General features: G+C 44.2%; 1 protein-coding gene across 1 annotated transcript; it reads left to right on the forward strand.

The window, feature by feature from the left end:
- Positions 1-20,141: 20,141 nt before the first annotated feature.
- On the forward strand, positions 20,142-46,955 carry LOC146868448 (uncharacterized). Its single transcript, XM_085610105.1, has 2 exons — positions 20,142-20,419; positions 45,841-46,955. Exons 1-2 carry the CDS (start codon positions 20,340-20,342, stop codon positions 46,886-46,888), a joined length of 1,128 nt encoding a protein of 375 aa, XP_085466231.1. The 5' UTR covers positions 20,142-20,339; the 3' UTR covers positions 46,889-46,955.
- Positions 46,956-72,089: the final 25,134 nt, after the last annotated feature.

Raw genomic sequence — 72,089 nt, forward strand, 5'->3', positions numbered from 1 at the left:
AGTATTTCTTTCACTAAGACGTCATTGTTTAAGTCATTTTCAATAATGAGAATTGATACTTAGTAAGTGGTGTGTATTACTAAGAACCAATAAATCAACCAGTGCTTTTCTAGAGTGCATAACTACCTACCCTAGAAGAGGTACCCAGCACTATCAGTGAAGGAAGGGATAACAAGAAAGTAAAAAAGCCAGGTTTTCAGCAACCTACAGCAGCCCAAACAAAGAAGTACCATTCAGAAATATGTTTAAGGAAATGGTTATACGAAAGATATCTTTTATGGTCTTTAGATACACTCCTACCCCAACATTTGTTCTACTACCACTCTCTTGAGAGGCGTAACTTCTTGTGGTGCACGCCCCCAGTAACTCTGAAATGCTTATTTAATTTCTCTTTGACTCCTTGAATTTACACTACCCGCACTTCCTTTTCATGCTGGCTGCCCTCACTGTGGGCTTGTGCTGTCCCACACCTGCCTCCCCCAAACCCACAAAGATCCCACAGCAGTGTTCGCACTCCTTCCCCACCTGCCATATCCTAGTCAATAATGTTGACATCTGTGGAGCTAAGCATTAAGTGTGTGAAAGCAGAAGGCGGGGATGCACAAGGGTGGGCAGTGTATATCCACTATTTTGACAGGATGGACGCCGTCCCCCCTGCCAAGACGTTGGGCTGCTGTAAGGCAGTACGGGAGCGATTCAAGACAGATCTGGGATCAAGGAGCTATGATTGAGCTGCATCTGGGATTTGTCTGGCCCAGGTGAAATATGCAGAATATGTCCCATTGCAATTTGCAACACAGGGAATCCATTCAGCAGCGCCTGCACTTTGTCTGCCTTCTGTTCAGATCGCAACTTGCAGGCGGTGAGAGAGCTCCCTTATTTTGGAATCCAGCGGAGTCCGAAGCAAAGGGCCAACAGCCATCCTTTTGTTCGAGTATGACCCTGGCTGGGAGCTCTATGGAGCCTAACAGAAAGATGCCAATGCACTGAGTGGATGCAAAGACACACAGATTATCACTTCACAAGTACAAAAGAGAAACTACGATTTGAAGGTGAGCTTTTTACTTTGGTCAATCTCTGTATATAAGAAATATGCATGCCTTGTAAGAATGTCAAATGTATTGGTCTATAAGAGTATTTACACGAATAACAATTCACAAAGCATTTTTAAAATGTTATTCTTTTATAGCGCTACTCATCCCATTATAGGATGGGATAGCGCTTTTCATCATTTGCCCGCGTTATACATTGACAATAAATCATACAAGTGTATGAATCAAGATACAGGATGTTATATAAGACAATGAGGGGTTGAAGGTGTAGTAATCACACATAATCTGCACTGGTAGGGATTATATGTTAAGAATGCATGGCCGGAAGAAACACGAGGTCAGGATTTAAAACATAACGCAATGCTTTAGGTTGTCTGTACTGATAAGACCCACTCCCCAAAGAAGCCCTTTTTAGCATCCTGATAATAACTACAGATTGAGAAAAAACAGAACTGTTCTAAAACCATGACATGCAGCTTGCATGCATGTCCTTGATGCTGATTTATATCTCATTGTGCTATATTAGAAGGTGTGCAATTTTTTTTTTTTTAGTTAAATAATTTTTATTAGAAATAATGAAAAACACAGGATTACAACCATACAGTAAGACAATAGCAGTCAAAAAATAAGCATACAAGCATATAGAAATAGTAATAGCACACTAAGGGCCATATGTAGGAAGCCTAATACCGGTCGGTAACGGCCGATTTTCGGTAAATATACCGTTACCGACCGGTATTTAGGCTTTTGCTATGTAGGGGGATCATTTCATGATTCGGTAATTTACCGAATCGGTAAAATTACCGAATCGGTAATTTTACCGATTCGGTAAATACCGAATCATGAAATGAGATGTAGGGGGAGTGTGTCGTGGGTGTGGGAATTCGTTATTTACCACCAACTAAAAGTTGGTGGTAAATGACGAATAGGTGTAAAAAAGCATTTTTGTGCACTTTGAAGTGTGCAATGTAGCAGACATACATGCCCTTAGGGCATGTATGTGCGCCACATGTGCACACATGGACCAATCAGGGGTGCAACAGGGTGTCAATGTGACACCCTGCCACCCATGATGATGCCTCCCCCATTACCGAATCGGTATTTACCGAATCGGTAATGGCAACTGGCTTCCCATTCACTCCTATGGGCCTCCAGGCCCATAGGAATGAATGGGAAGCCAGTTGCCATTACCGAATCGGTAAATACCGATTCTAAAATACCGACACTTACCGATTCGGTATTTTTCTACCTACATTACATTTACCGATTCATAAATACCGAATCGGTAAAATTCGGTATTTAAGAATCAGTAAATGTAATTTACCTACATAAGGCCCTAAGTGAATTATAAAGAAACGGTTGCAGAATATGGAAAACACTTTCAGTAATGAGTCAAAAAATTATTATACTATAATAGTATACAAAAAAGGCCTGTGTAAAAAGTAGAATAAATATAATGGTTAAGAGAGAGTATATTTTTATTAGCGGGAAAAGAAAAGAGAAAAGAGGAAGAAAGAAGAAAAGAAAAGAGAAGAAGAAGAGAAAGTTAGGAAAGAAAGGAAGAGAAGGATAATAAAATAGAAAGAAAAAAGAGAAATTATATTGATGTTGATAGAAAAGTCGTAAAGGGTAGCCATAGTAAGTCAGATTTAATCTGTATGTGGATGGAAGATTGGGGAATAGAGGCAATTCTATGTTCATCACATATATAATTCCACCAGTGTACAAAAGATATTTTAGAGTTATCTTTACAGCATGTTAATATAACTTTAAACGCCACAGCAAGAAATAAATCAAATAGAAGAGAAGGGGGAGAATCAATATCAAAGTCAGGTGACATGGAGCCTAAAAAGACATTAAGCATATTAAATTGTACTTTGTGAGAGAAAATCAGTGAGCATTTTGACCATATAGCATCCCAAAAAGCATACACCTTAGGACAGTGGAACAATAAATGTAATAAAGAGCCTTCAGCATTAAGACAGGACCAGCAGGATGATGTGACAGATCGATTGAACATATGTAACATAAGGGGAGTAATGACGACTCTATTATAAATAAAGTAGAGGGACTGTGTGAGATTAGCAGCTTTGGAGGTCTTGAATAATTTTTGCCAAAACTTATCCCATTGTGATTTCGACAAAGTGAAAGAGAAGTCCTGTTCCCATTCAAGTTCCACCTTAGATTTATTCCGCGAGCCCACAGGGGTAGATAAAGATTTATAGATAAAAGAGGCACTTGGAATAGTATCAGTAGAGACTTGATAGAGTGAAGAATCTGGAAGTAGGGAAGTAGAAGTTGGTAGAGAGAAAAATTGCTGTATACAGACCTGTAGTATTGAAGCTAAAATATCATACTGTTGAATACAGGAATCTGGTAATTGAAAAGATTCTTGCAATTGATGGAAAGAAAGAAGCACATTATTAACAAACATTTGATGTACATAAAAAAGACCCTTTTCTTTCCATTGTTTGTAGTAGAATGATTTGTGACGGAACTTAATGTATTTATTGAACCAAAGCGATGACGCTAGAAAAGATTGATAATTATCCAAATTCTTAAAGAAAAGTGTATGTAACAAAGCTTGAGAGTGTTTCAAAATAGGGTATTTGGAAATAAAAGTACAATTAGTCATGTGAACAACATCTCGTATTGAAAAATCATTTAACAGTGAGCATTCAACCTTAACCCATGAGGGCTGAGATAGATTCTGATAATCTTTAGACAAAGCATAAAATTGACGAATCAGAAAAGCAATTAAAATCAGGGAATCTGACACCCCCCTCATTTTTAGGACGAATCAATTTAGACAAGGCAATACGAGCATGTTTGTTATTCCATAGAAATTTAGTGCACAATGAATTAATCTGAGAGAAATAATATGCAGGAATTTTAAATGGTAACATAGACAGTATAAACAAAATCTGAGGGACTATCATCATTTTAATTGTATCAAGTCTGCCCCACCACGAAAGAAACAATGGAGACCAGAGGTTTAACAAAGTAGTAATCTTAAGTTTTAAGGCAGAAAAATTATGAGATAGTGTGTCACGAATATTGGAGAAGAACCATATACCAAGGTATTTAATTTTTTGGGGACACCACGTGAAGTTGTATGATTCAAACATGTACCTAAAACAAGAAGGGTTTAAAGGTAAAATTTCAGTTTTAGAAAAGTTTAATTTATAACCTGAAACGTTCGCAAATGATGAAATTTCCTGCAAAAAAGGGGGTAAGGAAGATATAGGGTTGGACATATAAACAAGAACATCATCAGCATACGCAGATAATTTAATTTGATGGGACTTGAAACTAAAACCAGTAATGAGAGGATTGCTTCTAATACGTTCCAAAAATGGTTCTAAGCATAACAGGAAAAGCAATGGTGAAAGGGGGCAACCCTGACGTGTGCCTCTTTGAAGGGAGAAATAGGGAGAAAAAAGACCATTAACAAAAATACATGCTTTTGGATTAGTATATAGCAATTTAACATATGATATAAACTTCGGACCAAAGCCAAACCATTGTAATGTATGTATCAAGAACTCCCAGTTAACACGATCAAAGGCTTTTTCTGCATCCAAGGATAAAGCAGCTAGTGGGGAAGGATATTTTTTACTGAGAGCAAGAATATTGGAAAACATTCTGGCATTGTCAGAAGCCAAACGACCTCTAACAAAGCCAACTTGGTCTGGGTTAATCAGGATAGGGATAATTTTCTCTAAACGAGAAGCAAATATTTTTGCAAACATTTTACAATCATAATTAATTAATGAAATAGGACGAAAATGTTTGCAATAGGAGGGATCTTTATCTGGTTTGGGGATTACAATAATAAGGGCTTCCAAAAAAGAACCACGGGCTTGGGAATTAGATATAAAAGAATTAAAAAGTTCTAATAATTTGGGAGCAAAAATTGAGGAGAAAGCAGAAAATAGTTCAATTGAAAATCCATCAGGGCCAGGAGCCTTCGCTTTTTTCAAGGATTTAAGAGCATCAGTTAATTCTTGTAGGGAAATGTCATATTCAAGAGAGTTAAAAATATCCTGGGAAGTTGTGGGCTTGGGGATATCTCGGAAAAAAGAAGTAAAGTCGTCTTCTGGGGGTTTGGTAGTTTATGTATATAATAGATTATAGTAAGATTGAAATGTGGAAATGATGTCAGAGTCAGATGAAAGGAGAGTATTGCTTGATTCTGAGTGAATGGGGCCAATCACTTTACGTTCTGATTTAATTTTTAGATAATTTGCTAGCATTTTCCCAGCTTTGTTTTGGCCACCATGGTATTTCGATTTAATCTTAAGGAGGATGTTGCAAGCATCCCTAGTGACTATTTTATTTAGGGTAGACTTAGCTTTGATTAATTCTTGTAAGGAAGAGGGAGATTTAGAAGTGTAGTAATTATGTTCTAACGTTTTTAAAAGGGCCAGGGTTTCTTTATACTTAGTATGTAATACCTTTTTCTTTTTTGAGGAGTAGGCAATAGTGAAGGCTCTAAAAGATGCTTTAAAAGCATCCCAATTGTTGTGTAAGGAGGTGTCAATAGACTTATTAAAGGTAAAGAATTCCTTAATGAAAGAGGATGCTTCTTGAATAAAGGTACGGTCTGATAAAAGGAAATTATTGAAACGCCATCTGCCTTGTTTACACGTTGTGAGGGATAGGTCAATAGAGGTGGAGACAGGAGCATGGTCAGATATAAAAATAGACCCAATGTCAGAGGACTGGAGACAAGGTAGCAGTGATTTAGAGATTAGGATATAGTCAATACGGGATCTGGTATGATGTACAGGAGAAAAGAAGGTAAATTCAGAGGAATCTGGATTACACGTTTTACATGTATCAAATAATGGACGGGAGGAGATGGCCGATTGAAATGATTTGTGAGATTTGTCAGGTTTAAACTTACATTTGGATTGCCTATCAGTAAATGGATCTAACCAATTATTAAAATCACCACCAAGCACGATATTAGAATTGGAGAGTGACAATAATTTCAACTGTATAGAGTGCCAAAATTCAGAATCTGGCTTAACAGGACCATAAATATTGAAAAAAGAGATTTGTCGTTTATTGATGATAGTCTCAGCCAATACCCAAAGACCATTCGGGTCACAATCTGTCGAAACAATCTTGCATTAATAGATTTGTGGAACAATATAGCGACACCACCATGACGATCAGTAGCAGGAGAAAAAACTATTTGATTAACCCAGTGACGTTTAAGTTTAAGGGATTCTTTGTCATTACAATGTGTCTCCTGTAAAAAAGCAATCTGGGTATTAAGTTTAGCCAGGTGAGACAATACCTTTTGACGCTTGACGGGGTGACCAAGACCACGAACATTCCACGAAGTCACATTAACCATTACTCAGGATGAAAGAGAACATGAGGGAACAGGAACATGGAACTGCAGAATTGACAAGAAACAAGAAGGAAATATATTGTTCAATATGCAAGGAAAAAGATCTAATATCTACAAGAAAACATGTACAAAGAAACAGAATTAACAATGAGGAAGAACAAGAAAAGAAGAAGAACAGAAAAACAAGAGGAAAAGAAGAGAGAAGCAAAAAAGGAAAGTAAAGACATGTAAACAGATCAAGGGATAACATCCGGATCTGTAAAGAGCGAGGAGAAGTCGAAGAAAAAGAGGAGCGTAGTGACGCCAGAGGACGCGGACCACACTGATAAATACAGATGAATACAGAGAAAAAGAACCTCATTAATAATTAGCAGTATAAACCAACGGCAAGATTTTAAGTAAACCAATTAACAGAATACAAAGTGACAATCCAACAAAAGGAAAAAAAAAGAAGTCAAGAGTTAGTATCCATTCCATGAGACGGGAGACTTTGAAGAAAGAGTTTAAGTTTGTCCGGATCGTCAAAGGAGCGGGATAAACCCTCATGCGTAATTTTACAAAGACATGGATGAAGTATTCCATACTGTATGTTGAGACGTCTCATCTGTGGACGCAAAGCAAGAAATTCTTTGCAACGAGCATTGGTTGCAGTGGAAATGTCTTGCGATATGAAGAGAGTATGATCTGACCAGATAAGACGCCTTTTGAGTCTGACTGCCTTCAAGACAAGCATCAATTCAGAAAATTCAAGAAAGAGCATAATAATTCGACGTGGTTTATTAGCGGCAGGATTTAGACGTCCTAAACGGTGTGCTCTTTGAATGTTAAGAGGACCAGACAACGTTGGTAGATCGAGGAGCTCTGGAAGAAACTTCTGAAGGACCCTTCAATATTTTCCGGAAGGCCATAAAGGCGGAGGTTATTTCTTCGATTACGATTTTCAAGGTCCTCAGTATGAAGTTTAAGCTTATGGATTTCCTGCTCCAGGAGCGGAATTTTCGTAGAAGCATCCTGCAAATCACTAACACTCTGCTCCAGATCAAAAACCTTGCTTTCCATGACAATCCATCTTTCCTCAATCTGTTTCAACTTTTCATTAGTAGTTGACATGAAGGGTTGAAGACCACGAACTTCATCAAGAATAGAGTCCAAAACAGGATTTTGAGAAGAATGGATAGGAGAAGGCGGGTCGTTTTTATGCCGCTTAGGTTTTGTACCAGACGTGGAAGATTTGGTAAAATGTGGGTCGGTAGACATTGTGCTCAGCAGAAGTAAGTAGTCACCAGGTACCAAGAAGGTTCAAAAATATCTGAAGCGTAGAAGCAGGTCTTCCAACAGTAGACAAAAAATTAAAAAAAAATAAAAAGGCACCAGAAAGTAAAAAATTATATGAATTATATGAATATCACATAATGTGGAAAAAAGAAAAACGTGGGTGCTTTGACGTAGAATGGCAGCAACATACGTGGCAGTGGACATGGAATTACCGCCTGTCAAAAAGGTGTTGAGGCTGATTCCTGGTAGTAAAAGGCTGAGAGGCTGCAAAAGGAGGAGGGTGAGGCCCTAAGCAATAGTGTAGAGCATTACAATGTAATGTAATCAGGACTATTGATGCATAAGTCACGATCACAAAAAGGAACAGCCACTCGTTCAGTCAGTGGAGAGAGGAGGCGGTAACATCCACTGTCAACATGAAGTAAAAATAAAGCTCATGTTTTGCCATGTGATACAACTCTCAGGAGCATGAGGAGAGGTAAAGGTAGCTAAAAGTAAGCAGAAAAACTTACACCGCTGAAGAAATGAATTTCCGTGGCATTTCAGCAGCGCAACAACAAGCGCGAGCTCAGCGGTCCAAAATGGCGGCCGCTCGCGATTTTGTGAGGCGAGAAAACCGCCAGTGCAGAGAGTATGAAATCCGTCATGAATGGCAGCAGAAAAGCGGTATTCAGGCTCACCGCATCTTCACCGGCAAGGAGCTATCGCTCGCCGTCGACGAAGGAAGCATAAATGGGTCCAAAATAGCGTCGGAGTCCCGCGACGCAGCGGAGCTCACAGCAAGTCCGCCATTTCCTGCGGCGCGCAAGCCACGCCCCCAGGTGTGCAATTTATGAACAGCAAATAATATATGGATATCTGTGTCAAATGCAGGCATTCACTTATCTACATAAAATAAAAATATTTCACCTGCATGTTTCACGATGTGCTTTGCAGGAGACACTCTATCCGACTTTGTGAGTCAAAACTGTGATTAGACCTAATAAGATCTCTTCAGCAAGTTCCTTTAACCACCAGAGTTACCATTTTTAGGTCTCGCCTGACCCAGCGCATACGCTGGTCTGGCGAGACTTATTGAGAGGGCTCCAAAAAGTGCTACCAGGTCAGCCTAGAGCTACAGTGCATGTGCGCGGGGGCGCGCGTCCCGCTTTACCGCGATTACTTTCACTTTCGCGGCCGCTTTGATGTTTGATCTTGATCTTGATCGTGATCGCGATCACTTTGACTTTGGCGGACGCTTTGCATAGCCAATAGGTCTCGCTTTTGGGACCTTATAAGTATTTAGTTATGCAACTGTTGCATGGCTAAACACTTATAAGGTCCCAAAGGCGAGACCTATTGGCTATGCCAATGCTTGTTATTATTCCCAGAGATTCACTAGACACACAAAGCTCATTGCAGCGGATGCTTTAACCCCATGTAATATTTCAAAATGCAGCCTTTAGAACCAATTAAGCCAGAACAGGCCTACTGTCATATTTCTCCTTGTTACCAATTTCTTTGGGGAAGAGTTTTAACAACAAAGGGGCTTATTTACAAGCCCATTGTGTCACCAGTTCATTACTTTTTTTGACACACCACAGACGCAATGCACTTGCCCATATTTACAAGGCCCGGTAAAGCCACCCTGCAAGACTTTTCATGTCCTTGTAAATATGGGCCCCTGCCATGCATTATTCCGAGTGAAAGTACTGTTCCATGGGTGTTGCTGTGGGTGTTCCCGCGCAACATCCATGGAAATTGACGCATTCCCAGATTTACAACATTTATAAAACTAGGAATGCATGGGAATCCTATGCCTCCCAGAGAAGGCATAGGAATGGTGCAACAAGGAGAAATACTTTTATTTCTCCTCGTATTTTCCTCTTTCTGTGCACTGCAGCATGCATAGAAAGAGGAAACTGCCATTAATGAAGGTGCCCCTTCCTGCACAAAGAAAATCATCCCTGCAGCGCAGGCACCCTTGCAAAATGACACAGGGGTGACTATTCTGGTGCAGGAAAGCCAATTGTGCGGCAGTGCAGGGGAATGCACAGGAATGCGTTGTATTGTTGTTAGTATGATGCATCCTGTGCTTTGATAATGACGCAGCATGGCGCAACTTAATGGCTGCGTCATTTTCTTGTAGATGAGGCACTTAATGCATAAGTTGACTGTCAGACTGCTTCTCATGACTCCGCCCCTTGTGATTCCACCCCCTTTTTGTTGCCACCACTTGACCCCCAATATATAGGTTCTTGGTGTAAAGTGTTTCCAATTCTAGCACTGGAGTCACGATTACACCCGGGGCAGTAGCAAGGCTGGAAAATCATATTAAGCCTGCCTTGAGTCCGTCCTGATATTTTTTCCCACCATGCCCAGCTCTAGAAGCCAGGAAGAAATTAGCTGGAAGAATATAGAAAAATTAGGTTGCCAGGTATTGTGCACTCGAAACTGTCATGATCAAACCAAAAGAGCAAGAACAACGTAAATCTAAAAACGAAACTAAACTCTTGAAACCGACAATGTAAACTGTTTTTGTTGAATCCACTACAAGCAACATTAAGTAAGCTCAGAGAATTGCAAGGGAAAGTACCAGATGATGAAAAGAAAATGTGGGAAACACCTGGTTGTAAGAAAGATGTTAATGGTGTATGGATAACTCCTGACATGGATGACACCTGATTCAATGTTATCAAAGTATGGTCAGGTTAATTAATGATCCAACACATGTAAAAAGAGATGCAATGGTTAGGATCTTCACAAATTACAAACACTTTAGGATGGTAGCAGAAGATTTGTGTCGGAGATGCAATACATTTCAGGCAGATCAAACAAGGAAAGTGTTCATTAGTCAACTTGAGTCACACAGGAACATCAGGAGGACCATTTACTAGATTTCAGGCAGATTTTATAGAAAGGCCTCTTCACAATGGTCTTAGGTACATTTTAGTGATAGTCTATGGAGGTCTATCCAATTAGGAAATGTGACAGTATGACTGTGGCCAAATTACTACTGGAGGAGTTCCTCCCTAGATTTGGTATGCCTCCTTCTATTGAGGCAGATCGAGAAACTCATTTCAAGAATGAGATTATAAAACAGATGTGCACAGCTTTGCAAACTGAACAAATGTTTCACTGTAGCTAGAGACTGGAAGCATCTGGAGTGATTGAGTTAATGAATGGCACCATAAAATCCAAGATAGCTTGAGTGTGTGTCTCCACATCTTTGAAATGCCCTTAATTTAATGACACTTCCAGTCGTACTGATGAGCATTAGTAATACTCTAAATAGAACTTCTGGATTTTCTCCACAGCAGGTGATCATGGGCGGGATTATGAGAATTTAGCCGCCGATCACGATGTAGGGCAGAAAGCCTCCTCCCGACAGTCGGATTCTCCTAGACCGGGTCAGAGCCCTTCCGACCGACTCGCTCGATTTGAATTCCTATCGACCGATTACGATGTTCACGGTCGGAATGCAACCCACGCGGTCTTTCCGAATCGGTTCTGTCAGGTTCTAGAATAATTCCTGTAGGTAGGAACTGCATCGTACACCTCTACGGGCGGCGTTTCTGACCAAGGGATTAAGATATCGGTTTCCAACAGCCTTTCCAAGTCGGACTGTCTGACACGAAAAGGCTGTTGGTAAGTTACTTTGGGGGCCCCTGGCAGGGCCCCCTCGGCCACACGGCCTCAGGTTGTTGTCCGAGGGGGTACCCAAGGGACCCCCCTGTAAATCCCTGCACTATGTGGCAGGCATCATGGGGAGCCTGCGACAGGGTGCAGGGTTTTCTGAAAACACACAATTTCACCATAGGAGCCTGTGTTACAGCCGGACTCCCATAGAGAACAATGGGGCTCGGACCGAACAGTGTTCGGTCGCATTGTAATCAGTCGGTCGAAAACGTCGATCGCGTTCCTAATTTCGAGACGGTGTTGGGCGGATACTTTCCAACCGACATCGTAATGAGGCCCTTTGTGTATTTCCTCAACAGCACTTGTATTGATAACTGATTATGGACTACTGTAAAGGTCTGGCTGATGAGGTGTAATCTGTCTCTAATCACTTGAATTTGGCGACTCCATGGACAAAAGAAACTCAATGTCATGCACTTCAACCTGGCGACTGGGTGCCTGTGAAAAAGCATGTTCACAAGTCCTGCCTTCAACCAAGGTGACAAGGACCCTACCAATTGATTCTGTGGTGATATTCCACAGTGGATTCAGTTAGCTCGCTCAAAGAGAGTGAAGACTGCAGATGAATAGGTGGTGACCAGAACCACTGATTCACAGTGTTAAGCTCCCGTTTGCTGCCCAAATCCAGATTGGGGGTAAAGATACAGAGGGGGGTGGACAAAGTGGAAATCAAAATCGAGAAGAAATAAGAATTGCAATAATGAAATCAAGACGATACAGAGACTGAGACTTTAATTCAAGAAAAAGGAGTAAAGTTGAAAATTGGACAAAAAAATCTGAAGATGAAAATGTGCATCAAGAAGATAGGTGGCCTGAATCAGTGAGAAGAAGCAAAAGATTCCAACAGATAACTCAGCGGTCAGAGTCAGTCAGAGAAGACCCAGAGACAGTTGAAATAGAGTCAGAAAATAGTGAGAGTTAATCACCTGCAGCTAAACAAAAGTGACTGTGCCTGGAATTCTATATCACAAATTGCTGCCAATTCATTTTAAGGACAAATCACTATGGACTGAAAAAAACCTTTCCCTGAATTTCTAACTGAAATATTTGAGAACTGCACATGAGTTTGTTTGTTTTTATACCTTAGGTATCCAGTAAAAGATAAGTAGGACCTCTTGAATTCTACAAACAAAACAAATTAACTAAACTGAACGTAAGTAATTGAAGAATGATTCATAGTTTTGTACCTTTTGAAGTCAAGATTGTTCTATTTTTTGTTTGTTTGCTTAGTAAAAAATGACAGAAGGCAGGCAAGGATGCTATAACATTTTTGTATATTTTCACTGATAATAGTAATCATTTTAAATGGCCTATTGTTATGCTTAATTTCTCCAGTTTCGGCACCAAGCTGAATTAACTACTACACACAATGATGTTATAAATGTGAAAGATTGTTTGTTTGTACATATCTACCATCATCTGTTGCGTTCTCTCTCATGTAATGCATTAGTTAATGTGCATTATGGTAATGAATTCTTGGCTCCTTATCTCTTGGACTTCAATGCTTTGTTAGAAGAGCTTCCTGATACTGAAAATTCTGGGAATTGTGTAGCAATTTCTGAACAATTAAAATCAATCGCATAACCTAGCTTGAATATTAACAAAACTTAAAATTTGTTTTTGACTGCTGAAGAGAGTGAATTTATTAAGGAGTATAATGAAAGAAAGGTGAAAATTGTGAGAGGTTGGGAAGATGCAAGTGAGATTACGTAACAAATAGCTTCTGAATAAACATATAAATATAAATCCTAGACTGAGAATGAATAGTGTAAGTAAAGGAGTGGTGTGCATGGCATGACAAAAATGTCTAGGTAGTAGTTCAATACAGTTAGTTGTAGAAGGGGAATGTGAAAAGAGTTATGTTAGTTGATGATGCATTTATGATTGATGAAGAGCCAACATTGAGAGGAATTTATTATGTTTGCATTACGGCTGCCCATTTTAACCTCCAACGTAACTGAATCAGTAGCTGATATCTTGTTTTAGTATTTCCTCACGGTTGCTGTGTAAATTATACTGTTGGTCTGAAAAGAATGAAGTGTTTGTATGGACAAGTTGTATAAGATGTACTGGGTGATATGATCAGTTTTTGTGAAGCTTTGGAAGATGTGAAAATTAGAAGACTGTCAACGCTTGTATAGCGCTTGGCTTCAATCAATCAATCAATCAGGGTATTTGTATAGCGCGCTACTCACCCGGGAGGGTCTCAAGGCGCTGGGGGGGAGGGGTCCGTCACTGCTCGAACAGCCAGGTCTCGAGCTGCTTCCTGAAGCAGAGGTGGTCCTGGGTCAGCCGAAGGTGGATGGGGAGGGAGTTCCAAGTCTTGGCTGCCAGGTAGGAGAAGGATCTTCCTCCGGCGGTGGCTCGGCGGATGCGTGGTACGGAGGCGAGGGCGTGGCTGGTCGATTGTAGTTGGCGGGTGGGCGTGTAGAAGGTCAGGCGGTCGTTGAGGTACTTTGGGCCCAGGTCGTGGAGAGCCTTGTGTGCGTGGGTGAGGAGCCTGAACGTGATTCTCTTGCTGATGGGGAGCCAGTGCAGGTCTTTCAGGTGGCCGGAGATGTGGTTGTGTCGTGGGATGTCCAGGATGAGTCGTGCGGAGGCGTTCTGGATGCGTTGGAGTCTTTTTTTAAGTTTGGCTGTGGTTCCGGCGTAGAGGGTGTTCCCGTAGTCCAGTCGGCTGGTGACGAGTGCCTGGGTGACGGTCTTCCGGGTTTCGGTGGGGATCCATTGGAAGATCTTGCGGAGCATGCGCAGGGTGTTGAAGCATGAAGAGGAGACGGCGTTGACTTGTCTGGTCATCGAGAGGGAGGAGTCCAGGATGAAGCCGAGGTTGCGTGCGTGGTCCGTTGGTTTGGGAGTGGTGCCCAGGGCAGGGGGCCACCAGGAATCGTCCCAGGCAGAGGGCGATGATCCCAGGATGAGGACTTCCGTCTTGTCTGAGTTCAGTTTCAGGCGGCTGTTCTTCATCCACTCGGCGACGTCTTTCATCCCCTCGTGTAGACTGGCTCTGGCGGTGTCGGGTCGTTGGTGAGGGCTTCTAACAGTGCTGGTGTATTAACTAAAATGAATGAGGAGCTAATGGCTATGCATGCTAGGATTATGCAAAAGCGCCTTGCTTTAGATATTCTTCTTGCGAAGGAGGACAGAGTCTGTTGTGTGTTGAAATTGCAACAGTGCTGCATTTTCATCCCAGATAATAGTAACCTTATTAAGGCTAATATTGGTAATATTACTAATATTTCCTGTGAAGCAAAAGCTCTCGAGGAGAACGGATTTTGGGACTCAGTTGGTTCTTGGTTTAATGAGATTGGAAAAGAGTTTTGCCAAGGTTGGTGAGTGGTTTGATAGCCTTGGAGGTAGTATATTTAGTTCTATACACACTTCTTTAATTATTGTGTTAATTTGTCCAACTGGTTTTGTTCATTTGCGGAAAATATTTGAAGAATTCTTCTACAAAACGGGGATTTATTAGTGAGTATAAGAAGAAAGTGTCAGCAACATCTACAAACAAAAGAAAGTGAAAAGAATTTGAACTGGAAGACATCAATGAACAAGTTTAATATGACATCAGATTGTTGGAAGAGTCGAGGTGAAAACAACAGAAACTGACACAACTGAATGTAATAATGGGATGTTGTTGATGATAGTACTCATCAGAGGGGGATTTGAAGTAGATATTTTTCAAATTTGCTTATTAACATGACCCGTTTATAAATCAAATGATAATCCTGTAGTTTACAGATGTTTATTTTCCTGGCATAGGCCAAACTAGGCCTCATCTCCATCTTGGAGAATCCATATTAATCATGTGTTTATTTTTCTTATTGGCACCAGAAGCAGCAAAATGTGGAACAATGCTTTGTGATGACATGTTGTTCTGAAGCACTCTGGAATAAGCCATTAGTTACTTTTCCAAGACCCTTCTTTTAGGCAGTTCACCTATGAATCTTATTATTGTTTATGCAATTATATCTATGCTAAACACATTCAATGACATTAGGTCAGAGGGGACTTGTTATTATGCAATTAGGAGTATAGTTCTACGAGGGTGGTATTATATGACGTTTTATAATGTAATACTGCGATTTGCCAATGTAGTTATTTTTGCTCACCTGATGCTGACTATATGATTTCTATTGCTTTACACTATAAAATGAGTTTTATAAGGCACTGAATTTGGGGGTGAGCCAGATAACTTTCGGTCTCTACTCGGAATGCAACCGGATTTTCTATCGATTTGCTGCACACTTTGGACTTAGACTATTTCCAAGACCTTTTTCATGGCTGCATTTATTCCTAAATGCAAGGACCCTTAATGGCAATTTATTGCTGAGCTCTATGACTGACTTATTGAGACTAACTATATTTTTGCCTTTTGTATTGTACTTTAATGTTCTAATAAACCTTCCAAGTTTTTCTAAATTATTGATCTCAAACTCGTTTTTGTAATTCCTTATGTATTGGCCATTACTTGAACTGCTCCTTTGATCTTATTTTTAAGGACAGATTTCCTCATCTATTCTTGAGAACAACATGGTTCCTGGCCTTACCCTTGCACTATGACTATCTTGTAGATTATCTGAGGGATAGTGTTAACATCAGCTTCCTTTCACTGAATGTTGAAGAGCTGTTTTCCTTGAAAGGAAGACAAGTTGCTTTTTTGTAGCTCTGGAAATCTTGAAGTGCTGGTTTTGACAATATTAAGTTTGCCACGTTGTTACTCTGGTTGGGCATGGCTGATCTTGCTCTTTGCCCTTGTTACCCTTTACCTACTGCAACATTGCTGCATAGTTTGGGATGTACTGTATCATAACAGACAATGCTTAATTTATAAAAACAATAAGTGCCAGGGCCCTCACCAGGAACCCTCTGCAGCTTGCACTACCTGTTGTCCATGCCAGTGCTTTCAGTGACAGTACCAAATCAACTACTAACCATCACATTCCTTCAAGTGTGACAATTGAGACTATTTCCGACCCCCATAGCTATAAGAAGGGCTTGGGTGGCAGGTATTAGTCATTTTTAATGTAAATTGAATTAATAAACAAGTGTTGTGCTCATCTCTAAATTAGACAGAAAGCACCACCATGTGGCAGACTGTCATCAGTGCTGGAGTTGACAATTAAGTGCCGGTGCTGTGCACCGGAAACCACTGGCTTAAATTAAGCTCTGACAACAAAATAACCCATGGTAGCCTTACTGCTACAATGCTCCTCGGTCTGGCAGGCTGGTGTAATTCAGAGTTATGCTATTTATGAGATCAAAGATCATCTGTGTTGCTTACAAAGGGCTTGCTCCTTCAGGATGAGGTTACAGTAAATAGGTAAGCCCACAGGTCATTGTTATTGTAAAGAAGTAGACCTTCTCCAGCGTCTAGATTGTGCAAAGTTCTTATTAGTGAGCATAGTCCAATGTAGATTCTGATTACTAGCTATAGTTTGTGGTATCTCTCGCTGTTCAGACATCTCCACAATAGTGTCGTTTTTCTATGCAAACTAGCAACATTTCATTGCCAAGGTCAAGGGTTTCTTGAAAGTGCTAGTTATAGTGGAATTGCCTAAGCCCTTTTCATGTGAGTTAACTTTATCATCATTTCTTTCTCATTCTTGACACTGGCTGGTTTACACTTTTTTATGTGGAGCTTACACCTCTTACTGTGAAACTTATGGTCATTCTTTGTGTGGGTATTCTGGTGGGGTTGATTCCAGAGTTAGCAGTTAGTGGAAAAGAAACCCACACCTTTCTCCTTGTTTTGGTTGAGTTGACCAGGCGTGATTTGGAGTGAATTAAGGCCTCAATTTTGAAATGTCCTGCAAAACATGGACTTTGCAACAAGTTCCTTGCAGAAAAATGAATAGGAGTGTGCAATGATGGTGCCAGTGTAATGCTTGAGAGAAACTTTGGTGTTTTGGAGAGGCAATGCTCAAAATACCTGTGCAGTGCAAAATGGCACTGCACATGCCACCAGCTTGACCTCAGTGTATTGGACATAGTGATACTGTGCTAGACCTTCAACACGTCATGTCATTTTCTGAAAAACGTTATGCTGTGCATGACCTGTCCTCCAGAAATCAGAAGGAACTCTATGCATGTGTAAAAGTGCCTGAAATTGCAATTCTCAAAACTGGGTGTTTCCTGTTCGGTGGATGGCCGATGGCAAAAGGGCAATTCAAACAGTGTGGAAGTCATACCCAGCCATTTACAAACATTTTTTTCAGTCAAGCACTTCTTGTGATGCTAAACATCATTTTATTTTCAATGGGCTGATTAAAATCCAGACATCAGCAGACTTTGTGCTGAACCTAGCTGGTGTTGCTGATGCTGTTCATGAAATTGAAACACTTTCAGAAGCACTGACATGAAGTAATGGTGCCAGGAGCTTACTAGCTTATCAATCATACAGTAAGAGCAATTGAGAACCTTACAAAGATCCCATGGAGACAGAGAAAGGAAGCTGAACAAGCCATTGAAAGTGACTTATTTTAAGGAGGGCCAATCAGTAGTGAAGAATCACATGGCCAGGTAAAAATAAGAGAAGTTATCAATCCATACAGGCAGCCAAACAAAACTGAGAGCCCACAGCTTGAAGTCTAGTAGAAACTGTAAACCTGTACAGGAGATTGTTAATTATAAACTGATATCAGAAGGCTTCAGAGACTAAATTGAGAGGGGTAGGAATGAGGTTCAAGAACAACTGCAACTTGTTTTGAGGGAATAAACACAATACCAGTGACTTCAAGTAACTGCAAAAGGGGTTTAAGCACCATTAACTTGATATCACTGTTTTGCTTTCTCATGTCTTTCTTTACTAATCTCATGGGCCCTTTTCTGCATTTTTGGAATCTATTGCCATATGTTGACAGGTAGTTCACTCAGTAGCGCCTGGAAGGGAACGAGAGTGGAAGGGTGGGGGAGGGGGAGGAGAAGTCACAGGGCGTGGTACAAAATAAAAAAAACACCCTTACCTCCCAGCTGCCGCTGCCGCCGTAACTCAGCGTCTCTAGGTCAAAGCGCCGTGGCTCGGTCCTCAGACGGGAATGGGAGGCTGGGCATGTTCCCCACCAGGCTGTGTAATGCAGGTTGGTGGGGAACATGAAAAGTGTGCATGACTGTTTGGCCAGCCCAGGAGGGCCGACCAAGCAGTCATGCCCACTTTGGAGTGCAGCAACCACTCCTTCTCCCGGACGTCACGGGAGCCCAGCCCCGCCCAACCTGGCTGATACCAAAATAAAATGATAATAACAGGAATAACTTCTGTTAGTATCATTTTATTTTTGCGGCTTATACTGCTGCGAGAGTAGTAGGCGACGCTCCTCTGCCTTAGCTGAGGAGCCGACACTGGCTAACTGCTCATCGCCATGCAATGCAGGAGCTGTGCTTTGTTCTTGGGGCCAAGTTTAGCATGTCTAGCTTGTAGCACTTAGCGACTTATTCACCTCAGTTAGTCAGACACCAACCTTCATCCACATTGGGGCTGTTCATTCCATCAGACAGAGAATTCAAGTCACAGGCTTAAGTACTTATAAGCATTGCACTCTTCACTATATGTGGGAATGAAGCATCTACTACCTCTACCTACGTGACCTCTGTGTCAGTCAATCTTGCACACGTATTTTAAATCTACAAAAGCTAAAACGATTGGCTTTGATAATATTTGCAGGTGTTTGTGGGACTGTCTTTCAATAGGTATAGTCAATGTTCAAGATCTGTAAGTAGAGCACCAGGGGCCATATCCACAAAGAAGTGGGAGAGTGAGGGGTTAGCCGCCATGGCTCAACGCCTCACTCCGCCACTTCAGAAATGCAAGGCTGCACCATATTTACAAGAATATGGTGCATCCTTGCGTTTCCCCCTGCGTTGGTGCTAAGTGCTGCGTGCAGGGGAAGATTGTTTATGTGTAGGAAGGTGTCCCTTCCTGCACATAAACAATCTTTAAATGCCATTTTGTCCCTTCTATGTATGCTGCTTACTGCAGCAAACATGGAAGTTACAAAATGTCATTTTTTTTAAAGGTTGTTTATGTGCAGGAAGGGACACCTAAACAATCCAAGGCATTTTGCTTTTTCCATGTGTGCTGCACAAGGCGGCACACATGGAAAAAGCAAAAACGAGGAGAAATAAAGCATTTCTCCTCGTTTCGCCAAGACCAGGTTTTCCCCGGACTTAATTTTGGCGCTGTCTCCTATTTACGCCACCCGTGTAAAATGGGGGCAGTGGCAAAATCAATGGGTGTTGCGGTGGAACGCCCACCGCAACACCCACTGCCCACCCCTTTCACGCTAAGCATAGAGTGAAAGGGGTCCTTATTAACAAGGCTGCGTTAAGCCACGTTAAGGGGCTTAACGCTGCCATGTAAATAGGGCGAAGCCCTTATTGCTACAGCAACGTCGGAGAAAGTGACGTTCCCGTGGCCATCGGGGCTTGAACATATGCCCAGGGGTTCCCTAATACAAGTAATGAAATAGACACCCTCGCACCATTATAGGAAAGTGAAAGTCAGCTAGCTATAATATTTTGCGGTGACCTTGACAATGTTGGTTGTGATATTTCTTTAAGGTGTGTTATTGCCAGCGCACATTGTTGTAGTACTTGGTGAACGCGCCTTCAATTCACAAGTCTGTCGACTCGGTGTATAGGTCACAATGCAATTTCGTGCATTCAACTCACAAGTGTTTACTCGCGATGGATGGGTTACAAATTACAAATCAGTTTCGTTTTAGACTCTGAAGTTTCATTTCCCTGTTTTGTGCGCATTGCATTGTACTCTCGAGGCTTAAGCCTAGGTCACGTGACCTGCCCTCGCATCCCCGTCACAGCTCCCACTCCAAGCACTGGAGAAAGAGCTGCCTTGTTCTCTCTCCTGAGACACCTGCGACTATCCGTCGCCGGTGAAGCATCGCTTGTTTACAAAGACATTTTCTCGCTACAATTTGATCTTTTCCCCAGAATTAATTACGATCTTTGGCAGCATGACCGACATCCAGAGAGTTGTGGAGGAGCAGGGGGCGGTCATCGAGAAAATTAAATTTTACCTGGAGCAGCATCACAGGTGAGTCGGGCGCTGGAATATCAGGCTTCTAGTCATAGCGGGGCGCTGGAATATCAGGCTTCTAGTCACAGCGGGGCGCTGGAATATCAGGCTTCTAGTCACAGCGGGGCGCTGGGATATCAGGCTTCTAGTCACAGCGGGGCGCTGGGATATCAGGCTTCTAGTCACAGCGGGGCGCTGGGATATCAGGCTTCTAGTCACAGCGGGGCGCTGGGATATCAGTCAAGTAGGAGCTCTCTTTGACGTTAGTTACAGAATGGTCTAGAGATGAGGTGGAAGGGCCAACAAATTGCCAGGGAGAGCAGAGCCAGGCCTTGGTGACAAGAGCCCCTGTGCAGGCAGGCCAAATGTTTGCATTTATATAGTCAAGAATGTCGTCGAGTGTTCCCTATGTGTGGACTAGATTCTTACTTTACATAACTAAAATTATAGTCCTGTTAAATCAAACACAAAAGAGCTACACCGCACTTACTGCACTCACGTATTTGAAGGTCCTCTCCTATGTGATAATGAAGAAAAGGAGGGTCAATGAAATCCAATATTTGCCTAGGATCACACAGTTTGGTCAAGCAAAGAAGCTTAGATTGATCTCAGGTTTTATGATTTCAGATTGTCCTATCCAGCCTCTCAATAGGTATTTCGTTCTCTCTCCTGTTTTACATCAATGGTTAATTCTTTAGTCCCTATTCACAAGTTGTATTTTGTAGTACATGTGTAGGTCTACAATATCACTACTAAAGTACTACACAAATCTAAGGGTATAAATCTCCATCGCTCCTATCTTTTCTAGTGCAAGATCTTCACGCATGTAAGGTTACTACATAGTAGTAAACAAGGGAGGACTGAGGGGGGGGGGTGGTTGAAAAATAGGTAGGGTTTAGGGAGGAGTAAAGGGGGATAAGGGAGTGTTAGGGGGGGGTTTAGGGAGGGACATACAACCACCCACCCACAAAAGAGCCCTTTCCTATTCACAAACTGCCCTTTTAAAGTTACTGCAGCCAAAAAGGAATTAAAAAAGTAGTAAATGTACTCCATCTCAGAGTTGAAGTAAGTCTGGCACCACACGTGGCCAACCACTGGTAAAAATAGACATAGAAAAACATAGAAAATAATGGTGGTTGGGAGGTTGGGGCTTAAAGCCAATGATAAAACCCTTATTCACTCAGACCCTGGAAATCCCACCCTGTACCCATATACTCTGGATATCACCAACTAAGCAAGAAAAGTGGCATCTATAGGAACCGCGTCCTTTAGAGCTTTTGCTTACATTTTTAAAGATGTCCACTTCTCATGACCCACACATCACCGCATCTCTCTTCACTTTTCAGTGCGCTGCTTTCCATGTGAATGACATTCACTATCTTGGACACTATACAGCATTGTAACCTAGCATAGCCTTTTGAGTCAAGAGAGTCTTGAGTTCAGTTACTTATTTAGAAGTTTCATATAGACCTAGGTGTCATCTTTTGGCTACTCCACAGCAGAGGGGGTTTTGACAAATAAGACATCTTGATTTAGGTAGTGGGAAAGCTAGAGTTGAATAAGATCAAGTGGAAACAGTGTCTGATATCCAATTGTTGTCCTTTTCTGTAGAGATCAAGTGAATGTCACACTATATATATGTCTGATTTTAAATGTTTCCTGAACAGAGTGGGCTTAGGTCCAGTTCTCAGGCATAGGTGTAGGCTGAGATGGCTCCATAACCTTAGGCCTTGCACTCTCAAAGATCTGCCTCCATTTTAAGATTAATCTGAAAATTACATTTGCAAAGTTGAGGTTTCTACCTAGGCATGTTTTGGTTCCAGTTTCTGCAGGTATTCTGTGATTGTGTCTCAGTAGACTTTGTGAACAGGCTTTTTCCTTGTGTCATCCAGAAGCTAACGGAGTGCTTTAACAACAGATATGAAGTGATTGGGCTTAATTTTGTTTAAATCTTATTTTTATTGATTTATTTCTTTTACCCGATGTTTCATTACAAACAAGCGAAGGAATAATTACAATCAGCGTATAACACATTATCAACATTCTAGTACACTGGGTGTAGTATCTGCTCATCAACAAGAGGTTTTACGGCTACCAAATCAAGCAGGCTGCATTCAGTTGTCGACTTAAGCGTTTGGCGCCTACAATAACTGTTTGTAATGTATTTCTCTTTTCATACTTAGCGACTGCAAAATGTACCTTTGATCTTGGTGCTGCAATACATTGCTATTTCCAGTGTTAAAAAGAAAGAGGGGGAACTTTTCTGTGCACACATCTTTTATGTCTAGCTGTGTCTAACAAAGTATACACCCTATTACAGTTTTTAGGTCCCGCCTGACCCAGCGCAAGCGCTGGTCTGGCGAGACTTATTGAGAGGGCTCCAAAAAGTGCTACCAGGCCAGCCTAGAGCTACAATGCATACGCGCAGGCGCGCGCACCGGGCTTTACCGCGATTACTCTCACTTTTGCGGCCGCACGGCCGCTTTGATGTATGATAGAGATCGCTTTCACAGCCGCTTTGCATAGCCAATAGGTCTCGCTTTTGGGACCTTTTAAGTATTTAGTTATGCAACTGTTGCATAGCTAAACACTTATAAGGTCCCAAAGGCGAGACCTATTGGCTATGCCAATGCTTGTTATATCTTGTACTGCATCAGGTGGTCATGTGCCCATGGTAGCAGCATTGACTTTCTTTCTGCTTCTTACGCTGTTTAGTTGTTTTATGTGGGTGTTAGACGTGGTGTGTCCCTTAACTGTGGAGGAGGGGTTGATAACGGAACAGTGACAAATAATTGCTCGTTGTTAGATGGGGCTATGGCGTGCTCATGGCTGTTTCCATGTGGCAGTTGCTATCTTTCACCTCCTTGTTTTTCTTGCTACTTTCTTCAGTTAGTTCCCCTCTGCGGCGGACGCTCCTGTATTGCATTACCTGCTGAAGCTTGAGAGGGGTTGCTGCTCTCCTGTGTGTGGATCAGCGCGGCAAGAATTGCATCCCAGCTGGCAGCAAAGGAGATCTTCCGGATCCCGAGTGTGTCCTCTCGCCTGAGCGCTGCGCTTTCTGCTTTGGTCCAGTAGAGCATAGAGTGCTTCCACATCGTTATGTGTGATGGGCTAGTATCTTTCCATCTTCTTGTGATTAGCCTCTTCGTTACTGCCATCCCTAGGTCTGAGAAGCTAGATGTAGTTTTATTGTTGCGGCTTCTGCGGTGTAAATGCAGAAGGTATTTATGCCATTCAAAGGGGAGTGTGCGGCCTGTACTTTGTGCTAGCACATCTGCCACTGCCAACCAGTAGTCTGCCATCGTGGGGCACCCACACAGCAAATGTAATAGGTCTGCATCTGGGTGCATGTATTTGGGGAACTTAGTATCTTGGCATTTATAATATTGATTGATCTTCGCAGGCGTGAGGTACGCTTGGTGGGTAATGTTGAATTGTATTTGCTGCAGGCGCGCGTTTCTTGGGACCCACAGTTAGGCTCGCTAGCACCGCAGCCCATTCTTTGTCTGTGAGCTGCCATCCCATATCTGTCTCCCAGTGTTGGCGGAGGGCCACTAGGGTCACCGCCATGTGGTGACTAAATGATGCTGCAAACCATTTAGTGAGCTGTCGGCCTCACCCTATAACATGTAGGTATTGGATAGTGAGATGTGTCTTTGGTTTGGTAGTCATATCGCCCCATTTGGCTGCAAGGGATGTTAGTAGGGAGTGGTGTAGTAGAAATTGGCCAGGAGGTAGCTCATCCTCCTCCACTAGTGTTGTATATGGGACTAGTGCGTCCTCTTGGTAGGGATCGCCTATGTCTTGGATTCCGGCAGCGTGCCAGCCACTGAGTTCAGCTGCTGTTGTTGTTGTGTTGCCTCTGGGTGTCCCCTCCAGAGGCAGGCTGGAACATCTGGTATGGTTGCACGGGTGATATAGAGCGCTCTGCGGAAGCTCTTGTGCACCACCTGCATTAGAAGTGAGTCCGGTGACTTTGTTCTAGAGCCTGGGCTACGCAGCTTGCAGTGGGGGTTATGTAGTTGCTGTATCTCCTCAGTATGGGTTAGCTAACCATCTGGCAACCCAGTGTATTTGGGCTGCAAAGTAGTATTGCTCCAAGTGTGGCACCGCCAGGCCACCCTGGCCCACAGCTAGGTAGAGCTTGTTAATCGCCACCCTGTGTCTAGAGTTTCCCCATATGAAATCTTTTACCAGTTTTTCAAGGGGCCGAAAGAAAGACGGGGGAATGTAGTGCGGGAGATTCGTAAAATAGTATAAAAGCCTGGGTTATATCACCATCTTTACTATAGCCACTTTGCCTGTTACTGACAGTGGGAGTGTGTCCCAGAACGCCATCTGGGAGCGGACTGCAGTCATTGCCCTGCCCAAATTGCCATCTTGTAAGTTCTTTGGGCTTCTGCACATGCGGATGCCTAGATAGCAGAATGTATCTTGGCACCAGCGGACTTGTGTGCCACTGAGTGCATACTCTGAGTCTACGCTCTGTGCATTGAAGGGATATAGGCAGGATTTAGCGATATTTACTTGCAGCCCTGATATGGAGGCGAAGTGTTCCAATATACTTGCTAGTCTCTGCGGAATACTGTGGATGTCTCTTATGTATAACTTGAGATCATCCGCATATAAAGATATGGTGTGCGTGTCGTCTTCGAGCGTGGTGCCAACTGATATCTCTGTGCGTATTGCTTCTGCTAGTGGCTCAATTGCCAGTGTGAAGAACAGTGAGGAGAGGGGGCAGTACTACCTAGTCCCTCTGCGCACTTCGACGAGGTGGGATATGTAGGGGCCCGTATTAACCCTCCCATTAGGGGCACTGTATAGCAGCTTCACCATATTGATGAAAGAGTCTCCCAGCTGGTATTTGATGCAGTGGTTGGGCTTAATAACGTTTATGCATGCTCTGGGAGATTGTTTCTGTAGCCCTTACATTTGCCTCATTTTTTCTTTTAAATGTTTATTGAGAAGTGAATCATCCCGCAGTGCTGAAACCCCATGGTGTTATTGCCAAGTACGCTCCTGCTTCTCTTGTATTATGATATAATTTCCTTTGTAGGAGAAATGTGCCATAAATACTCTAGCAGAGGTTCTACGTGGCTTTTTTGTTGTTGCCCATCAGAGACTCTTTTGGAATGGAACTCCTTTCACCATGGTTTGCCACTGTCTTTGTAACAAAGCCAAGACTTGCTGGCATCTCATAAGTAGCCATGCGGTACAAACCTTTTTATCTGCATCCTAAAGGCAACAGACTGCCTACAGCCTCTTCCTGATAAAATATGTGCAGTCTGACATAAATGGACAACTCATCTTCATATGCTGAGAATTTTGAGTGAGTCATGTTTGGATACATGAGGTGTTAGGTTCCCCATGTCAGACCTTTTTAAGGAGTCTAGTGGCAGTTATTTAGCTCAAATTCAATCAATTACAGCCAGTTACCACTAGTGTCCCAGGGCTTGATCTTACTTTTGGAACCAAAACTGAGCACAAGTGCATCCCTTTAACAGTTGACCCTCAAGGTAACAAAGTTGAGAAGACCAAGGTTTACTGTGGGAGGTGGTGTAGAGTTAAAGGCTAAGAAATTAACAAGGCAACCAGTATAGGCCAATATATCAATGTACAGCCAGTACTGATTCTGGTGTTTGCACTGACGTTGCAGTGTCACCGGGGAGGACAGGAAGCATCTGCACCAGTGCAGTCAGCGGCTCTCAAGTTATGGTGCTCAGGGTTTTGTGGCTCTTGCAGCTTTGTATCTTCCACTGACCCAGACTCAAACGCACCATCCTAACAAGCTAGGTACCTCTCGTTAGTTATGTTATGTTAAATGAATTTGTTAAAGCGCACGAATACCCTGAGGTGTCATGGCGCTAAAGCTCAGAGCAGATAGATCATGAGACTTAGATGTGAAAATGCCAGGTTTTAAGACCCTTCCTAAAGGAGGACAAGGACTTTGAGGATCTAATATGGAGAGGAAGAGTGTTCCAAAGTTTTTCTGTTCCATAAATCAAACTGCGGCCCCCCCCAATTAGTTTTTTTGAATCTGGGAACCGTCATATAATTAGCCTTGGTGGACCAAAGCAGTCTTTTAGGATGATAGCATTTGAAAAGATTTTTAAGAAAATCAGGTCTTGTGTTGTTTAAAGTTTCATAGGCCAGACACAAGTCCTTGAACTTGATACAGCTTGCCATTGGAAGCCAGTGCAGTTTCCAAAGTTCTTTGGGAACCGATTGATATTTAGGCAGATCCAGTAAGACGCTTGCAGCTGCATTTTGTATCATCTGTAACTTTTTTAGATGTTGACCTACCTTGCATATTTAGGTACAAGCAGTTGCAGTAATCTAATTTAGATAACACAAGCGCCGTAACCACCGTTCTCATGGAGTTGGCTGGTAAGTATGGGAGAATTCTTTTTATTTTTCTGATTATGATAAATGAGGAAGACACCTTGGTGTTTATTTGGTTCACATAGATTAGTTTATTGTCTAATATAATTCCCAAATTTTTTGCCTTGATCCCTGGTTTGGGAGTTTCCCCTAGTTCAACTCGCCACCACATGGCATCCCATGTTGGCGAAAGACTGCCAAAAATCATTATCTCAGTTTTCTCTGAGTTGAGTTTTAAACAATGTTTGCTCATCCAGGAACTTATTTCCCGCATGCACATTGAAAGCGGGGTGAGATAGAAGGTTCATTTTTAAAAGCTGCGACCACAATTTGTGTGTCGTCTGCGTAAGATGTCAAGCTAAATCCAAATTGTTGAATCAAGGGTGCCAATTCTGATACATAGATGTTAAATAATGTCGGGCTGAGGGAGGAATCCTGTGGAACACCGCACGGCAGCACATAAGGCGTTAATTTAAATTGATCCAGTGCAACTGATTGAGTTTTATCCACCAAAAATGAAAGCAGAGAAAGAGCAGAATCCTTGATGCCCAAGGTCTTAAGACGCCGCTTCAACAAGCTATGATCTACAGTATCGAATGCTGCTGATAAAATGAGGAGTATCAGGGCAGCAGACCCTCCTCTATCCATCACTGCCCTAATCATCTCGGTGGCTTTGATTAATGTGGTCTCAGTACTGTGTTCTGAACGGAACCCACATTTAGTAGGGTCCAATAAATGGTTGTCCTGAATGAATTGGGCTAGTTGTTGGTTCATCAGGTTCTCAACTAATTAAGTAGGCAAAGGCAGACGAGAAATTGGACGATAGTTACTGGGATTAGACGCATCCGATTTTTTTTTGTAGTAATGGCCGAATGGAAGCATCTTTCCATAATGTAGGAAAAATTCCAACCTTAAACATGGCATTGAAGATGCCCGTAACTGTGGAACCTACTATCCTGGCTATATTTTTTAGACTAGCAGGGGGACAAGGGTCCAATGGAGATCCTGATTTAGCTGCTAGCATTAGTTTTTCTACCTGTTCATGGGTAACAGGGTAAAAACAAGAGAACAAGCTGTAAGCGGAGATTTCCTCACTCTGGTCATTACAGATTTCGACCTCATCTGAGCCTTCATCATTCAGGTCTTTTTGAACTTGTAGCCTCAAATTGACCATATATATCATTAACTTTTTCCTTAAAAAGGCTTGTGATGTCGCAAAAAGCTTGGCTGCTCTTTTTAATAGTTTTACTGGATGTATGTCGTTACAACGCACACTTTTACAACGCATGCACTTACAACGTATTTTTTACAACGCACAATCCATTACAACGCATGACATTACAACGCATGACACTACAACGCATTTTTAAAAACTACCTTTACAACGCATTCCATTACAACGCATACTACCATTACAACGCATACCATTACAACGCATAATATTAAATTGCATTTAAGGTAAGTATTAGATAGTATATGGGTAAAAATTACTTTTCTAACTCCAGGGGGTGCAACAGTAGGGTAAGTGTTGGATAGTATAGGGGTAAAAATTACTATTCTAACTCCAGGGGGTGCAACAGTAGGGAAAGTGTTGGATAGTATAGGAGTTAAAATTACTATTCTAACTCCAGGGGGTGCAACAGTAGGGAAAGTGTTGGATAGTATAGGGGTTAAAATTACTATTCTAACTCCAGGGGGTGCAACAGTAGGGTAAGTGTTGGATAGTATAGGGGTTAAAATTACTATTCTAACTCCAGGGGGTGCAACAGTAGGGTAAGTGTTGGATAGTATAGGGGTTAAAATTACTATTCTAACTCCAGGGGGTGCAACAGTAGGGTAAGTGTTGGATAGTATAGGGGTAAAAATTACTATTCTAACTCCAGGGGGTGCAACAGTAGGGTAAGTGTTGGATAGTATAGGGGTAAAAATTACTATTCTAACTCCAGGGGGTGCAACAGTAGGGTAAGTGTTGGATAGTATAGGGGTAAAAATTACTATTCTAACTCCAGGGGGTGCAACAGTAGAGTAAGTGTTGGATAGTATAGGGGTAAAAATTACTATTCTAACTCCAGGGGGTGCAACAGTAGGGTAAGTGTTGGATAGTATAGGGGTAAAAATTACTATTCTAACTCCAGGGGGTGCAACAGTAGGGTAAGTGTTGGATAGTGTAGTGTAATATTATGCGTTGTAATGGTATGCGTTGTAATGGTAGTATGCGTTGTAATGGAATGCGTTGTAAAGGTAGTTTTTAAAAATGCGTTGTAGTGTCATGCGTTGTAATGTCATGCGTTGTAATGGATTGTGCGTTGTAAAAAATGCGTTGTAAGTGTAGTGCGTTGTAAAAGTTGCGTTGTAAAGGTTGTTCCCCGTTTTACTAGGTAGGGTGGTAAGCTTGTTTACTACCTGAAATAGTTCATTAGAGGATTGTTTGACCTTTTCAATTTGTTTTGTATAAAAAGCCCCTTTTTCAGTTATTAACAAGGTTTTATATTTGGCCAATGCCAGTTTGTAATTCTCTTTTCCTTGGTCATCATACTGTGACCTCCACCGCCTCTCTATTGTCCTACAGTTTTGTTTCTCTGATCTCAGTGCCTCTGAGAACCATGGTGTGGAGGGCGTCTTCCGATTGCCTGATCCCTTTGAGGTAGGTACTGTCTCATAGAACACAGAGTTCAGCCAGTCTGTATATTCTTTAGCTGCTGTCTCGGGTTGGGACTAGGAATAGGTTGGGATTCATTAAGGCGTAATAGTAGTTTGTCATGGTCTATTTTATCCCAATCTCTGTAGATTGTTGGGTGCAGCATAGAGTGTTCAACTGAGGAGCCATCTGGGCACCTTAATTCAAACAGGGTGGCTGAATGGTCAGTCCAGAATAGCGATAGCACCTCTTTAACCATAATGGTTGGGTCCGATGTAAAGATTCCGTCCAGAGTATGTCCTGCAATGTTAGTTGCATTTTTAGCCATTTGTGAAAGACCTAAAGTCCCTAGAATATCTGAGAGGGCTGCAGTGTCTTTGCCTGACTCATCTTCTAAATAGAAATTGAGATCGCCCATAATGGTGAAATTATTCAAGCACAGTTCGAATTCTAACAAAGAGTGAATATTACTCATTAATGTACTCCTGAGTCCAGGAGGGCAGTATGATAGAAGACCCTTGAAGCTTTATTGAGGCATAATTTCTAATGAAAAATGAAGAGCTTCAGAATGTGAGTTCGAAGATGGTGTGAATTTGGCTCTAAATTTTCCACGATAAATAATGGCCAACCCTCCTCCTCCTTTGAGGGGTCTATCCAGCCTAGTAGCCATGAAACCTGCTGGGGCTGCTCTCGCAAAATCAGGGTTGGATGTGGCATCAGTCCAAGTCTCAGTGAGTGGGTCAAGTTTGTGATTAATGATGAAGTCAGCCAGTTCATATTTGTGTTTGGCCAGTGATTTAACATTAGTGAGATCACAGCGAGTCTCCACAGGTAATGTAATGGTTGTCGTACTCTGAGCCGTCCTAGTGCTTGAGACATGGCATGATTTTTCCATCTGCACCGCCGGCAGAAAAAAAAACACAGTTGCAGCTATAGGGTTGTTGTGAACATGTAGTGGCTGGATTAAATCGGCTGCAATTGCTGTTCAGATCCTTGCTATTTAGGTCTAAGAGTTCCTTGCCTGTATACTTTCCGAAAATTGCTCCCCTCTGAACCAGGGGTTCTGGCACTAGACACCTTCCGGCCGCAGACGGCCGCAGACTGGCTTGCTTCTGGCACGCGTCCGCGCTCGCAGGCCCATTAAGTACTGGTGCCTGCCAACCACTAGAGTGCTACAGAACCAAGGTGGCAGCTAAATACGGGCCTTCCAACTCCTGGAAGGGAGGGGGAGCTAAGTGCCCGGTGCGAGAGAGCTAACGCTACGGGAAATCCACAACACTGGGACTCCGTGTGCTGTGAGGCAGTTCAAATTCAGGTAACGAAAAAAGCATTTTTAGTCAAATACAAATTCCCCCCACGATGTTTAAAAAGAGTAAATTTAAGGAATCACATTTATATAACAGATAGTACTTAGTCATTGTTGATGTGGTTGACTTCCAGCATGATCACATCTCTCATTCAAGCTGCTTGTGGCAACTCTTGACTTCTTGATGCTTGATTGTAGCATCATACCTTGGACAGACTTGAGTTCCACAGTACCCTCTGCCCACAGGGATACACAGTCCACCATAACCGGGTGATGCACTTTATTTCAGGGCACTGCAGAGGACGACCTTTAATGCTTCTTCTTCTGATGGGCGGCATCTTCCTCAAGTCTTGACATTCCCAGTGTGCCTCCTGAACAGTTAGTCAGCACTCTTATTCAAAGTATATTCCAGGCATCCTTTCCTGGCAGGTCATAGCAAATTCCTCCTGTCTCTGGTCCTGATCATGGGAAGAGTAGTTGGCAGTGAGTACTCCAAACGCAAAGCACAGAGAGCTTCTTGTCAACTCTGGTGTGGAGACCTTGGAATCCAATAGAGAAATCTTAGCAACTAGACTGGAAGTTTATTTTCTATCTTCATACTCAAGTTGCAGACAGTCGTGTATTCCAGTAGGTCAGTTCTGGGAATTTTTTTTGAGCAGTTCTGTGATTTTGCTGTTTGCACTTAGTCTGGTCCAGCCAATGTCTTTTTCATCAGCTGTGAGGAGTATAGTAAGGTGGAGCTTGGAGTCTTCTCTGTAGAAGTCCTCAACTACCTATTAACCTGTGGGTTCTTACTGCTTACTCTGGTAGCAGAAGCATGGAGTATTCTCAGTGATCCCTCTGATAGCAGCAGTGAAAAAATTATCACACTGCTCACTCTGGTAACATCAGCTTGGACTGATCACTGATAGCAGCAGGGCAGAGGCTTGTTACTGCTCATTCTGATGCAAAACCTCTGAGGCACTCTGATAGGAACAGCTTGGAAGGTTATCACTCAGCAGCAGCTCCTCCTCTGGGGCGTTAGATCTTCATCCCCCCTTAGCCCCCAAACACCCCAGTGAGCAGTGAGGCACCATCGAATAATTTAAAAAATACTGAGCCCCCGGTTTTCAGCATTGTCAATGTAGTTTCCTACTCAGTGTGACTTGCAGGGGCATGGTTAACTTTAAGGCAGGGCGTGGCCAGTCCCAGTGATTTGCAATGCAGCTTCATCTGAAGTCCAGTGTGCATGTCGGGTTGGACAGGTCTCGGACTGTGGTCAACCTGAAATGCACTCTTTAGGCCTCACACCCATGCTCTGTCAAGGAGCCAGAGGGGAATACAGCACGACCTACCTGGTCTCCTTTGGAGCGACGAGTTTACCTGACCCTCTCCTTTGGAGCGACGAGTTTACCTGACCCAACCAATCCTTACCTTGCTCTCATGCAGTTTTTATTATAAAATGTCTGAGAGCAACACGTGAATTGGTGCTGGGCAGGGGTGATTTCAAGGCAGCGCACTGAGCATGGGGTGAGACGATTAAAGGGCATTACCAATCACTGAGCAGTTTTAATTTTAAATCCAGAGTAATTGGTCACGCTCCTTAAACATTATTGTAATGACAATGCTTTTTGCCAATTCACATCATACACAGTACCAATTTGTGAGAAGTTGGCCTGGCATATTCTGTCTCCTAGTTATAGGGACACCTTGCACCAGTCCAATTCAACTCTTATTGATGATAGGTTTAAGACAACCTTTAAAGAAAGCTATCCTAGTGGTAGCTGTGGAGAGCAGCCTTCAGGCTAAGTCTTGAAGGAGTGTTAAGCTTATTGTTTTACCATAATAACCTCCTGAATAACCAAATGAAAGAGTAGCCCACACAGGTATATATATATATATAAAATATATGTATTTATTCTAGACAGAATCCCACAGTCTCTTTATGAAGCTGTGGCAAAGTTACAATATCAAACAAGCATTGATAGACACAATAAATAGCACTATTAACATTGGGCCCCAGGGTGGGACCAAACCATATACTAAAAAAGTGGTATAAGAACCATGACAATTCTACAGGCAATGCCTAGGGCATTCAGGATCGCTGGCCCCTTAAGAATCCACCCCAGGTTATGAGGAAGGGGACCCACGGGAGGTGCGTGCAGTGCAAGTAGCTGCTATCGGGATCTCTATTACAGCCTATGGAGAATGTCGCGGTTGGAAATAAACAGTTTAAAAATACTTCTAGCAGGAGTACAAAGTTAAAACTTCAGACTTAAGCTTTTGAAGAGCCCACTACCACGAGAGTACTGAGGTACCACTGTTACCTGCCCCAGGGAAGCCCGGTGCATAGGTTGTTTCTGCTGTCGGGTCGCGGGCTGATTTTCAATGGGAAAATAGTCAAAAGTTCTGCTAGCCAAAAGCGTCGATGATGCCGTGAAGATCAAAGATGTGAAGATTGTAGAGAAGAACCTGAAAGCAGAGGGGACAGAGTCTGGGTCACGGCAAAGTGACCAGGAGGCTCAAAGCAAAGAGCCCTTCGATGTCGGGTGCTTCAGGTGGAAAGTGGTGTAGCTTGGATCTGCAGCCACGGGCTCCGGGAGGCTTCAAGGAAGGCCAGCTTCAGGAGGGCAACTGTGCCACGTCGGATGAGGGTCGCTGCGGTGTTAGTGTCCGGATTGGATCCACTAAGCCTTGGCAACTGCAACCCACGAAGAATAAACAAATCTGCTACAGTGCAGACCCACAAGGTCTGGGAGAGGTCTCCTTCAAGGAGACTGTAGAGCAGGCCTGGAGCAACCAGGGGAACTCTTGATTGTAAAGATAGACCTCTGCTAGGGCCCACAAGTCGAGAGACAAGGGACTGCGGGAGGCGGCAATTTGGCGTGCGTAAAAGGGCACCCACGGGCCACCGGAGGGGGCTAGGGCACTGGTCTTTGGCACAATTGCTGTAGAGTGGTTGGCTCGAAAACGGGCCAAAGCACAACTTCCCCGCTGGTCAGGGTTGTGTGCTATGCAAGAGGTGGCCGGTGTCTCGGGGTATTGGGGATCTCAGCACCCACGCGGTCCACGGTGCCCAAACTCGTTGAGCACACTCACTGGCCTCTGGGATGCACTGGAAACCCACCTCAAGGTTTCAGGAAGTCGTTGAAGTTCGTGAGAGCAGCGAAGTTCCAACCGGGTCACTTGCAGTGTTTCAGGTGCCTGCCAAGCAGGGGGATAACTCCTTTATCCCAAGGTGAGATTTCTTCCGTCAGCTGGACAGCAGCACGTCGAAGGTCAAGACTGTAAAGTTCAAGATTAATCTGAGGCTCTGGGGTCACGTTATTCACCTTTATCCCCAAGATTAGGGGAGTGTCCAGAGTAGCGTCCACCAATGGTAGGTGAGGCGGGAAAGGGTGGCTACACCCTCCCCCCTTTGTGTGTTTCCCACCTGGGTGAGGGGCAGGATGCCCCTGAACCGGTTCCAAGCGGTGTATGCAGAATGAGGCTTCTGCAGCTGCCTACGTGCAACTCTGAAAGGACTTTTGGTGCACCCACCCTGTTCCAATCCACATTATCCTGTCTGGGGAGATGCTAGCACCTCCCTGCCACAGGAGCCCTATTGTCCAGCTGGCGAGGCTGGGGTTTTCCCCAGCAACAGCCAGCCAGGGTCGTGTAGGTGGCGGGTAGTAGCCATTTTGTACTGCTTGTGCACTTTTAAATTGGTGTCTAAATTCTGCCGCTGTTCCCATATCGCCCCTCTAGCAGGGGGGAATCATACCCTCATGCCCATGGCTGGACTGGGGGTATGATTCCTACATGTTTGACACCAAACACGATATGGTTCTGTGTAGCCATTCTCAAGTTATCGCGCTATCGCGATAGACTTATAATGCGGTTAAGAGTATATGGTATGGCTACACTACTAACAACCCAGCAATGATTTTACGAAGGTTGCAGAGAGGCCCTACTCATGTAGGGGTCCCCCCTCACACATACCTCAGCACCCTGCCTTGTAGGATTACCAAGGCCTGCTATAGGGGTGACCTATGAGAGTATATGTGTTGTAATGGGGTGGGATATAGGGTACTATGTCCCTGTAAGGGGTGCTAGCACCACCTTACCCAGACTACAGTAGTGGTCTGGTGGTGTCAGTTTGTATGGCTGTCCCAGGGTGGCACAATAAGTGCTGCAGCCCTGGTAGGCCTACTGAGGGACCCATGCCCTGGGTACCTAGGGTACCATCTACAAGGGACTGTCAGGGCATCCTCAGCATCCAATTAGTTTGTACCTAGGGTACTTCACATTAGTTTTAGGGAGAAAGCAGATATGCTGGGGTCCTGGATAGCAGGATCCCAGCCAGACTAGTCAAACACCACTCAAATACCAGGCAAAAAGTTGGGGGCAACCATTAGTCAGATTCCACCTTCCTACATAACCCCCCCCCCCCAAACGAAAGGAGATAAGGATAACCTCGTCCAGATAAGCCTTTATTTCCTGAGTGGCCATATAAGGAAGAACCTCCACTAGCATGGTTGCTCCCTGTCTCATGGTCCACTTGGGAAATCCTACCCCAAGGGGTTCTAGAGTTTCTCCAAAGTCTAGGGGAATTACCTGTATTGGTTTTTGGTACAGAGGTGGGCTGGTGGGGTGTCTGAGTCTGGAAGTGAGGCCCTATTTGGGTTGGTCTCAACCTCCTCAGGTCACTGGTCACCATGGAAGCCTTTCTGCCCATGACTGTGTCATATCTGGCCCTAAGGGTCAACCTCTGGCTGCCTACTGCTGGGGGTTGGATCCCTTTGGTTGGAATAGTGGAGGGCACTGGAAGGTCTGGGGCAACTATGCCCCAGGTTTCCCTGTGCACAGCATCATCCATTTGAGGGGTGCCTATACCTAGGGGTACGGGGGATCCCTCAGTTTGTAGAGGAATATTCACCTGGCTGACACTACTCTGCTGGGTGTCCCTAATCAGCTGATGAGGGGGTTCCTCTGGACAGGGGCCCATTAAGGGTCCACTGACCTCTGCAGCCCTGGGCTGACTGAGGCAGGGTAGAGAGGGGCAGGATACCTGCTCCAGACTGGGTACCACCTTGGAAGGGTCCCCTGCCATCAGAGAGGTGGCCAGGCCAGGCCTGTCCACTTCTGGGGCAGTTACTTCACAAGGGGCAGGATCAGTTCCCTGAGAAACTTGACCCTTACCTTTAGTCTGTTGGGGGAGGACTGTTCCTCTTCCCCTATGCTCTCTGTTTGGGTGGAGTGATCCATAGTTTCAGGCTTCACTCTTTTTACTTTCTCCTGGGGTGGAGGTGAGGCCTTTAAGGGCTCATCCACTCTCTAAGGGATGCCTACCATTTTCAAGTGGGCCTTGTGGTCTACCCCAGCCCAGGCTGAGATTTCCAGATCATTCCCCAGTAGACAATCTACAGGCAAGGTTGGGGACACTGCCACTCTCTTTGGGCCCGTGACCCCTCCCCAGCTGAGATTTACCACTGCCGTGGGATGGTCTGTCCTAATTCCATCTATATTGGTCACCTGGTAGCTAAACCCAGGTAAAAGCTGTTCTAGGGGCACTAGCTTCTTGGTCACCATGGTGACACTGGCCCCTGTGTCCTTGTAGGCCACAGCCTTCTGACCATTGATCATGGGCTCTTGTCTGTACCTGCCCAAGATATTGGGATCCATGGTAAAGTTGGCAAACCCCATGCCACCATCACAGACTAGAGTTGCTTGTGCAGGGGACCTGGTTAGGCCAGAGTCCACCTGCGTTCCCCAAGAAAGACCAACTAAATTTTTGGGTGCACTCCCACCACCTGGGGGATTACTACTAGTAGTAACAGGAGGTGTTGGAGCTGCAATGGGAGGAACATTTTCTTTATTGCCATTCTTTGGACAGCTGGAGTCGGTTTTCCAGTGGCCAGGTTGCTTACACACATGGCAATATGGTTTCTTGTTAGAAGAGGAAGTATTTTGGGACCCAGCACTGGGTTTTTGGGGCCCTTCAGGGGACTTTTCTGTTTTATTATCCCCACCTTTCTCTTTGGGCTTGGTAGAATCTTTCTTCTGGTCACCACCTTGGTTCTTGGGCCTGATCCTGGTTCTGACCCATTTGTCTGCCTTCTTTCCCAATTCTTGGGGAGAGGTCAGATCAGAGTCCACCAGGTGCTGGTGTAAGAGTTGGTTATGACAATTATTAAGAATCTGCTCCCTCATTATGAGATTGTACAATCTTTTGTAATCATTAACTTTACTGCCATTTAACCAACCTTCCAATGCCTTGGTAGCACAATCAACAAAGTCTACCCAATCTTGATCCTGTGCTTTTTGGGTGTCTCTGAACTTAAGTCTGTATTGATCAGTGGTTAAGCCAAACCCATCTATTAAAGCATCTCTCAAGATATAGTAATCATCAGCATCCTCTTCTCTTACAGAGAGGAGCTTGTCTCTACCTTTGTCTGCAAAGGAGAGCCACAGGATTGCTGCCCACTGCTCTACTGGGACCCTTTGTACTTTACAGGCCCTCTCAAGAGCAGAGATCCATTTGTGGATATCATACCCTGTCTTATAGGGGGGCACAATCTTGTGGAGGTTCCTATTGTCAGGGACTTTCTCTCTAACTCTAGGGGTTTCATCGCTGCCACCAGGGGTCTCTAGACCCCATCTTCTTGAAGCGTTCTGAAGCTCCAGGGACTCCCTGTCTAATGCTAACTGTTCTCTCCTGAGCTGTAGCTTTGCCTGCTCAAACTGGATCAGTCTGCATTTCCTCTCTTGGGAGGATTCTCTCCTCTGAGGAGAGGCAGAGGTCCTTTTGGATCTCCTAGAATGGTTGGACCCCACTGAGGGGGATCTGTTCCTTCTACTTGGATCCACCACTCTCCCTTTAGGGATGGAGAGAGTGCCTTTTGGGCCATCACCTCCATGTTGTGAGTGGTCTGGTTCTTCCAGGTCAGGATCATCATCCTCTTCCTGGTCCTCATCAGAGTCCTCTCTAGGAGGGTCCTCTTCTGAGGGGTGCCCACCCAACCTATCTACCCCATCAGACCCTAACGTCTGCTTAAAGTCTGCTATGAGCAGGATCTCCCTGAGGCGTTGAGTATTGGCGCCTTTGTTTGTCTTCAGTTTCCTAAAGGTGCACATCTCCCTAAGATCAGCAAAGGAGAGATGATCATATTTGTCGACTGGAACCCTTTGGGGTCCTTCCAGAGCCTTATGGGCACCTGAACCTAAATACATTTCTAGTGTAGTGATAGTGGTGTATCTACCTACACTAAGTGTGGCCTACTAAACCCTTTCTTGAGTTGTAGTCAAGGTGTGCTAAACCCTCTACACACAACTCCTAAGTTCAGTAGAACTTATTGTATTCTAAGCTTGAATTTATATGTACCTCTGGTACCTAGTGGCTTTCACTTTAGAAATTCAATTTGTTATCTGGTAAAACAATGGCAAGCTTGAATCCAACCGCTGCACACCAATGTGAGAAGTTGGCCTGGCATATGCTGTCTCCTAGTTATAGGGACACCTTGCACCAGTCCAATTTGACTCTTATTGATGATAGGTTTAAGACAACCTTTAAAGAAAGCTATCCTAGTGGTAGCTTTGGAGAGCAGCCTTCAGGCTAAGTCTTGAAGGAGTGTTAAGCTTATTGTTTTACCATAATAACCTCCTGAATAACCAAATGAAAGAGTAGCCCACACAGGTATATATATATATAAAATATATGTATTTATTCTAGACAGAATCCCACAGTCTCTTTATAAAGCTGTGGCAAAGTTACAATATCAAACAAGCATTGATAGACACAATAAATAGCACTATTAACATTGGGCCCCAGGGGGGGACCAAACCATATACTAAAAAAGTGGTATAAGAACCACGACAATTCTACAGGCAATGCCTAGGGCATTCAGGATCGCTGGCCCCTTAAGAATCCACCTCAGGTTCTGAGGAAGGGGACCCACGGGAGGCGCGTGCAGTGCAAGTAGCTGCTATCGGGATCTCTATTACAGCCTACGGAGAATGTCGCGGTTGGAAATAAACAGTTTAAAAATACTTCTAGCAGGAGAACAAAGTTAAAACTTCAGACTTAAGCTTTTGAAGTGCCCACTATCACGAGAGTACCGAGGTACCACTGTTACCTGCCCCAGGGAAGCCGGGTGCATAGGTCGTTTCTGCTGTCGGGTCGCGGGCTGATTTTCAATGGGAAAATAGTCAAAAGTTCTGCTAGCCAAAAGCGTCGATGATGCCGTGAAGATCAAAGATGTGAAGATTGTAGAGAAGAACCTGAAAGCAGAGGGGACAGAGTCTGGGTCACGGCAAAGTGACCAGGAGGCTCAAAGCAAAGAGCCCTTCGATGTCGGGTGCTTCAGGTGGAAAGTGGTGTAGCTTGGATCTGCAGCCACGGACTCCGGGAGGCTTCAAGGAAGGCCAGCTTCAGGAGGGCAACTGTCCCACGTCGGATGAGGGTCGCTGCGGTGTTAGTGTCCGGATTGGATCCACTAAGCCTTGGCAACCGCAACCCACGAAGAATAAACAAATCTGCTACAGTGCAGACCCACGAGGTCTGGGAGAGGTCTCCTTCGAGGAGACTGTAGAGCAGGCCTGGAGCAACCAGGGGAACTCTTGAGTGTAAAGATAGACCTCCGCTAGGGCCCACAAGTCGAGAGACAAGGGACCGCAGGAGGCGGCAATTTGGCGTGCGTAAAAGGGCACCCACGGGCCACCGGAGGGCTCTAGGGCGCTGGTCTTTGGCACAATTGCTGTAGAGTGGTTGGCTCGAAAACGGGCCAAAGCACAACTTCCCCACTGGTCAGGGTCGTGTGCTATGCAAGAACTGGCCGGTGTCTCGGGGTATTGGGGATCTCGGCACCCACGCGGTCCACGGTGCCCAAACTTGTTGAGCACACTCACTGGCTTCTGGGATGCGCTGGAAACCCACCTCAAGGTTTCTGGAAGTCGTCGAAGTTCATGAGAGCAGCAAAGTTCCAACTGGGTCACTTGCAGTGTTTCAGGTGCCTGCCAAGCAGGGGGATAACTCCTTTATCCCAAGGGAGATTTCTTCCGTCAGCTGGGCAGCAGCAAGTCGAAGGTCAAGACTGTAAAGTTCAAGATTAATCTGAGGCTCTGGGGCCACGTTATTCACCTTTATCCCCAAGATTAGGGGAGTGTCCAGAGTAGCGTCCACCAATGGTAGGTGAGGCGGGAAAGGGTGGCTACACCCTCTCCCCTTTGTGTGTTTCCCGCCTGGGCGAGGGGCAGGATGCCCCTGAACCGGTTCCAAGCGGTGTATGCAGAATGAGGCTTCTGCAGCTGCCTACGTGCAACTCTGAAAGGACTTTTGGTGCACCCACCCTGTTCCAATCCACATTATCCTGTCTGGGGAGATGCTAGCACCTCCCTGCCACAGGAGCCCTATTGTCCAGCTGGTGAGGCTGGGGTTTTCCCCAGCAACAGCCAGCCAGGGTCGTGTAGGTGGCGGGTAGTAGCCATTTTGTACTGCTTGTGCACTTTTAAATTGGTGTCTAAATTCTGCCGCTTTTCCCATATCGCCCCTCTAGCAGGGGGGAATCGTACCCTCATGCCCATGGCTGGACTGGGGGTATGATTCCTACATGTTTGACACCAAACACGATATGGTTCTGTGTAGCCATTCTCAAGTTATCGCGTTATCGCGATAGACTTATAATGCGGTTAAGAGTATATGGTATGGCTACACTACAAACAACCCAGCAATGATTTTACGAAGGTTGCAGAGAGGCCCTACTCATGTAGGGGTCCCTCCTCACACATACCTCAGCACCCTGCCATGTAGGATTACCAAGGCCTGCTATAGGGGTGACCTATGAGAGTATATGTGTTGTAATGGGGTGGGATATAGGGTACTATATCCCTGTAAGGGGTGCTAGCACCACCTTACCCAGACTACAGTGGTGGTCTGGTGGTGTCAGTTTGTATGGCTGTCCCAGGGTGGCACAATAAGTGCTGCAGCCCTGGTAGGCCTACTGAGGGACCCATGCCCTGGGTACCTAGGGTACCATCTACAAGGGACTGTCAGGGCATCCTCAGCATCCAATTAGTTTGTACCTAGGGTACTTCACATTAGTTTTAGGGAGAAAGAAGATAGGCTGGGGTCCTGGATAGCAGGATCCCAGCCAGACTAGTCAAAAACCACTCAAATACTAGGCAAAAAGTTGGGGGCAACCATTAGTCAGATTCCACCTTCCTACACAATTACAGCCTTGTGCATGAAGGGAATCAAGAATAGCAGTCGCCTCTTCTAATATGTGTCCTGCAGGGCCCTTACTCCGCCTACGTGGTAACAGGCCTGCCTGCTGTTTGAGACCATCCAGGCCTGTGCTTGGAAGACTCAGCACCATGGCATGGTTTTGAGGACGGCCTCAAACCGTAAAGCTCACAGTGAGTTTTCTGTTTTTGTTTATTCCCTCTGTGCTGGCAGTGGTGTAACCAAAGTTGAGGGCCCCCGCAAAGTACATAGAGGGCCCCCCATGCTACGGACCTAGACAGGAGCTATCAGTGCTGCCTGTGAACGGCGCCGGAGTTGGCCCACTGGAGCTCAGGCCCCCCTGCACTACAGGTGCTATTGTGACATCACAGCATGGGGGGGCTTAATGAAGGAACAACAGTGGTTACCTTTGAAGATCCAAGTAAGTCATCCAGTTATAACATCAGGCCTGCCCACTACTTTCTCTGCCTTGACTTAACTTGCTGGCTGTTCACGGATCCATCTGTCTCCATTGCGGGTGCTCTCTCTCTCTCTCTCTCTCTCTCTCTCTCTCTCTCTCTCTCTCTATCTCTTTAGGGCCCTTTAGTAATCACCTCTTGTTTCACTGCCTCTCCTCTCCGGTCTCTGAAACTGAAACACAATTCAACATCCTTGGCATGGGTGGTACGTGCTCTGCCAAGTTACTTTAAAGCACCGTTCCTTCCCATAAACAGTCTCCTCCTGGAAGTCCTAGGGACAAGGAAGAAAAGCAGCAGGTTTCAATCAATCAATCAGGAGTTTGATAGGCATGGCTACTCACCCATGAGGGTCTCAAGGCGCTGAGGGGCTGGGCCTGCTGATCCGTCTGGGTGTGGAGGTTCAGTCGAAGAGCCTGGTTGTGGAGGTTCAGTCGAAGAGCCAGGTCTTGAGGTCTTTCCTGAATTGGGTCAACAACGCGGATTGCCTAAGGAGGAGGGGCAGGATGTTCCAGGTCTTGGCAGCCAGGTAGTCGAAGAATCTTCCTCTGGCTCTGGTCTTGTGAATCCGTGGGAGGGAGGCCAGGGTGAGTTGGGTGGAGTAGAGTTGTCTGGCGGGTGTGTGGAATGCGTGGCGGTGGTTCAGATATTCTGTTCCTGCATCATGTAGAGCTTTGTAGGCATGTGTGAGGAGTTTGAATGAGATTCTCTTGCTGATTGGGAGCCAGTGGAGTTGTCGGAGGTGTTGTATTATGCGGCTGCAGCAGGGGATGTTTAGGACCAGTCTGGTTCAGCGTTTTGGACGTTCTGGTGGGTCGGTGTGGTGAGCTGCTTGAGTCTGATGTTGGCGAGGTTCTCCAGTAGGGAGGTGGTGTTCTGGTCACTGGGGTTGTCCAGGTGGAAGTTGAGGTCACCAAGTAGGGTGTAATAGGTGATGCAAGAGCCTGGGGTACGATGAGGTTTACGATGGAGTTTGTGAAGGGCAGGCGGGGGCCGGGGGGCCTGTAGACAAGGGTGCCATGGAGGGTGTTGCTGCGGTTGGTCTGGATCTGGAAGTGGATTTGTTCTATGCTTGTCGTTGGGTTGTTTGTGTGTGTGGTGAGTAGGAGGGTGTTCTTGTGGACGATGTCGATGCCTCCTCCTGGTCAGTTGGTGCGGTCCGTTCAGGTGATTTTGTAGCCGTCAGGGTTTCCATGAAGAAGGCAATGTCAGGAGAGGCGGTGTCGAGGAGGTCCCAGATTTCTGTGCCGTGTTTGTGGAGGGATCGCACGTTGAGGAGGATGCAGTTGAGCCGGTTGGGTGCGCTGTTGGTTAGCTGGGCGGGGAGAGGATCTGGCGTATTGATGAGGGTGAAGGTGTGGCTGCAATTCTGGCAGGTTGAAGGGTCCATGGGACTCCGACGGCGACGCGAGGTGGAAGGCGGCCTGGTGGCCCGAGTTCAGGGCGAGGAGGGTGCTGGAGTTGTAGCAGTGGAAGGTCCGAGAACCAGGGTCCCTGGCGTTGGGTGCAGTCCAGGCACAGACAGGCGCAGACGGGCTTGCCTTTGGCGGGTCTTAAGGCATGCCTTTGGCGAGCCTTCGGCATGCCTTTGTGCGCCGGCAACGTACCCTCTGCGCGTCCTTCATTAAGTAGTGCTGTGGGGGAGCTGGACAGCAGGGAGGCAGAAAACACGGGAGTGGGAAGGATCACTGGAGGGGGGTCGCGGGGGATCACAGGGGTGAGGGTGGTGAAAAAGGAGGGAAAAACAGAATAAGGGCAGAAGCAGACAAAAGAGCAAAACAGAACAAAGGCAGAAGCAGAAATAAAGGCAAAAGCTAAAAAAAGCAGAAAAGAGAGACAGAGGGGCAGCCCTAGCAGCAGAGCAGTGATGCTCTGCCACTAGACCACCAGGGATGAGGCTCAGGCAGGAGCCTGCGAGTGGACGAGGGTCTCGAACTCCTGACCAGCGGGTCTGTAGCAGCAATGGGGGCAGCAGCAGCTACCAATCAGAGCTGAGCCGTGAAGGGGGCAATTCCACTAAAGGTTAGTTTGGCATTATTGCAGCCAGAGCTCACTCTGTTTGTTACTATTTGGCCTTCTTCTATCGGTTGCAGGACCATCCCTGTTTGCGCTCTCTCCCGGTTGTTGCTGCCCATCTCCGTCCATTACTTCTGACTCTGTGGCCAGCACCACCTAGAGCCTTTCTCCTCCTGGGCGCTGGCAGTATGTCACCTACCAGGTGCAATGCAGAGGCAGCAATGCGTGCAGGTATGATAATTACAATCTTACTTGTTGCCGCACTAGCCCTTACGCCACATCACAACCCATCACTATGATGAAAGCCAATCGAAAGCTTGTCACTGGTCACTGCGATACCAGCAGCTTGGATGAGTTCCATCGGTCACTCTGATAATAGCAGAGTGGAAATTGTCCCTGATTATTCTGATAGCAGCAGTTGCCAGGATTCTCACTGATCACTCTGATAGTAGCAGTACAGAGTATTCTTGTTGCTCTCTCTGATATGAACAATGCACAGAATTCTCACTGCTCACTCCGACAGCAAGAGAGGTCTTGGTGCTCACCTTGAATGCACCATCTCAGAGGATTCTCGTTTCTCACTCTGATAGCAGAAGCTCTGAGGAGTCTCCCTGGACACTTACAGCAACACCATGGAAGGGGATCCCTGCTCACTTCTATAGCAGCCGCTTGAAGGATTTTCAGTAGGACAGCAGCAGCTCGGAGGATTATCACTGTTTACCCTAACAGCCGCAGCTCAGAAGACTGTCATTTGCAACTTTGATAGCAACAGCTCAGAAGATTCTCAAAGCTCCTTCTGCCATCAGCGGCTCAGTTCACACTGCTCTCTTTGATAGCAGCAGTGTGGAGGTCTTTCACTGCTCACTCTGAGAGCAGAAGGAGCTCATACATTCTCGTTGTCCTCTCTGAGAGTGGAACAACCACTATGTGCAAGGGTCCACAGCATAAACCGAAATAGTTCACTAATTCCTGTGCTCCTGAGGTAGCTCTTAAACTCCACTTTGTAGAGTGGTTGTCGAAAACCTGGCATCATTCATGAAGTGTGAAATCACAGCGTTGGTTTCAGTTTAAAAAAAAAAATATATATATATTATCCTGCCCAGCACTTTCGCTGTACTATCTATAAGCAAAATTGGGCCATAGCATTTGGTGTCCCCTCTATAGTCCTTTTTGAAAATAATTACTATGATGGCATTTGACCAGGACCTGGGAGGCCCAAAAAAAGTTTCATTATTTTAGATGTTAACTACTATAGGTGCCCACAGCTCTGTATTAATCTTAAAGAGATCAATTGCCACCCCACCAGGCCCTGGTTCTTTGTTATTTGGACATCCAGTCAGAGCTAAGATGAATTCATCAAGTCATATGTCCAGATAATAAGGGCCTGTCCCTAAATCCAAAGTTAAATTGGCAGCCGATTGACCTTGGATTGGATAACAAGTATCATTAAATACCTGGGTAAAATGTGTCACCCAGGTTGGAGATTGAATGGGAATCTCCATACTGCCATTGTGGCCAAGTGAAAATCATGGGGAATTTACTACTTTCCAAATAATTTTGAGTCTTTTTCCACACAGCCCTTCTCCAAATGGTCTCAGGCTTCCTTTCTTATAATCGCTTTCCTAGTCTCAAGCATGATCTTGTAGGAAAATCTAAAAGATCATATAATCTCCATGTCCCTGGGAGAGTCTTCCAATGGGCTTTCTTGAGTTATTTATGTGCTCTCAAGCACGGGCCATCAAACCACTTGGTAGCTTGTATCGGGCGGAGAGGTGCAGTAGTTGTTAGCAACTCATAGATTTGCCTACATAGTCCTGAGTATGCCTCCACAATATTTGAAGGATTGGACCGTGGTCCAAACAAGTTTCTATTTCGCTTTCGCAACTCCCCACCAAATGCATCAGAAGCTCCCCTGTATCCACCTGTATCCACCACGCCTGAGTCCCTGATTGTTAGAGTAGTCTACACTATGAACGGTTTGAGTAGGTGCCGTAGTTGTTAATCACAGTTTTAGGTAAAGGCCAGTTGCCTTGAGAGCAGTGTGAAAGGATTCACCCCATGGGTCAGGATGAACATAGATGAAAGACTTTTAATAAATACAGCTGCTCTTGGGACACCTCTTTCAAACAACCTCGAGAATTACTGTTAGCACCACACAACTTTAAAGGGAACATTCGGGGAGCACCTTGGAGGAGAGGCACCCACTATATTACCAGTATACATACATGCGGAAAATGTACATCTTTGTGGGTGCTACAGAGGTATATAAATGTTCCTCACAGATAGATTTTCCTCTCACACTTTCTATTCTTGCCTGTCTCATGTATGAGGGGTTTGGATTTGAAATTGGTTTAACTCTTAAAAAAGTATTTGCAGTCTCTTGTTTGGTGAAGGGTCTGTTGTAAAATGTTAAGACTGATAAAGTTCTAATTCTGTGCTTTGCAGGGAAATTATAAACTTGCATTCAGCGGTCACCAACATAATGCAAAATCAGCAGCATCTGAACGAAGAAGTGACAAATATAAAACAGAGAATGGAGGAAATTAAACAAACATACCAGAATCCAGGAGTTGTTTCTTATACTTCTGAGGGAGTTCTAAGCGAATCATTTCAGAAAGTTCGACGTGATTTGGATGAAGTGATAACGAAAGTTAACGAAAGGAATTACTTGATACCATGGAATGTGGGGAGCAACTATATTCGAATACAGAAAACTAGCAACTTTTTAATCAGCCGTTTTCCAAACAGACAACCTGAGAAGGATCTAGAGGAAGCTATTATGGACGCTTTAAAAGAAAACAACATGATGACGGAATGGAATATTGATGAAAAGGCCAAACTTGCTAAAGAAGAAAATGGTGTATACATCGAATACCTATGTAAAAGAAATGCTGAACAAAATATGGTCGAAAAAAGTAAGATAGTTGCTAAAAAAATTAAGAGAGTAATTGAAGAGAACAACAAGATGACAGAACAGAGTTTGCAGGAGAAAATTAAAGAAATTGAGCACAATATAGAAGAGAAAATTGCAAACAAAATTGAGGAGAGTGAGCAGAATATGGAAGTGAAAATTAGGAAAAGTGAACAAAATATGGAAGAGAAAATTGAGGAAAGTGAACAGAATATGGAAGAGAAAATTGAGGAGAGTGAGCAGAATATGGAAGTGAAAATTAGGAAAAGTGAACAAAATATGGAAGAGAAAATTGAGGAAAGTGAGCAGAATATGGAAGAGAAAATTGAGGAGAGTGAGCAGAATATGGAAGTGAAAATTAGGAAAAGTGAACAAAATATGGAAGAGAAAATTGAGGAAAGTGAGCAGAATATGGAAGAGAAAATTGAGGAGAGTGAGGAGAATATGGAAGTGAAAATTCGGAAAAGTGAACAGAATATTGAAGAGAAAATTAGGAAAACTGAACTTAATATGGAAGACAAAATTAACAAAAGTGAAAGGAATCTTGGACAGCATGGTAACTCTGTACTAAAATATTGGTGAAATGCTCATATTTGACAAAAGTGAACATGAAGCACAGCTAATAAATGTGTGCAAAGCCTTTACTTTATTTGGTAGAACTATGCTGTTTGCCTCCTTTGTACAAGTCGAACACAAGCATTTGAAGGGTTATCAGACTTCTTTGAGACCTGATGATCATCACGTCCACAAAGCTCACAGAAGAGCCTGCCCAATGCTCCATGCTGTCTAGTGAGGGAGGAGTATGTTCTGGTAATCCATGACAGCGTACGCAATCAATTGAAACTCCATACAGATGTCTATTCCATTTTCAAAAGCTGCATAGGGAAACTCTGCCTACCCAGTTAGTGCATCCAATCTCTGGAGTTTCACAGTGGACAGCTTTCCCTACACGTTGAAACTCCTTATAGATATTCTTTCATCTCTGGAGCTGCATAAAAGACAGCTCGTCCTACTCCATATAGATTCCCTTCCATCTCTGAAGATTCACACGGGTCAGCTCTTGCTACCCGTTGAAACGTCTTACAGATGCCCATTCTATGTCTGGAGCTGCCTGTGCGTTGTTGTATATCAGAGTCAGCCCACTGCAGCACACATTCATGTTGATGGAAATGCAATCCTCATTTGTTAATGGATTTCACATGTTGCAAAAACGGTTGTTCTCCCTTCTAGGAAGGATAACTGTAGTGGCAGAAAGGTAAAAGTCCCTGTCATTGCACTCCCACACAACTAGACAATCTGCCCCTTCTGTTGTCCATACCTCTCTGACGATGTCACTGGAAGTAACAGGACAATCTGGGTGGAAAGTTGGGACAACCAGTGAAAGCACTGGTAGTGGACTGTAGAAAAAAGGTGAGACACCGCTTCACCGTCCTTGCTTCTCTTAAAGCTGCAAACAGATGCTCATTCGTCATCCCCAAGAGCAGCATAAGCTAACATTGGTGGAAATTTAACAGCTTCAAGAGGACACTATACAAAACACTTGCCACAGTATAGTATTGCACAACAATGTTGAAGGGGCTGAATAAATGGGGGTGGTGGTAATGGGCCTGGCTATAGCCTGGGTTCAGTCTTTTCTCTCCAACTGCAGTCATGTAAGTAGAATCGTCCACAAATCTGGTATCTTGTATCCTGCAGTGTCCCCCAATGAACCATTCCTACCCCCATCTTGTTGCTTGGATTGAATCTTCCAGTTGGTGGAGAGCATCCTTTGCATGATCAGAACCAGAACTGAGATGATCATAATGGTATAAAGGGAACCTCTCTTATTAGACTTTAATTGGCCACAGGACTTGGGACCCTACCTCAGACCACCTGGGTACTCTTTAGCTCAGAAGAGGTTTTGCTTCATAAGGCCCATTACTAATGAAAGTCCTCCTGATTCTTTAAACTAACCGCGGCATGGAGCTCAGCATTGCCCTCATCACGTCCTGCCTCAACTCCTGATCTGGTTAGATCCTGTTAGATTGTTAAATGGGAGAGTAAACAATAACCCTTATGTAAAATCTTTTTTTCCTCTCATTCCCCTCCTGTTGACAAAGACCTGGATTATTGCAAAATCATCTACACTGGACTCTCTGCATCCCCTGTTACTAGGCTATAAAGACTAAGCTAGAACATGCCTTAATCTCTGTAAATGGGAACCGCATCAAGCCTGCTCTGGAAGTTTCCCACTGGCTCCCAAAGTCAGGATTAAATTAATGTTTTTTGCCCCACTCATAAAGCCTTTTGGGGAAAAGGCTGAAATGCTGCACCCCAACTAGAATCTCTTTTCACCAGATGCTAACCTTATTTATCAATGTTCATTCCAATGTTTGAAATGCAGAGCAGGATGTCTGGGAGCAGCTGTGACATAGCTGGGGGTGACGTTCTTTTTGGGGGTGGAGGAGATGAGCAAGTGGTGTCTGTCGGCTACCAGCATCCGCCCGCCCCCGAGAACGAGACGTCCATCGGCCGACACCCGGAACAAGTCGTCCATCAGCTGACAACTGCCACCCCCCTTACCTGCACTGGGCGGCAACGTTATGGGCCTCCCTGGGTGGCAGTAAGTCTAGCTACGCCATTGGGGAGCAGAAGGTCTAAAAGTGAGAAATGCCCTCAACCCATGCCTATCTGAACCAAGGGAGTAGTCAGGAAAATAAAATACCCACTACTTTGAGCCCTATGGCATTAAATAACGAAGCAAAGTGAGCAGTTCCAAATTTTCCCATGAATGCAAGTGAGGATTGTTCACCCAAGGAAACTTTGCAAAAAACGGTGCAAAATTCTGCTTCTTACAGCATGAATTTAAAGAAAGTTAGTGAAAAGGTGCATTTATAGAAAGAAGGAAAGAATGAAAGTAAGAAGTCATTACAATACTGTAATGACTTATTTTTTCATTGTTTTCATCTTCTTTTGTTTTATTCTTCAATCGTGTTATTCTTTCTATCCATCTTTATTTTCTGCTGTGTGTTCTTAGTTCCATTCTCCTTTTATTGCTCTATCCATCTTTCTTTCTGTTTGTGGTCCTCCTTTTATTCTTTCTGTCCTTTTTTATATTCCAATTTCATTTCATTTCCTTTTCCACACTTCTCCCAATTTTTTTTAATTCTTTTCTTGCTCCTTACTTTCTTCTTATCATCCTCTTGTCCTTCCTTCTCCATTTCATTCCATCCTTCATTCTTATTGTAACCCTGCCAGTTGTTAATTATTTCTTGTCTTTTCACCGTCCTTCCTTCTGTCTCTAATTTCTTCTATTTTTTCACTCTATTTTCTACCTATCCTCCTTTCTTTCCCCCTACTTCCATTGTTCTTTTTATTCCTTTGGTCATTCCATCTTTTCTTTTTGTTGCCCTTCTTTTCATTCAGCATTTATTTCTTTACTTCCTTCGTTGTTCCTTCCTTTCTTGGTATTGTTTCCCTTATTTCCATTCATCTGTTGTGCCTTTTCCACTCCTAATTTGCGTTCTATTCTCCTTCCTCATTCGAACTATCGCGGTCAGTTAGCCTCTCACTTTTTTTTTTTTTTACCATTTACATAATTTCTCTTTCTGTCACCCACCGTTTCAGGCTTCTTTTGCAGCCCCCGCCCCATCCCACACACAGCTTTGTCATAAAGATGTTTGCAGCACCACGAGCAACAGATCAAAGTTAGGAAGAGCCATAAAACAATGTAATCTGCCCAGTGGCATCCCCGCTTAAGCTGATGTAGGGGGTGTTTCAGAACGCCCTTGATTTGAACCCAATCACTTGGAGGGCCTTGAGCAAGCACATCAGCTATGACTCCCACACTACATGATTGGACGTGCCTTCCCACCACCCTGCTTCTTTCTTCTGCTTGAACATTGTTCTCGCTCTTGAACTGTGCTCTGGCACCACTGAAAGACTGCAGTGCAGTGTAACACTCCCAAATAATACATTATTCCAGTGTGCCAATTGGAGGCCAGTCTTCTCAGGGGTTTATTCTTTGCCGTGGGTGGCAGCTTGCGGCATATACTGTGACAGTGCTACGCCTGTTCTCCAATGTTCTTCCGTTTCTTACTCTCTACTCATGTTGTTCAATCTCTCTTCTTTTACACATTTTAAAGCTTCATTTTCTCTCTTTGTGCTCAAACCCATGCGTTCCTCAGACACTACAATGCGCCCATCACAGTACATGAAAACTGTGCTGGGTTGGTCACATTTTGCTGTCTGAAGTCATGCCATCAGAAACCTTGTTCATAACATTGTTGTACTGGTTTCTACAAAAAAAAAGATGTCCCATCAACCCTATTTACAGTATATTCCGGGCTATCCACTCTAAATAGGATGGACAGGATGCCCACTAATTTTTGGCAGATGTCCTGCATGTGCCAAACTAAATAAGCCTAGACGTGTCTTCAAAATCATTTCGGGTTAGCATTCTGTTTCAGCCACAGAACGAATCAAAATGTATAATATACATGAATTCATTCATTTCTGCAACCTCTCAATTACACATGACTCTCATCAGCGTATAATAATCTCTCATGCAGAAATCAGATCTCCTGTGTTCATGTTTTCATGATTGCGATAATTACCATTTATGATAATTGATGCTGAGTCTGGGGTGCAGGAGGTGCTGCAGCACCCCCATAAATCTTCAAAGTTTAGATGGAGAATGAACAATAAAGGGGCCCATATTTTTTTTCTGCTGGCATCATTTCCTACATTGTCTCTGTGCCTTTAGAGAGGTACCGCGTTTGGCCAGCACCCCTACTCTAAAAGTTGTTCCAGCATCACTGCTTATGGTACGTAAAAACCTTCAAAATGAAGCATAAATGCACAGTTTGGTGCTGTTCACACCAAAGTCTGCATGTCTCAATATTTTCTGGGCATTTTCCCCAGCAAATATCACCATGGCTGACCTGCTGTTATCTACCTGGTCAAAGTAGTGAGGGTGCAGACTTTATAGCATTTGGTAATTGCAGGATGTGACAATGCATTGCTCATAACGTGGACTCCTGAACAAACAAGGGTTGCTTGCACAGAGATCAAAATTATCCAGCCTGTTTGTAATCAGGGCTGTAGGTATACCAGAACAACTTGTCCACAAGAATTGAATAATGATTTATTTATCAAATATTCGAAAAACAAAGGTTCTACATAGACCGTGAAAATGATGCTGTGTTACAAGTGCTTCATATGTGGTAATGCCTAGTCATATAATATACCCTTAGAGCTGGCCATAGCAGGCTCTACCAGCCATTAAAGGCCCGCTCCAGCGTTAAAGGCCCTTTAAGCCGCGGCAGAACTTCAATGGCTGGTAGAGCTCACTGCAGCGTGCTCTAAGGCTATACTGTGGTTTCACAGATAAACAAGAGAGACAAGGAACAATCATTGATTAGTCCTGTAGGTCTGACTTTATTATGTAAATGCCTGTAACCACAGGTATGCAAGAATGTGCACAGGCCTGTGTCTTTTTGTGTACCCCTTGCCTAGTTTTTATTCATCAAGATTGCGGTGTGACATGACACCACACTTCAAGCTTAGAGAACAAAACACTGCACTACAGGCATAGAAACGGAAGCAGAGAATGTCTAGCAGTATTCTCACAGTGATATAAACAGCATGCGCAGACAACTAGTGAGGCCCATTCATAAGGATGGAGTCACTAGCCTACATGGTCAGGGAGGTACAAGCCAAACCCGGGAGCCCCATCCCTGCATGCACAACTGTGGATGTGAGCATTTCCTGTCCTGCATAGGGGCATTACATTGTTAAGAATTTGTGAGCTATCACTTCCACTCCCAGGGTACCAGAAGCATGCAGACAACGCACATGCCAAAAGAGGGGAAGAGATGGAGAGATACTGCTCACACAGGCAGGGTGCTGCTGGGAAGCATTAGTTGTAATCCGGAATGTGCTACCATTCTGCACTGATGTTCGAGCCATATGTTACACCCAAGGCTACTATGCTGCTAGAGCTCTGTAATCAGACAATCTCCGACATGGATGGATCTGGAATGTTGCCCTAAAATCAACTTTAACTATTAGTTTTCAATAATATTATTGCCATTTTTGTTTCACAACAGTTCCTGAAGAAAGAAAAGCTTTCAAGACATTGAACAAAAGCCCTCTCAACATTCTCCATCCCTTCCCCCACGTTAGGCCTTAATATTCCAGTTGTCCACGCCGCCACGCATTAGTCTAATCAAAACGATCAGGTTCGTGATCAGTGTCTCCTGTCCGGCCAACACCCAGAGACGTTTAAAGGCATGGGCAAAGTGGAAAACTAACTGCCCAGGGCGCCCACCATTCAAGAAGGCCCTTGGAAATTAACTTTCTTTCTCTCTATCTCACCTCTGTCTTTTTATTTATCCCAATTTCTCTCCTTCTGGCCCCTGGAAAGACTTAGGGCCCGATTCACAGAACTAACTTAAGACAAAATCCTAAACTTACTACCATTTTGGTATTCACAGAAGGCACTTACTCATTTCGGTATTCACAGAAGGCACTTACTCATTTCGGTATTCACAGAAGTTATGAGTCCTAACTTTAGGACTCCTAAAATGCCTTCTGTGAATACCAAAAGTCTTAAAATTAGGATTTTTCTCAGTTTAGTAGTAGTAAAGTTAGGACTCCTAACTTTAGGACTCCTAAATGCCTTCTGTGAATACCGAAAGCCTTAAAATTAGGATTTTTCTCAGTTTAGTAGTAGTAAAGTTAGGAGTCCTAACTTTAGGACTCCTAAACTGAGAAAAATCCTAATTTTAAGACTTTCGGTATTCACAGAAGACATTTAGGAGTCCTAAAGTTAGGACTCCTAACTTCTGTGAATACCGAAGTGAGTAAAATTCGTCTGTGAATACCAAAATGAGTAAGTGCCTTCTGTGAATACGAAAATGGTAATAAGTTTAGGATTTTGTCTTAAGTAAGTTCTGTGAATCGGGCCCTTAATTTAAATGTTTTGTGTGACCAAATTTCGGAAGGTTTGTGTGGCATCATGTGGGCTTCAATCAGCAGAAAATGGGTATTAACATTCAAAGTTGTTCTGAACAGGGGGTCCCAAAACGTTTCACCTGAGGTCTCAAAAATCCTTAAGGTGAGACTGCGGAAAACTGACCCCTACCTCTTCTTGGTGCCCATCAACAGCAGAGTGCTGATCCTCCTCGGAAATGGAATGTGGATGTAGCCTCTCGCTAGAAATCGAAATAATGGTTTGCCATTCTTTATAGGCTAGTTTTCACTTTTCCAATAGTGACCAATTCCCTTGCTGCAAATATTACAACCTGGTGCTTCCCCTTGCCGCCAAAGTGTAAGAATCACGTTTTTCCGCCAAAAGCACGAAGGATATTGTTTTCCCTTTGGTATTATGTAGCATCTCTTCTGAAAGGAACACTAATAAAATCTATGAGGGCATCACTTCTCACCTTAAAATATAGATTAAAGTCCTACTTTTATCATTTTATGATATATTAAATGGCTAAACGGTCAACTAACGAACACTGTTAAAGACTACACACACAGCGTCACGATATGGTGGATTCTAATACATTTATGTTGGTGTTTGTAAATAAGTGCTGCTGCCGAACACCGACAAACACCGGTACAAATTAAGTACTGGCTGTACCTTGTTTCCTAAAACCTCTCAAGAAGACATTTTCGATAGCTATTGCCTGTATCATGTAACCAGTTTGGTGTTAGATGCTGAGTTTGTGTGAGCGATATGTCTTTTAACCAATGTTTCAAACGTTGTCAGTGACCTACAGCCTCTATCGCTGACTTGTTGCTGCATTGTTCAGTACCTCATTTGCAATTATTGGAACCTCTCTTCTTCTTGAAACTCATGTTCTTCCTTCAGTTGCTGAAGTGTTTCGATCAACCGTACACCCCACCACGACACATTCATTCCGTCTCCCTATTCCAAACACCGCTGAACAGCCCGGAGAGAAGTCCACATTATTTAGCAAGGGGGTGGAAGGAGAAGACTATGTGGGTAGGGCCTCCTGTAGACCTAAACCCTCCCACATTTCTAGAGTAGAACTGGCTACCGGTAAGATATAGAGTCAAGTATTGCTCTGTGGTTTGGGCAGCCATGCCACTTACCAGAGTTTTCTACTCCGAGCGTGTGGTCTATGTAATACCATTCTTTTTGCAGTTCTAAATGGGGTCAATCCATTAAGGATCGAAACTGGGACTCTCAAAATGTAAGTAACTGAGAAATTCACAATCCTCCATCTCTATGTTTACAAGTTCCCTCCGGCCATTATAGCCTTGCCTTTTTGCCTTGCCAAATGGTTTGTTAAGTTTTGCATATTGGCCTTTGGAATAGCCAGTGGAGTTGAAGAAAAAGACATCATATTTTACTACGATCATCATCTTGACTGACACTATTCATCATAAACAGGGTGTGTGCCGAAACGTCGCCCCACTGCTTTCTCGCAGTGCGAGAAGCAGAAACATAAAATGGTATTATAAATACCATTTTATGTTTCTGCTTCTCACGCTGCGAGAAACCAGAAGAGTTTGGTTGGGGGCAGACGCGTGGGAGCTCCTGCTCTAGGGCAGGTGAGGAGTGGCTTGTACTGTTGAGGGCGCTGACTGTTTGGTCAGCCCTCTGGGGCCGACCAAACCACTCATACACACTCTGCCTTTTCTCCATGTAGGCTGAGAAAATGGCCTTCCCTTAGACGCCTGGCTGGTCGACGTGCCGACCAATCACAACACTGCCTTTGCAGCTTTGTGATTGGCTTAGGGGAGGGGAGGGAGGCTTCCTGCTTCCAGGAGAGGAGCAGACACGATGCAGGACCGGGCCAGTGAAGGTAAATTAACTTTTTAAATGTATTTATTTTTAAAGCATCTAGTGCGATCTCCTGCCCGACCATAACGTCCCGACCTGCGAGTCCTGCTGGCCGCGACTGGGTGTGTGTGCAGTTCCTCAGAATCCAGAAATAAGGTGTCTTAGTGTTCCGGTACGGGGAGCGAGCTCCAATAGTAGCAAATGCTCTCACACCCCGGAGGGTGTCATGCTTCCTTCATCATTGGGCTAGCTCCTCGTCGGGCCGGCGCTGCAATGCCCGATGGGTAGCCATGAGGGAGCTCTTTGCCAGCAATCTTTTGATAGCTGTATGATGAAGCGGGGTATGTGGGTTTGTTTGTAATGTGTGTATAATGGTGTTATCAGGAGTGAGTTAAAATAGGTTTAGTGATGTTCATTTTCAGATAACTTTATTGATTGTGCTCAATAACCTAATTAAAAGATGTGGTGCTCATTCGGGGCACAATGGTCCTAATAAGCTAAGCAACTGTTTAATATAAAAAAAATGTAGTCAGCATGATTCTTGCCTATGGTTGTCCAATCGGATCAAGTGGCAGTTCTTCAGGACCTAACAACAACCAACTACTCTACAGAATGACTGGATTCAGTAATCTATGCGTTGTGCTACAGTGATCAGTCATTTAGCAGGTCAAAAAAAATTCATTATACCTTGACCCGGATCACAATGTGAAACACAAAGTGACAAACATTACACAATCAAACAAACATATAGATTCAAATTTCTGATTATTCATCCGAAATCACTTTGCATGTGTATAAAAATAATTTTATAACCCCATGCCCTAGTGGTACATTATACATGCGCAATTTACCACCAATCAAAATATTGTGCAGTGGGTTGTCATTCCGCAACAGCATAAATCAACTGTAGTATTACATCACTGCGATGGGTGTTAATGTACCACACCATAAATGTTTTAGAACACTGGGGGCCATATGTAGGTAGCTAAATACCGGCCGAAAATCGGTAATTTTCCCGTTACCGACCGGTATTTAGCCCTTTCTCATGTATGAGGCATGTTTTAAGGATTTGGTAATTTATCGATTCCTTATTTTAAGGAATCGGTAAAATACCGAATCCTTAAAAGCTATGTAGGAGGCACTTAAGTGAGTGCATTTTTGCATTCAGGATTCGTTATTTACCACCAACTACAAGTTGATGGTAAATACCGAATACCTTTAAGAAAGCAATAATTTGCTTTTCTCAAGGTGCAATGTGGCAGACATACATGCCCTTAGGGCATGTATGTGCACCACATGTGCACACATGCACGATTCAGGGGTGCAACAGGGTGTCAATGTGACACCCTGCCACCCTTGAATATGCAACCCCTATTGCCGATTCGGTATTTACCGAATCGGTAATAGTGAATGGCTTCCCATTCATTCCTATGGGCCTCCAGTCCCATAGGAATGAATGGGAAGGTGATTCCTTATTACCGAATCGGTATTACCGATTCGGTAATAACGAATATTACCGATCGGTATTTTTTACTGAATTATTAGCTACATATGAAATACCGATTCCTAAATACCGAATCGGTAAAATTCGGTATTTAGGAATCGGTATTTCATATTTACCTACATCGGGCCCTGGGTCACTTACCCTAAAAACTATTCATCATACCCATGAGATTTGATGGTTACACTAGCAAAATAGTTTTGCCTTAGCCTTGTGAGTGACTCTCACAATGTTTTTCAATCAGGTCTTTGGCAGAGTGTGAGCTATAATTATTCCTAGATATTATAGTTCTTTTTTCATGCATTTGATAGGGCTGATGGTCTGGAGGCCTAGATCATTGCTTTGGAGGCACAGAGGTTTAAGTCATCTGATTTTGCTAAATTAATTTTAAAGCCAGAGAATGCCTGTGATTGGCTTAGTTCCATTAGTAACACTAGGAACAAAGGGACATATTATCAAGAACAGCGATCATTATCGCCGCTTTAGCGGCAGAAAACTGCTGCTAAAGCGGCGATAAGGGGCCTTATCGCCGCTAAAGCGGCGATAATTTTATCGCTGTTCTTGATAATATGGCCCAAAATTTCTGGGCTGGGTAGAGTAAGCAAAACCTCATTGGCAAATGCTATAGCTTTGAAGATATCTGTGGTGACTGCTATTAATGACAAGTGGTGAGTCGTGGTAAATAACAAAAAATAAAATAACAAAGTATTTATCTCATGCTTCCGTCAGTCTCCTCCAGTCAATTGTCTTCTCCTCCGGTCCCGACTCTCGATTCCCCATTAGCTAGTGCACACTGCTCAGGCTCCCAGACACCAATCAAGACGCTGCTCTCATGCTGGTAATACTATTTATCAGCATGAGAGCAGTGCCGTGATTGGCTTGAACGGACTGGTTTACCTCTCGCTCAGGGCCTGGGAGCCTGTGCTTCTTCTCCATCTGGCAGTGCTGCACAGCTCGGTTGGAGAGATCAAAGTGCTCGTGTTAATTTGGCTGTCCTTAGACAGCCGTCCAAACCGACATTCGCACTTACAGTGCGTATTACTCCTCCTCCCCCTGCTGTCATCATGGCCCACCCTAGATTAGGCCGGATTTAGCAATGTAATAGAAATAAAATGGTTTTATTATTTTATTTTTCATGTTTCCCTCTGCCGGCTCTCAGCATGGCGGGCGACGCTCCTCCGCCATAACTGAGGAGCCGCCGCTGGAAGATATCCTCTCCTATTTTCACCCCTTGATATCTGGGTTGTACCTAACCCACTTTCAGTGGTTCAAGAACCAACACAAGCAGCAAAGGGGGTAGGGGCATCCCTATTACTTATTTTGTCCATGAGTCTGCAGTTACCTCTGAACTTTGCTCCTGGGGTTTGGCATGTGTCTCCATAAAGTGAATCCCCAGTCGGATCCTCTTGAGAAGATATGACGTTAAGGCTCAGACGACTCTGTTGATTGGGTTGTATGTCATTACAACGCATTCCGTTGCAACGCATGCCTTTACTACGCATGCGTTACAACGCAAATGCGTTACCACGAATAACATTTACCACGAAAATGCATTTACCACGCATATCGGTAAAGGCATTTTCGTGGTAAATGTTCATTTTTTTTTTTTTTTAATAATACCCCTGTGCGACCCCCCGCCCCTTTTTCTTCTAATAAATTCCCCTCCCCTCAACTTTAAAAATGTTTCCCTGTGCGATTCCCCCACCCACAAACCCTTAAATGTATCTCTTCGCTACACGTCCCCCTCAATTCCTTTAACTAAATTCCCCCTTACCTCGCTACGTCCTCTCCTCTGGAAGCTCTTACGATCTGCGTCGCACGTCGTAAAGAGGAAGCGGAAGTGTCTTTCCGTTTCCTCTAACGACGGTACGACGCCGATTGCCTCCACATCAATGGAATCAGGTTTTTTTTTTTGTGGGGTGGGATAAACCCCTTTTTTAATATTACCTTTAGCACACATGCCTTTACTACGTATCTCGTAGTAAAGGTATGCGTGGTAAAGGCAATCGTGGTAACCACGGATGCGTTGTAATGCATGCGTGGTTACTGTTATGCGTGGAAACGGCCGCGTTGTAGTGGCCGTTTCCCGTTGAATGCTTCTTGGCATCCAGCAACAGCACAACCATTTCCCTAGCTCCCCTCTGGGCCTCAGCTAGTATGTGGAGTTTCTTGTGTTGGCTATCATTTCTCTACCAAAATGAATCCCAATCCCATCTGTTTATGGTGCCTAAAATTAGTTAATAATAATCTGTATAATTAGCAGAGGGGTGAGTGTTTGTATGGTTTACGATCGAAGCTAAAATATGCTTCAGTCATGGGCGGGGCTTGGATCACATGCTTCACTGGTTTTTGTGATGTTTGAGAACAACAAAGGTGTAAAGGTACAATAAAAACCAGCGGAGAGGCAACTCTTCTGAGTGCCTTCATTAATTTAAGGACTTTTGTTGCCAAGAAGACACCTTTTTTGGATGCAGTTGATTGAAGTTCATCTCTGTCAACATGAGATATTATTAATTATGGAATGCCTGAGTGGTCCCCCTTCGCTGCCTGGGCACTTGACTGTGTGCATGTATGAATGCGGTATTTGTATAAAGTGAACCTTGCTACAAGTGCAAGAAAAGAGAGCTGGTTTCTGGATTGTTACTGCATTGTGATGTGTTGTTCTTTAAATAGGCATATCTTCAACTCTTTCCTAAATTGGAACTGCTTTGGAGGCAATCCTTATAGATATTGGGATTTTGTTCAAGAAGCTCAGTGCATAGATGGTAAAGGCCTGTCGCCTGTATTTTTTTCCTTTTTTACACTTCTTAGTCACTTCCTTGTCTGCAGTCTGATGATGTCCTGGCGGTGTGTCTGCTGAGAGCCACCACAGATAATGTGTGTGTCTGGAAACAGCCTTTACCACAAAGCATTTTCTACGCATTACGTTTACAACGGTACACTTACCTCGTAAATGTCTTCACAACGCGTAATGCTTCAATGACCATCTTTACCACGCAAGCAACGTCATCACGGAACAATGTCTTCCTAATCCGAAAAAAATGCGTCAGTCCGTTTTCAGTGTCGGTGGAGACCTGCGAAAAAGGCAAAAAAAAGAAGAAAGGGGGCTTGAAGAAAAAGCCGGGTAAAGGAAAAATCGAGGTAAAGGCAAAGCGTATAAAAGACATTCCGTTGTAACGCTTGCGTGGTAAAGGCATGCGTTGCAACGGAATGCGTAGTAACGACATATATTTGTGTGTGTCTGCAAGATAAGAAGGGGAGTAAGTCATAATGACTGTATAAATGATTCAACTGGTTTGGAAGATGGCGTGGGCCATTAAGGGGAGCCAATGGAGTTTAAAGTAGGATGGGGGTGATGTGATGATATTTTTTCTGGCCTTGGGTGAGAGACATTCAGGTAGAGCGCTGTATAGATCAGTGTATAATCTACAGAGCAGTTTAATGCCAGGATGCAGTGCTAGACATACTGCTATGGTTAAGTACGTTCCTATGTGAGGACAGTAATTTGTAGTTATCAAACTTTCTCTCAAACCTATGTGCTTTTTGCAACCCTTATGCAGGCATAATGCTCCCTTTGTTGTAATAGGTAATCCACCTTGATAACGTAATCAAACAAGCACTGGAAAATTCAAAAAGGTCTCACCTTTGTGGAGATCTGGTGGTCTCAAATGTATGGCGGCCAGTAAACCTTTATTCTGAGTAACTGCTATCAATTCACTCCTAACACTTATAAACAGCATTCCATCAAAGATGTCCGATCACTTTTATATACATGTCAAATAAGTGCTACTGCTCAAACACTGTCAAAGCTGATAGGTCTCGCCTATATTAGATCTATTGGCTTTGTCAATGTTTACTTTTTTAGCCATGATGAGCAGCAGGGCGTCTGCTCTGCAGCATGGCTGAAAGTAAAAAAAAAGTTATATGACGCTGTCATTGCTAGCCGCGTCATATCACTTTTTTAAAACTTTCAACCATGCTGCACAGCAGCTGCGCTACTGTACGCCATGGCTAAAAAACACAGTAATAAAACCAAATATCTCTCGCCTATGCAAAACTATTTGGCTTTCTCAACGGTTTTATGTGCCAGGAGGGATGCAGGTTTGACGAGGAAAGCAATAATGGGAGGAGGAGGGATGGGGGAAGCAACAAGAATGGTGCAGGCAACGAAGGGGCAAGCAACAAGGCAGGAGTGGGAGGGGCAAGCAAAAACAACAGATATCTAACAATGTGGGGGTGGGATGGATAATCAACAACAGCAAAGCAAGCAATGACGGGCAAGCAATGATGCAGAAGGGGGCAAGCAATGACGCAGGACGAATGAACACAGGGGAACAAACAGCAGCAACAATGACAATGAGGGAAGAAGAGAAAAAGGTATCTCAATCCCAGTGTGAGCAGTGTAAGGGCACTAATAAAAATTGAGAGCTATTGCTTTGCCAATGTCTTTTAGCCATGTTGTACAGCTGCTTGAAGTAGAGTAGAGTTGAGTGGAGTGGCGTGACATAGAGTGGTGCAGAGTAAAGTGGTGTATAGTGAGATGGCATAGATTAGAGTGGTGCAAAGTAGACTAAAGTGGTGTAGAGTGCAGTGGGTTAAAGTAGAGTGCAGTAGCCTAGAGTGAAGTGGCATAGAGTGGTGCAGAGTAGAGAAGAGGCGCATATAGTTCACTGTGGTAGAGTGCAGTGGAGTACAGTGGTGCAGAGTAGAGTGGTGTAGAGTTTAGAATGGTGTACAGTGCAGTGTCACAGAGTAGAGTGGCATAGAGTCCAGTGGAATAAAGTAGAGTGGTACAGAATGCAGTAGAGTGGCATAGAGTGAAGTGTTATAGAGTAGAGTGGTGCAGAGTAGATTACAGTAGTGTAGAGTCCAGTGGCATAGAGTTCAGTGGTGTAGACTAGGGTGGCATAGACTGCAGTGACGAGTGCAGTGGTGCAGAGTAGAGTAGAGTGGAGTAGAGTGCATTGGCATAGAGTGCAGTGGCTTAGAGTGCAGCGGAATAGAGTAGAGTAGAGTGGTGTAAAGTGCAGTAGTGCAGAGTACAGTGTCATAGAGTGCAGTGGTGTAGAGTGTAGTGGCATAGAGTAGAGTGGTGCAGAGTAGAGAAGAGAGGCATAGAGTGCAGTGGTGTAGAGCGCAGTGGCCTAGAGTATAATGGGGTGGCGCGGAGTGGTGTAGAGTAGAGTGTCATAGAGTACAGTGGTATCAAGAGCAGTGGTCTAAAGTGCAGTGGCATAGAGTGGTGCACAGTTCAGTGGCATAGAGTGCAGTGGCCTAGAGTATGGTATATATGGTATATTTATTTATTTGTACATGATTAATTAAAACCTTTACAAAACAAATAAAGCGTTGCTAAAAGTTACTAAAAATTCATTTTGTACATCGTCCAAAAACTTTTTTTCAACATTTAAATCTCTATTTTAATCATTATAATAAAAAGTTCAAATACTTCAGAGAGCCATTACATAACTATTCAGTCTGGCTTTTATTAATCTGCATTCAGCGTGCTCTTTTCTTTTCCTGCAACCAATTCAAAGAACTTTGTGACCCGGTAGTTCAATTTTGTTTTGGTAGGGTTAAAACACAGTTTGATTGCTTGCCTGCATGTTCGAACACCATATAGTTTAAAAAATGGATGTGATAAATGGAACCTCAGGTCCTATAGTTTAGGACAGATACAAATAACATGAATGATATCTTCTTTGCCAGCTTTGCACAGGCGACACTGTTGCGGGCCATTTTCTCTTTCCCAAGGCGGCAAGTGAGGGGCAGCTGGAATTACCCCAAAGCATAATTTTAAAAACTTTTCTTTCATTTTTATATTCATTCCAATATTAAGATACGGTTGGGTCTGCAGTGTTACATAATCACTAAGTGTGATCCAGCCGTGCGCTCTTTTGGATAATGTCTCCTTATCCTCAATGGAGGAAATGATTCTTGCTGATTTTTTGCGACTTTTTAAAAAAGAGATGTGATCAGTAGGGGTGCTCCATACTTCTGACAATCCCAAGACTTGGAGTGAATCAAATAAATAATCTCTGACTGAGGATTTTCGGTGTTGAAGCAACTCTTCCCACGAATTTGAATTTAAAGAACCATCCTCAGCTCTACGGATCTTGTGCCAGCCAATAACATACGCACTCCATCTTTCCAGTGTTTGTTTTTAAAAGGCCAAATTCTAGCCGAATTTGCGCTGGAGAAACGTACCTTGGCAGATTAAAGATTGCCCTGTATGAATTGGCTTAGGCTATCACTATGTCCAATAGCGTAGCATCTTTCCCTTGAAGGGGTTCGCTCCCATATGTAAGGGTCGGCCGTAACTTTGCTCGCAGAACCTGGAGCAAGGGATTTAATGTTAGGTCGGGGAGTTTGACCTTTAAAGATTTTATCGCCAGAAAAGTCACGGTTCCCTTCCCTCGCAAGGACTCTAATTGGGGTTTGAATGAATTCCTGTTGTCCAAAATTACTCCCAAGGACTAGTAGATAGTTACCAAATCCAGCCCTTGTCCATTTAAAAGCCAATTGAGTTTCCTCTTTTTCCGGTAGTTCACTGCCATGACTTTAGATTTGGCAAAATGTATTTGCAGGCAGTTCCTTTCCGAAAAGGCATGGGCTACATTCAAGAGGTGCTGAAGGCCGATCGGAGTCCGACTTATTAAAACCAGATCATCCGCGTACAGCAGATTGGACAGCGGAAATTTCCCCAGTTTTGGTGCATGGCAGGGACAGTTGTCAAGTTCTCCTGGCAGATCTGAAAGGAAGAGGTTAAATAAAAACAAAGCTAGAACACAGCCCTCTTTTAACCCTTTTGTTGTCGGAATGGGTTTGGAGAGATGGGTTCGTTTGTATGCAGTGATCTAAGAGTCAATTAGGTATTCCCCAATTTTCCAGTTTCTGTCAAAGTTTATTTCGATCAACATGATCAAAAGCGGCAGTGTAATCAATAAAACAAAGGAAAAGGGGAGTTTTGGTCTCTTTTTCTGCGACCATCAACAGGGTCAATGCCATGATGTTTGTTGTTGTCCCTTGACCCCGGCAGAAGCCTGTTTGGTTAATTGGGATGATGGAATTTTCAGATGCCCATGATGTTAACTCCTCCAATATTGTTCCTGCAAAGTACTTGGCCTCCACGTCTATAAGGACAATAAGCCGATAATGATTTGGAAGTTTCCTGTTGCCCTGTTTGAAAATTGTGCTTATTATTGGTCCAGACCAGGACTCCGGTAATATCAAGGTATCCTTTATATTGTTAAAAACCGGCGCTAGTGCTACACTCCAATATTCAGCATCTGGTTTATATAGCATTGGTGGTATGCCATTTGGGCCGGGTGCACCTGTTGGTCTACCCCTTGATATTTGTCTCTTAATGTCCGCTGGTGTGGAGGCAGAATATTCAGTCTCGGTAGAAGGAGACAAACTTAGGTCTGGCGTTAATTTTCCTGTATGAGGGGGTGAAATGGGCCCTCTTAGGTCTGGTTCCTTAATGGTTGCCATGATTCGGCCATTGTTTGTGTTTTTCCCTGCAGATTTCTTTACCAGGCCCTTTTATCCCTATTTCTACAAAATGCTCCCCATTGTCAGTGGGTATGCTGTTAAAATGCGTGAAGAGATATTTTGTCCATGCATCCTCCGTTATGTTACAATTTATGCCAAGGTGATCTGGATTCTTTATTCTTTTGATCATTTGCCAAAACCTTGAGCTGTTTTTTCGTTTGATTTCATAGAGGAGCTTGGCTCATAGTTCTTCATTTATTTGTTTCTTTTTTTCCCATTTCTTCCTTTTTAGTAGCTGTTTTGCTTCCCGTAGAACATTTTGTAGATCGTGATTTAATGGATCTTTCCGCATCTGTCTCAATGTTCGATTTATGATCTGCTTTTGCATTTTCATTACTGGGGTGAGTCGTAATTTAGTCGATGCTCCCGGTAGATGGTTTACTCTATTTGATGGTCCTTTTAATAGTTTCTCGGCAACAAATAGGATGAAGCGTTGCCATGCTTCTACCGGTGTTATCGTGAGACTTTCAGCTTGAGCATACAGAGTTTTTGCCTTGAAACATATGATACTGATGTTGCTGGGACTACATCGAAGCCGCTTAAGATTTGTGGCATAGAGTAGAGTGGTGCAGAATAAAGTGCAGCAGCATCTAGTGCAATGGCGTTGAGTAGGGTGGTACAGAGTAAAGTGTTGTAGAGTTCAGTGGCACAGAGTGCAGTGACGTAGAGTGCAGTCCCATAAAAGGCAGAGGCATAGGGTAAAGTGTACAGAGTAGAGTGGTGTAAAGTGCAGTGACACAGAGTGGTGCAAATTAGAGTGGCATGGAGTGCAGTGGAGTAGAGCAGAGGGGTGTAGAGTGCAGCGGCATACATTAGAGTGGTGTACAGTGCAGAGGCGTTGAATAGAGCGGTACAGATTAGAGTGCAGATGCGTAGAGTGTAGTGGTGTAGAGTAGAGTAGTGCAGAGCAGATTAGCTTAGAGTGCACTGGCGTAGTGTGCACTGGCATAGAATAGCGTGGTGCAGAGAAGAGTAGAGTGCCGTAGAGTGTAGTGGCCTAGAGTGGAGAGTAGAGTGGTGTGGTGTAAAGTAGAGTAAAGGAGAATATAGTGTCTTAGAGTGCAGTGGCATAAAGTGCAGTGGGGTGCAGTGGTGCTGAGTAGAATGGCACAGAGTGAAGTAGTCTAAAGTAGAGTGGTGCGTAGTTGAATGTAGTGGTGCAGAGTGCAGAGTTATGGAGTGGTGCAGAGTAGAGTGGAGTTGAGTGCAGTAGCCTAGAGTAGTGTGGTGCAGAGTAGAGCAGAGTGGAGTGGAGTAGGGTGGTGTAGAGAAGTGTGACGCAGAGTAGGGTAGCGTAGAGTAGAGTGGTGCAGAGAATAGCAGAGTGGCATAGAGTGCAGTAGCATAGAGAAGAGTGGTGTAGAGTAGAGTGGCGTAATTTGCAGTGACATAGAGTGCACTGGCATAGAGTGCAGTGGCATAGAGTACAGTGTTGGAGAGAAAAGAAGGTACATGGAGGGGGCGGGTAGGAGGGAATAGAGGCTTCATGGAGGGGAAATGGGAGACGGACTGAAAACATAAGTACTCAGGTGGAATGCTTGCACACAAAGAAAAAATGGAAGCAGTGGATGGACACAAGTACTTCGTCAATACTCCAGGGGATGGCCAAACGTAGGTAGAGGACATGGTTCCCACATGCCATGACAAACGGGGATGAAGGATATGAGAGTGATGCGTAAGCTAACAAATGGAAAGCTATGGGTGGGCTGTAAGCCCACTGTATGTAAACAACATGTCTCACAGAGACAGCGCATGCACTGTCTAGGCAAAGCCTAAAAAAGTAATTAGTACTGAGTTTATACTCCATGGAAAGGAGAAACAAAGAGAAAGTGAAACCGCCATGTGCAGACCAATCGGGGGCATCAAATAAGAGTGACAGTGAAGCCAATGACTGGTAAGCAATGGGTGGGCTCCAAGCCCTCTTTTTTTTTAATGTATTTTTTAAAGCAATTGCATCAACAACAGTTAACATTAGCACTGTCTTACATCTCAGAACACCCTCCAGAATTAGTTCAAGCCCCCCCAATCTCAACCCTACCTCCCTGCTCGTTGAGTGCTCATTACTAATTCAGCACTAATCCTTCATGTGTTCTGGAGTAGCGTACTAATCGCCGAAAAAAGCGCTTCAACACCCCATCAGGAGTAACAAGCACTATATAAATGCAAACCTTTTCCCTCTTCTATCCCTCCACTATCCTTCTGAATCCAAATACCTGACTAACCTATCCACCACTCAAATTACTTTCATATTTTACTATACTAATCAACACTAATCCTTTATGGGTTCCGGAGTCGAAAAAGCGCTTTGACGCCTCATCAGGGGTAGTAAGCGCTAAATAAATACAATTACAATACAATACAATCTGAAGTTCTCTGTCTGCCTTTTGTATTGACATCAACTAAGTCTGAGCTTCCCGGTATCAGGTTCCTATAGGATTCAACCATTCCCTATTTGTTCCCACTTTCGTGGACATCCCCTACCCTCCTACACCACTTTTTTGGCTAACACGCACCAGTCCATGTCTCACTTCCAGGCTCCCAGGTCTCGGGCCTGCCCGGCACCCCATTCCTTGGCTATACTTCTCTTTGCTACTGCAAGGCCCAGTGTCCTTCATGTCAACTAACGCCTCCTCTCAAATATTAAGAACGATTGTTTGGCAGAGACCGTTACCCTGTCCCCCATACGTCCGCCAGGCAGTCCAATACGTCAGACCAGAATTCCAACTTTACCATAGTCATCCAAGCATAGTGGGAGCAGTGGAGGATTTTTACAGCTCTAGTCGGAAGCCTGAACACATGACCAACTCCCTTGGGGCCGCAAGGGCCTCTTCCAACTTCCCGTCTGTAAGATCACCTAGCTCCCAGTTCCATTGACAACTTATGTGTTGCAAAGCATCAGGTGTGTGGTTTACTATTTTTATATAGGTCAGTGACGTGGCTTTTCTGGGCATGGAATCTTCCCAACAGTTTATCTTCCAGCAGGCAGGATTCCATTAGCTCAGCTCCCTGTGACACATGTCAGAGCTGCAGATATCTGTATGTCTCAGAAGGTGCTAGGTGATATCCTCGCTGCAAGTCGGGCAAGGGGGTAATGTCTCCTTGGGTCCATATGTCCCCCACCGAGAGAGTCCAATAAAGTCCCATTTGTCAAACCCTGTTTGCCTCCTCAGTGTACCTAGAATCTCAGCCTCCCAAAGCATAGTTGTCTGTGTAATAGTGTTTTTCCACCCCCTGTTGGCCATGGCCCCCCTACAGAGTTTCACTACCACTACCATTCTGGTGGGATCGGGCATGTCAATCACCTTCCCACTGACATATAGGGCTTTTATAGGGCGTGATCCCAGGACATAACTGTCCATCCGGAGAGCTGGCTCTGTGTGTGGCAGGAACACCCAGTTGTGCCACCCAAACGTATTTCTAAATATCAGGCACAGCTATGCTGCCATCATACCAGCCCCTTGTAAGCTTTGATAGAGCAATTCTCACTGGGCCCTCATCCCACAGCAACAACCGAATCTCCTTCTTGATAGCTTTGAAATACGATTTGGGCACCTCATGTGAGGTGTTTTGCAGTGCAAAAAGAAGCATGGCAAAACATCATTATAAAAAGTGCCACTCTTCCAAATAGGGATCAGCAGTAATTGCCAGTGCCCTACATCCCGCCGAAGCTTACCCAGCAATGGGGCAAGATTCTCCCCGGAAAAGAGTTCAGTGTCAGTTGTTACGTATATCCCCAGGTAGCGAAAGCCTGTTGATACCACTGTGGTCCCACAATCCTGCGGCAGCTGTGGGACCCTACCAATAAGCACATATATTAGGAATTTTTGCCAGTTGATTGTGTAGCTAGTTTATTTGGCAACGTTTTTAATAATCTGCATCAACCTGGCCAGCTTTATCTCTGGGTCAGCAATACAGAGGAGCCCATTGTCTGCATAGGCGATAATTTACCTTCCCATTGTCTCCCTAGTGCAGCCCTCTGACCAACAGGTCTCTGATGAATCCATGCCGCTAAGGGTGCCAAGGCCAGAGCAAAAATCAGCTGGAATGGGGGGGCAACCCTTTTTTGTACCCCTCTGGAGTTCCACCATTAACCATTAACCTTAACCTTTGCCATCAGGCCAGTATAGAGCAGGCAGACCCATTGCACAAAGTGGGTGTCAAAGGCCATTTTGGCATCCAGGGAGAGCACCAGGGCCCTCTCCTGTAAGTTTGCCCTCTTTACCCAATACCTAGTAGAGGCGTCGAAGATTAAGTGTGGTGCTCCGGTGGGGCATAAATCCTGACTGATCCAGGTGGATCAGGGAGCAGATCACTTTATTGAGTCTAGTAGCCATCACTTTGGCTAATATTTTAACTTCAGCATTTAAGAGCGAGATACGGCTATCGGAGGCGCAGTCCTCCAGCAGCTTTCCCATTTTGTGTATACCCACTATGGTGGAAAGTCTCTGATTTTGTGGTAGAGATCCCCGATGCCTACTCTCCTTACACTTCTTTAAGAGCTGGGGGCAAGCTTGGTTGCTAACATTTTGTTTAGTTCAGTTAGGGTCCCGTTTGGGCCCTCATTGCCGCCACCAACTCCTCCTCCGCAAGGTCGGCTTCTAAGAAATCTCGGTCCGCCTCTGCCAAACCTGGATAGTGAATGTTGTGCAGAAAGGCACGGTCATCATCGGCCGCCATATGCTGTGAATGCCCCTGTCCGATTGGACTTCTAGAACCCAGTTTCAAGACTGATCTCTCTTACCAAGCCAGTCCAAAAGTTTGCCCGTTTTATTCCCTGCTTCATGTAGGCAGTAGTTTGTGGTGCAATGAGTCGTTTGAACGGCTTTAGTGGCCAAGTGTGTCTCACTTCTGGTCCTGTCTCAGTAGTGAGAAGTTGCTCTTTCGTCAGTATGTCCTCTTCAAGCTCATAATGTTTCGCCCTCTGGTTCCTCTTGAAACCTGAAATAAGGGATATCGTCTGACCCCTAACCACAGTTTTAAATGCTTCCTAGAGAGTTTGCACAGAGCCAACTGAGGTAAGGTTTGGTCTGCACTTTCAATGAAGCCCTCCTGTATAACTCATTGCTTCAAGTACCAGGGGTTTATTGGTCGGGTCATCCCACCGATACTAGGTCTAGAGGCAAAAAATGCCCATACCGGGGAGTGGTCAGAGATCCCCATCGCTAAATGTCAGACCTCTGAGTAGTGATGGACCTGTCAGTGTTGTGTGAGGAGATAACAATAAGGAAGAGGCTCCGGTGTCGACCCGAGTGAAAGATGTAGTGCTTCCCCTCAGGGTTATGTGCCTGCCATATTTTTCTGTGCCCAGGTTAGGCCCAAGTAGCAGCGCTGCACATTTCCTTACATTGTCCTCTTTACAGCAAAATAACTTTACTGCTGTGACATTTTGCACATTTTCACGTGCATGACAATGTTGGATTCGTTTCTCTGAAACTACTTCCATTTACGCATCTGGCTTCACATAACATTATCACAATGCCTCGAACACTGAGTACAAGGTCTTTTGCTCATGATGTACAAATGTCATTCTATCTTCATCCACGGGGCAACAGGTCTATCTGGTTATCCACAACAGTGCTAATCTATACCTTAATCACAAGGATCTATTTAATTATAAATAATAAGCATCTTAGAGGATGGGTAGAGGAGGCACTTCAGCTGACACCGAGGATCCTTACATGCTGAGACTTCATTACGCAGCGGTCTGTTCTCTCCGTGAGGGGTGTCCAGTTCATGACCAAGAAGGAGTCCTACATTCTCTCCAGCCAGGTTATGGGGTTATATCATCCCTTGGGGGAATTCTTGGCTTTACACCTATATATACTCGAGACATACACAGAGTAGGGTTTGCATAGTAAGAGTACGCATGATTTCTCTCTCTTGTATTATATGCCTGCATATACATACACTGCCTTAGCACCATGGTGGAACTGTATCTGCTATTTACTCTTTTGGTGCCTGAAATCACTTTCATCTGCTTCTGTCTACTGATTATCCCAGCACATGTATTTTATACAAGAATATAGTTGATTCAATAAATATATTGAAAACGTCCCATGTTGTATTCTCTGTATATTTCTCTGAGAACAAGTAAGCCCGAGTGACTGAGCGAAAGGTTCTGATCTGTTACCACGACCCTTGAGCGGTCAGGATTGTCCTGTGCATTGGTTGCCAGAAACTATTTGCTTCCTGGTAAGGTTAAGGGCGCTTATGGTTGCACTGTGAGCTGGCTGGTCTCTAGGCCAACATATCCTACGGGTGTGCCCGGAATCAGTCTAGGCACCTCACCCAAAGTGTATGTTGTCCAACAAAAGCACAGATCCTACAGATTTGTTGGAACTACATGACATGGCACCGCCAATGTTGGTGGGTTCTGATTTAACGGTCTACCTGAGTAGTTCAGTTGTGCTTTCTCACAGACGCCTACTCACCTCCAAACAGAAAACGTCCATGATGGTAGAGAAATCCACCTCAGCTGAGTAGGTATACCCTATGTATTGCCTGTAGGTTATTCAAGCTTGTAGGATAAAACTTCCCACATTATGTAAACCCTATCTCCATAAATTCTTCTACTAATTTCCTTCCTTTCTTCAAACGATGTCTGCCAACTGAGAAATCTTGGAAAAGGAAGTAGGACCTCTAAATATTACAGAAAACTGCAGACACGCAGTTACTATAAAATTATTACAATATGGTCACCTGGCAACGGGTTGAGACATTTATTCATGGTTGAGGCACACAAAGCATTCAGAACAGAGGTATTCTATTCCTGGGTTAAATTCCCAGCTGCAGATGCTCGTACACAATTGTTTCACACTTAGATTGAAGATGAAAGACCAAATGAATACATTCCATATGTGGGCATAGAAATTCCATTATCTTACCAAGAATATATAAATTGGTCTCGCAATAGGTCTCGCATTTGCGAGAGTTTGAGCTATTGGTATTGCAAATGATAATTCCTTTTATTTATGTGTTGATTTTTTAAACAGATAAATAAAAGGCATTGTTATTTATAATGCTAATAGCTTATAGGTTGCGGTGAGAGAGTTTTTGCTGTTTGTTAAGCAGCCTAACAAAAGAAACATGTCTCTTAAGGCTGCTGAGGTGTCGCTCCATAAGAGCACCAGCAATATTTTGGTTACAAATTAAGCACCATGAGGGCAGCTGCATCTATGTCATACACCTGATAAGAGCACTGTCACTTTATTTATTACAAATTAAGCACTGTGAAATTGATTGAACGCAAACCACTATGTCAGAAGACTTGGAGATATCAGGTATCAGAGCGCTTTACCTGAGCGCCAGTTTTGTTACAGATGGACACATTCTTTTTTGTTAGGCACAGGGAGATTAAGTGATTTGCACAGAATCACAGAATGTTGTGCGTTGTTGCCTAGACTTGAACCTGGTTCCCCAGCTTCGAGTTTGACTGCTCTAGCCGTAAGGCTACATCCTCTCCCCGTGTTTCTGGAAGTGTGTTAACCCCTTCCATGCGCCGCGGATTCCCCCGCGGTGCTGACCGTTGCTTGCGCGGGCGTGGTCATGACGGAACGGTTCCGTCATGAGCACAGCTCAACCGACGCTCATGACGGAACCGTTCCGTCATGAGCGTCGAAGGGGTTAATATATTGAAATGTATTAACAATCCTTCTAGGAAAAAAAGGGAGACTAAAAGTCTGCAGCAGTGTGAAACATTAGCATGTTTCCAACACTCGCGAAAGGAAACCAGGCCAACCTAATTAAGCATAAATAAGCCCTGTAGTGAAGATTGTAATCTTTTAGTCGGCACCATCTGTGAGATGCAAAGCAAGAAACAGCAGGATGCTAAAGTTTTGAAAACAACTGTATGTCACAACTGAAGTTGAGTTAAACAAAGTTCCAAAACTTTTATCTCAGCAGTTTTGGCCTTTAAACAGCATCCCCTCCCA

The sequence above is a fragment of the Triturus cristatus genome, chromosome 1_2, assembly GCF_964204655.1.
Source record: "Triturus cristatus chromosome 1_2, aTriCri1.1, whole genome shotgun sequence".
In the NCBI taxonomy this organism is placed as follows: Eukaryota; Metazoa; Chordata; class Amphibia; order Caudata; family Salamandridae; genus Triturus; species Triturus cristatus.

What these genes read in the sequence shown, in the direction of transcription:
- LOC146868448 (XM_085610105.1), top strand. Translation starts at nt 20,340, where the DNA reads ATGACCGACATCCAGAGAGTTGTGGAGGAGCAGGGGGCGGTCATCGAG. An exon ending in TACCTGGAGCAGCATCACAG is followed by an intron (nt 20,420 to 45,840) that starts GTGAGTCGGGCG and finishes TGTGCTTTGCAG; the next exon opens with GGAAATTATAAACTTGCATT.